The sequence below is a fragment of the Agelaius tricolor genome, unplaced genomic scaffold (genome assembly GCF_023055355.1).
Source record: "Agelaius tricolor isolate 1412-34295 unplaced genomic scaffold, bAgeTri1.0.p SCAF_23, whole genome shotgun sequence".
In the NCBI taxonomy this organism is placed as follows: domain Eukaryota; kingdom Metazoa; phylum Chordata; class Aves; order Passeriformes; family Icteridae; genus Agelaius; species Agelaius tricolor.
The window spans coordinates 6,332,413-6,395,223 of NW_027269283.1; the positions used below are offsets into that span (position 1 = coordinate 6,332,413).

Sequence of the window (62,811 nt, forward strand, 5' to 3'; positions counted from 1 at the left end):
GAGGGCTAGGCACAGGGATAAGCAGTGCCAGGCCACGCCAGCTGCAAACCAGTTGGCATCACCTGCTCAGGCTTCCACAGCCCCCTGGCCAGACCGGTTCAGGATGTCCCTGTGCCTGCAGATGGCCCCACCAAGCACGGCAGAGCCAGAGCCAAACAGCAGCCGGGCCGGGAGAGGAAAATCTGTTACTTGGCACACAAATATCACAGAGAAAAAAAAAGGAAAAAAGTGTATTGCTCTTTGTGAAATTCTGAAGTTAATGGGTTTTGCTCTTGAAACCCCCAAGCTCCCCTATTCCAGAGGTAGCTAATGCTGATGCCATCACCCCCCATCCCGATAAAACAGGGAAGGATTAAATACTGAGTTTAAAAGCTTAGCTAAGTAACAACTCTTCTCATTTTCTGCATTCTCTGTATTTAGCTTATTTAAATTATCCAGGTATTCTGTGTGCAGACAGCCTGCCAGAGTCAGAACATCAGTGAACCACTAAAAACCCACAGAAGCCTTTTTTCACCCCAAATGCTGGTGCTGGACCATCTGCTGCTCCAGCCCCAGCTCATGTGTGAGGCCATGGCTGCAGTTCTGCAACGGCAGCGCTGTGGAATGCCAGGGAGTCAGGGATTGTGTCACCACAGGATCTCAGCACTCCCACAGCCCCAGGCGAGAGATCCCTGCTCGCCCTGCAGAACCCAGACACATAACATCATATTTCATGTTATTTCCTTACTGCCCAAAAAAGAGAAAGGACTTGGCCATAAAGTGAGTTTCCAAGTAGTTTCAATAAACTGTAATTGGTATCACATTTATGCTCTTGAGAAACATTTTTAGATCCATTTATCCAACAGTGACTGCAGTAACAGCAGGACCTGCCCTGACACTGGGAAAAGTCTCAGTGCTGCTGCCCACAGGCATCACCCCATCAGGGCAGGGAGCCCCTGTGACTGTGGGGGGCCCCTGCAGTGTCCCACAGCATCCCGTGGCTCTCAGAGCCTCTAGGGTGTGCATTCCCCAAGAGCCACATGGTATCTCTGCAGGAGCTGCACCATCTTCAGTGCTTTTTAAGTGCATAAAACCAGATTTAACAAAGCCAAGCAGCAACACAGCCCCTCCCCTCCGTGACTTGAGCAGAGCTCTGGAACAGCTGCAGTTAAAAGAGAGGAAAGGAAAAGCCACATTGCCTTAGAATGGAGGAGGATTTCAGAAAAAGGACTGAAACCACACAAGCAGATTTTACAGTGTTTATTTTTCCAATAGCACAAGGGACAGACACGAGCAGGCCCCCCCCGAGGGCTCTGCCCCCCAGACCAGTCCGAGCTGAACACTGCAGTGGCCCCCAGGAGGCAGAGCCAGCCCCCTGCTCCGCTCCCCATCTTTGGTAAGCAGGTTCCACACTCCGCTCGCCCCCAGGGGCACCGCAGCCCTGCCCAGGCCGGGGCACCAGGCTCTCCTTCTCGTGGGATGAGGCTGGTGGATGCATTGAGGATAAAACCATCTCAGGGACTGAACTTGTTCCACCCCTCACGATTGTGGCTGAAAGAGGAACTTGCACGGCTGAAAGAAAGTGCATGGTGAAGGGAGGTAGGATGGAGCTGGAAAAGGGACGAGAAGAAAAAAATGAAAATAAACTCCCTAAAATTCTTGCTACTGCCCGCTTGAATAAGCCAGCAGCTTCTCCCCCTCACTGAAGCAATTAACTCTTGATTAGGAATTGCTCCAGAGAGGAAGGGAATTGCAGTTTTGCTCTCCCTCTCTGGATGCACATGGATGTTCATTCACCTCCTTGCAGTGCAGGTACAGCCATGCCCTGGGAGCTCAGGTGCAGCAACAACTGGCAAGAGCATAAATGAGCAACCGGGGAGTTGAGCCTGGCTCAGCAAATCCCACCTGGTCATCCTTGAGCCTGCACAGCACAGTCCACCCGGGCAGCACGGGCACGGGGAGGCTGTGGGAACCAAGACCCCAGCGTGGTGAGCCTCACGTCAGGCAAGACGGAATACAGTGGCTCTGACAATAACTAACACTTTAATGCAATACTGCTGTAGAGCCTGGAAATCCAAGGAAAAAAAAAAGACCCCTTTAAGCTCTATGTACATAACATCCATTTACAGAGTTGGCCAGTACTGTGTACAACATATAAATATATGATCAAACAGATGCAGAGAGGATACTTACAGGAGCCAAATAACTCACTTTATACATCCAAGAATGAAAATATATAAAAAAAGGAAAATAAAAAAAGAGGAAAGAACACTGCTTTAAATGTTAGATGATGGTCACACAGATGCACAGCTCGATGCTCGCAGGTGCTCAGCTGCTGTGGGGTTTCAGGTCCTCACCACAAAGCTGCAGTGCAGAGCTCACTGACCCTATCACTGAGCTCCAGGGAACCTCCAGTGTTCCACAGCAGTTTGTGGAAGTTGGCCAAAGGAGGCAGGCACAGCCGCTGGGCCAGTTCAGCCAGGAACAGTTCCCTGGCCACACAGCTTCCTGCAGGCCAGCAGAAGGCATTTGCTTGGCACTTGCCCCGAATTTGTTTTTCCTCTTCTTGCATCCTCCGCGTGGGTTCCATGTGGCACATGGTAGGCTGTACACGGCTCCACAACCACCAGCAGAGCACATCCCTGGGCACCACATCCTGCTGCAGCATCCAAAGACTGCATGGGACCATCCCTGCAGGGCAGCTCTTCTGCTTACACTCACTGCACAGCAGCACTTCCCACACAAACCAGGAATGGAGATGGCAGAAGAGGAGAGTGGAAGACTGTAGGGCCTCACCTTGTGCAGCCCTGAAATAGCAAACACCATCTTCCAGTTCCTTTGGATGTAAGGATTTCCTCCACAGAAGGTCCAGGGATTGCCACAGCGAACGGCCTCTCCCCCCGGCGTCAGCCTCAGAGCACAGCTGGAATTTCCATGACAGCAGGAAGCAGCAGGATCGCTCCCATGGGGGACAGCCCACCCAGAGCAGGGTGTCCCCATCAGCAGGAATGAGCTCTGCACCGTCGACCTCCATGGGAAGGCAGCTCAACGTTCCTCACCAAAACAAAGTGTAACAGCGTTTCTACTATGAACAGAGAGTACTTTGTGTACTTTGTGTACTTGCGTTAGGATCAGTCGTTATCAAAATACACACACTGAATATACAACCTGTCCCATGGCCATAATTTATTATCTCACCACAAGGCACAATACACAGAGCTTAGAGGGTCCTATACAGTCGTCGTGGCAGAAGGCGCCGCAGCCTTTGCACATGATCATGGCTTTGAGGCTGCACGAGCACTGGAACGAGATCTCGTCCACGCTGCTGCTGTCAGCAAACATCTGCACAGCCAGGGCCGTGTTCCGGCTCGCAGCAAAGTTCGCTTTGTGGGTGAGCTGCACCACGCTCCCAGCAAGGCCTCGGGGGAAAGCCGGAGTGTTGGATGAATAATTAAAGCTGGTGGAATTAAGCTGCAGCTTTGAAAGCTTCCCATAAAACGCTTGCTTGATATTGAGCTGAGAGGGGATGGATGAAGGCTCCAAAGGGTGACACTGTCCTTTTCCTGGATCCCTTGAAAACTTAAAGGGCCAGTCCATGACCAGTGGCTCTCTCTGTGTGTGCCTGGCCAGTTCTGTGGGCTGCTGGGCCACATCCCCCCGGTTCTCTGCATTACTCTTGGCTGGGCTGCCACACACCAGCACCTTCTCACTTCTGATCCCTCCCGGGGTGCTGCTGTGCTGCTTTGAAGTCCACTCCTCCCTGGCAGCTGGGATTCCTTCTCCCAGTGCACAGCCCTTGTCCAAGGGAATCTGTTTGCCAGGGGACAAGGTTTCCATGGCTGAACTGTGTTCCAAAGCCCTGGAGTGATGCAGCCTCACGCTGGGGCTGGAAGGAAAACCAGAACCAAAGAGCTTTTTGCCTTGAACCCCACTGTAATTTTTATTGACCAATGCACCTCCTGTCTGATTTGGTCCAAGAGAAGTTACACCTGGAGGTAAAAACTGAGGCTCTGTAGAGGCATTCAGCTTCTCTGGGCTTTTACCTGCTGTGACACTTGCTAACGGATTGTGCTGTGGCATCCGGTGGACCTTGGGCAACTCCTTCTGCTCCTCAAAGCTACAGGAAGAAAATGTTCTTTCCCGAGGGTCCACATCTTCAGACTTCAGAGAGGCACTTGCCACGTTTGCCAGTTGGTCTTGGCAGCTTAAAGTCGAGCCAGCTTTGGAATGTTTTTCTGGGACAGCCTGATCCTCTACACCAGGTAATGCTCCTGATCCACAGGTTTTTTCCTGGGGATCTTTGGAAGATCTCACTGAGCAAACATCATCGCTCCTGCTTTGGGCACTCGTCTTTATTCCCACATCTGGAGAAGATTCTTTGCCAAAATAGTGACTGCTGCCTCTGTCCAGTTGCAGGGAGAGGCCTTCTGACTTCTGCAGCACTGGCTGTGCAATTTCCAGCTTGATGTTGACATGAGACACTGGGAGAACTTCTTCCAGTGGAAGCTTCCCCTTCAGCAACTGCATCACCAAAGGGTTGTTGGTCTCAATGGAGGACACGGGCCGAGCAGAGCTGGCCGGACGCTCGGTTTTCTGGGGTCCCCACCTCTGAGGTGGGGGTGCAACCAAATCCTCAGAACAGGCTGGACTCTCTGTCTTCACAGACAATTTTGACTTAATACCATTGCGCTTCTCACTGCTGCTGTGACAGGAAGAGCCTTTCCCAGCCACCTCCCTACAGCTGACACTTCTGAAACACATCTCCACCTCCACATTCTCATCAGCCATGTCCCCTTCCCAGTCGGAAGCAGTGTCTGTTGTTTCACTGTGTGTACTCTGTATTTCTTCATCTCCACTTCTCTTCAACTCCTGAGTCTCTCCCAGGGGCTGATGTGCGTTTTCTGGTTCAGTTTTGGGGCACCTCTCCCTTGGCTGCAGGAGTTTTTCAGAGGTATCTATCCTATTCTGAGAAATAAAGTCACCATGCACAGAGGGCTGCAGTAGACCCTCTGCCTTTTGTTCCTCATTACTCAGTTTGCCATCACTGCCTTTCCCTGTCTGCAGCTGTGCAGTGTCACACACTGCAGGGATTGCTTTCTTCACTCCAACAGTCACCGTTTTGGAGGTATTATCAGCAACACATTTTTCCAGAAATGTCTGGGAGTTGTTATATCTAAAACCAGACACCTTCTCTGGATCATGGCATTCTGAGACACCCGATGACAATTCTGGCGGAAAAGGACAACTGAAGGAATTTTGCTTTACATCAGAAGGATAATCCAGCTGTATAGTGGAAGCACCAACATCTCCAAGTTCCACCACAGCCCTGTGTCCTGTGGGACTGACCCCAGCTCCCTGCCCCCCAGAACATGACACACTGGTCACCACAGGAACCACACATCCCAGCTTTGTGCTCTCCTGTGATGCAGCACAAGATGGGAGCTTGGTCCTTGGGTCATGGAGGAGCTGCTCAGGACTCTCCTCCTGCCTCTCAGGAGTTGCACTGTCCAAGGATGACACAGTCAGAGAACCACAGAAAGGTGTCCTGGGTGACCCATCACCAGGCTGAGTGTCCCCTGACCCTGTGGCACAGCCTGGAATGCTGCTCCTTTCGCTTTTTGAGGAGGAGTGATCTTGTCTGGAAGAGAGGCAAGAATTCACGCTGGCTTCCTGAGCAGCCCCTTTGGAGTCAGCCTTCCCTCCGCTCAGATGAACAGACAGCTGTAGTTGTGCTCGCTGTAGATCTGACGCACGTTTTCCATGAGCTCTCTTGGATCTCCTGTGCTGGGAACGGCCGCTGGATTCTCCTCCACCGCCTCCTTCATCGGAGCCTCTCCCCCCACCAGGGCCACCCCCTCCTCCGATGGCGGCGGTGGCGGCTTCGCGCTGGGCTCGGGCTTGCAGAGCACGGGCCTTAATGTCTGCGAGGGTCCGGGCCCCGGGGCGGCCCCGGCCGGAGGGCTCCGTGCTGGGGATGATCCGGGGGCAGATCTGGTAAGTGGGCTGACCTTTAACCACCCAGGGTGGTTTAATACGTGAAAGTTGAATCTGAAAGAAAGGGAAATGCGGTAAGTTCTAACACTGCCCATCTCCAGTGAGATGCGTTTCATTTCACTGTGATGGCAACTGCTCATCACAATTCTTAGCACAAAAATTCAACAAAAATTTCAACTTAGAAATTAACTTGGGCAGAGAAGCAGCACAACCTCTGCTCTGTGATTTGTAAAGCTCAGTTCACACTAATATTGTTTTACCAGAGGCTGCAGGCAAATATGAAATAAGTTTTTTATATTCACGTCTTCAGAGATCAAACTGGTCTTCTCTACACCAGGATGACTGCCCTGAAGTACCAAAATGAGTATCCTGGTCAAAATGGAAAAAGTCAGGACGAACACTGAGATTCTGTCCAAAAGCAAAGGAAAAGAACTCAGAAACTAGATAGAATAAAGAACATGATTTCAAGGTCTTTTGCAGCCAGTCAGCTCATTTCAGGCAGTGTTTCTTTAGCCACAGAAATGCAAATGAAGGGAGTAAGTCAAGGTTACCCTGTGCTCTTGTGCAAAGACCTTGGGATGATTTTCCATTCTTTGCCTGTCTAAATACGACAGCAAACCGTGGCAGTCAGAGGCACTTCACCAGCTCTACCAATGAAACCCCTCGACTCCTTCCCTTAAGATGGCAACACTTGACATTTTAATAATGTTTTGATACTACTGAGCACGACAGCCCTGAGATACAGCAGCTCTAAAGCTCTTTCTTACCCGGATGGGTGGGACTTTGGGCTCCTCTTTAGTAGGCTGTGGCTTTTCTGCGTGAACACTTTCAATTGTGTTACGAAAGGACTGACGATCTTCAAGCCGGGGCTTCTTTTCGGGGAAGGACGCAGAGGCAGCCTCCTCAAAGCTTTTCCTCTTCTGCTCCTTGGACTCCTGAGCAGAGTTCTCCTGGGGCAAACTGGGAATTCTGCTGGTAGCTGCCGATGATGGATCTTCTGATTTGCTGTTTGATTTGGAAGTCTCTGGAGAGAGGTGCAGTTCGGTACTCTCTGCCTTCAATCCTGCAGCCGAGGGGCTGGTCAGATCATCTTTCTTCAGGTCTGTCTCAGGCTTTAGCTCTTTATGAAGTGAGGGATCTGGCCCCACAGGAGCAGGCTCTTTGGGAGTCTCCGTGTGCTCAGGCTCCCTCAGTCTGTACAGGCTCCTCCTGGCCCGGCAGCGCAGGTCAGCCCGCGAGCGTTTCCGGAAGCGCCCATCCCTCTGGCGCGTGGTCGGCCCGCGCGGCAACCTCGCTTCGCCTTTAACAGACAGCTCTGTCCTGTTTTCAGCATCCTCCTGCACTGAATTCTGCGCCTGGGATTCTTCCTGGGTCAAGCCCAACCTATAAGGCAAACACAAAAGCCAGCTCAAAGCTAAAGCTCACCCCAATTTCAGTGTTACTGAATAGAGCCAACACAAGCAGAGAGTCATCAAAGCCTCATTAACTCATCCTGCAAGGGGAGAGCCCACACATTCCACATTGCTATCACATGGAATGAAATAAAAACCCCAAAAATTTGTGATGGAAAATACCATCAACTTTTCTTAAAACAGAAGAGATGGGCTACAAAATTCTGCTGAACCCAGCCAATTCCACTAAGGATTTTCCCAGAACAACAGTTGGAACAATTCACCCCACAACCCGCGTTTTTCCAAAGAGTTTATGCTGCATCTGCTCAGGTATCCACAAAGAGAAACACACTCTGCCACCTGCATAAGCATGGATAAAGCAGAATAGACATAGTAAAATTTCTCACTTTTGCCCATAGTAGTCCTCAAAGAACTTCTCTTTCCATTGCTCCACTCTCTTTTCCTTCTCCATCTCCTGCCGGATTCGAACTTGCATCTCATGGGTGAATTCACCTACATGGAAGCAAGAGACTGAAATTCAGTTCCAAACAAAACTCGTTCTGCAAATGCAACCTCTAGTGTTTGAACTGTACAGCAGCTAAATACATGAAAGGCAGACCTGCTGTTAAGACCCTGCTCCCCATCCCACTCTGGATCCACACGCTGCCTGTGGCTCCAGGAAAAATCCTGTTTTAACAGACAGGCCACCTTTTAAAGAAAAGTAAGTCTGGCACTACTTTGCACCTTCACCACTTAATGCTTAAGATCCCATGGCACCAAAAGAAATTGTATATGTGTTTTGATTTTAAACAAAAAAAAAAAAGAAAAAGTTGGGGGCAACATGCAGCAAAGCTGTACTAAGTTCCCACTCATTAACTGGAAAAGAAAACCAAAACTCTTTCAAAATGAGCAGCTATTCCCCAGGCACTCAGCAAAGCCACTCACCGTCAGCGAGCCGCTCTCTCCAGCTCTGTGCAGCGTGGGTGAAGAACTCGTTGTTCAGAGCGCTGCCACTGAGCCGCATCAGCCCGTCAGCCCCCACCTAGCAGGACAGAGCCAGGACAAATAGAACAAATCTGCTCCAGCTGTTCCACACTGAAGAGGTTATCAGGGAAGGGAAAACACCTGAGTGCTCATACCTGTCTATCAACTTCAGGCAGGAGGTAAAGCAGCTGCTGCTGGAAGTGTGATGGAAGCGCGTTAAAGGTCCTGGAGTTGATCAGCGCTCGCAGGTTTGTGTTGACAAGGATGGAGCCTGGGGTTTCAAAGTCAATATCCTCACCCCGGTTACGTTTCATTTGCCCTGGAGTTTAAGGACAGGCAAATACAATTAACATTGCTGTACAAAAGTATTTCAGCATTATGGGCTGAAATTTATGTCAAACTACAACAACAAAAGGAGTGAGAGATGATAAAGACTGCACTATTCAAGTGTGAAGAATGACTCTCCAGCACAGTAATTAATAAACCCACATCTGGAATTCTGACATGAGGTCACCGTCTGCCATATTCAGGTACTATTCTCAATGATGGTCTTCAGACCTGCCAATCTTTTAAACAATTCTATCACTAACACTCAAGGTGGAAAACCTGGCTTTTGCCCTCAGGTCATCAAACACCTCCTGGTGCTCTTTTTTCAGATACATGTGGACTTCACCATCACCAATTATTTTTCTGCCTTTACCCGGGAGCACGTACCAGCCGTGGGCTTTCGGATGCCCCTCAGCAGCTGTGGAGGATCCCTGTTGATCTCTGTCCTACTGCGCAGGCTGGTTTTGCACAGGGCCAAGGAGCTGCTGCTGCTGCTGGATGTGCTGCTGCTCTCCCCATCAGCGTGCCTTCCTGTGAAGCCTAAATGCAAAACAACATCATAAAAATATGCAAAGAACAGTCAAAACCCAACTGGGAGAGTGGTCTACCATACAGGAATTCTCTGTTACTAACAAATCTGCTATTACAGGGTACCAACTATTTTGATTGAGTTAAACACACACACAACTCTGCAGTCTCACTCATTCTCAGCAGGTGTAACAGAAATCCTCAGGCAAACACAGATGACTGGGGACTGACTGAGAGAGATCTGTGAGGTCACCAGGATCCCCCAAAGCCATGCTCACCTGAGGCAGACTCCATGTGTGCCCCGTTTACTTTTAGTGGGGTTAACACCACCCGTGGCAGCATCACACCTGTCTTTTTCTTCTGTTTGGTTGTCTGCAGATCAGAGAGAAACCAAAAACAAAACAAAGGAATGAAGGCATTATGGAAGACTATAGTAATCTTCTAAGCAGCATGTTCCTCAGTTAAAAGAGCTGCCTGGCTCCTCCTAGCTGAATCTTCAGGCAACACTACATTTAGGACTAGCAGAGAATTCAAAACTGTCTTCCCATACATGATCCCTCACCATCCTGCCACTTCTTGCCCAAGGAGACAGACTCGTAACTATCTCTGAGGCACTTATGCACAAACAGTCCCTGTCATACCTCCCCAATAGTAATGAAACCTCCCTTTGAAAGGCTTCATCCTTCCCATTAGTCCCAGTTTTTCCTACCTGGGAAGCAGTTCTGTAGCTCTCCCTGGTAGCAGGTCCTTTGCTCTGAGATTCAGTGGAACACGAGGCGTTAGAAGAAGTTTCATCAAGAGACACTGAAAGAGATGAGCTCTTAGTCAGACACAGAAGTAGGTCCTGGAGTTTAAGGTTAATGTCACCAGACACTTACCATCATTGTCACCACTCACAGTGCTGGCTTCGTTGGACCCACAGCTTTCTGCATCTGCTGTGTCCTCCAGCTCCTCCCCTTCTGGCACTGACAGGTTCCGGGACCACTGCAAGGCATCTTTCTAGAGGGGGAACAGAACTGGGGTGGCTACAGCCCTCCCTCCCTCCCTCCTTCCCAAATCTACACCAATGGGACCAGACAGTTAACTGGATACACTTTAACCTTCAATTTTTTCCCTATTTTAAACCTTGATGCAGAAAGGGATTTTAAAGTATATTTGGGCTCATAGTGGAACAGAAGTCACCTAAACTAAGAGCACTTCGTAGCCCCTTCCTAGACAAGTAACACATACCCAAAAACCAGGTTAATAATAATTAATTTAATAGAAAGGTTCATAATATCTTATAATTTTCTGTATGTAATGAGTTTGTATTAAAGAGAAGCATCACACTATGAAAGAACAAGTAGCATCAGAGTGGCCAAACACTAAGACAGCAAGCTTAGGAGATGTATTTCCTACTTGTACAATAAAAGCCATTTCAATGCCATCTATGTTCAGGAAATGTGTCAATTCAATAGGATTTTCTAACAGCAGAAAAAAGATGGAAGTGAAATAGCTGAGATCTATCAAGTTGATATTTATCAGGGAATCCAACAGTACAAAACAATGCAAAAGAAAACCTCAGGACCAGAAATATTTTCAATATTTAATATTACTGGAACAATAAACTAAAAATAAAAAAAATATTCCAGAGAGGTTTCAAGATCTAAGGAAAATACTGATGCTAAATAACACAGAATGTAGTGGAACACAGAACAAGCACCTAGAAGAATTAATATACATTTTCCTATCAAGATTTTACATGTCTCTACAAGCTCTTGGACCAATTCCTTGGTTGGCTGTTTTCCCTTGTGGCTGGCAGCAAGGGAGTGCACAGATCTGTTCTGATGAACAGCCACCTGAGCTGGACACCAGGTAAAGAAGTAAGAGGATTCAAGAAATAACCGTTGGGGTTTTTTAAAGAATTTATCATAGGTGGCTGAATACACCTGGAAGGTACAAGCTCCAAGGAAATAATGAATTCCAGACCCTCTCTCACATGATGATCTCACTGCTCATGATGCTCAGTGACAGGGTAACACTCAGCCCTGCACAAGGAGCAGAACTCACCCCTGGGCCCTCAGCTGGGAGCAGAGCTCAGCATTTACCTTGAGTGTGAAAAGGCTGATGCGTCCAGGCAGTTTGTAGAAGAGCCCATCCCCTCCCCGGGAATTGGAGTGGAGCATGGCGTTGAGGCAGGCCAGGGGAGATGTGCCACTGCAGCAGAGACAGAGAGCTTAGGAAACAGATTATCAAGAAAACAGCCTGAGAGAGGTGGTTAAATGGGCATCCTTTAGCTGATGAGGGGAACAGAGGTGATGCTATTAACTTTATGGCACAGTAAGAACAGTGTCACTGGTTTCATTCTGACCTGTACATCAGCCTTGCACATCACAGCCAACAGTAAATGTGACACCAATTTTAAAGCTATCCTCATCTGTTTTTAGACATTTCTAACTTTTATTATCTGTTTCCTCCTCTCCTCTCCAGGAATCCTTCAGTGTTGGATTGATCTTATAAAACCCCCAGATTTATTCAGCGGTAGAAAGATGTAACAAACTATAGACACACATGTTACTGGAATGTCTCCCTGATATGTCACTGACCAAACTACTTGAGCAGGCTCTGATGCTCTCATTTGTTAATTCCTACATAGCTCCCTGGTTAAAGCCCCATCCTACACTCACACTGATGGAAATGCTGTGCCACACAATATGATGTTTTCCAGTAAGTCCCACATGTACGGGCAGAAAGTTGTCCAGAAGACACATTACAGCACTACAGACTGCATTCCTAGTAAAAGTGAAACTGATAACTAGACTGAGATAAAATATTTCAAAGAAAATCATTGTAAAATTGAAAACATAGAATTTCTGTTTCCACCCTGTACGTGCCTGGGTTTTGGACATTTCTTCACATTCCACTGCAACAGGCAAAGTTACCCTGTATCACTTTCAGATCATGTGAACAAAATTTCCAGCCTTCTGTCCTGTTAGACTGTGTTTTCCCCTCTGTGTTTACCAGACACTCCAAGCACACTCACCAGCCACAGAGCTCTCTTAAAACAGCAAAGTAAGTAATTTTCCCAAAACAAGAAAAAAACCAAGCAGTTAAAACTCTATCAGGAGCAAAATTCAGCATGGTACTGGCTCATGGGAATGTCAGTGCCCGGTATGGAACACAGCCCTCCCAGCAGAGCAGCATGACCCCCCAACCAGGGAGCCCCACCTCAGAATTGATTCAGAAGGAAAAACATCTCAAGGCACTGAGCTATTTCCTTCAGGAAATGGAGTTTCAGGAAGAACTTCTATACAAGCACCAGCAAAGCCTGCTGCACGTTCAGCCAGGCAGGCTCACTGCCTTTATCCTGCAAACAATCACGCTCTGAAGAAAACAATCTTTTCTTAAAGCAGAGAATTAATGACCAGGGAAGGAAAAGCAGATATCCCAAGGGAAACCATCGACCTTTAAAGGAATGAGTTAGGTTTGTGGGATTTAACATGACACATGTTCCAAAGTCTGGTCTTTACTTACACAGTGTGACAGGTCACTTGTAAAAACTGGGGAAGCACAGGATAATTTATGTGTGTGAAGAGCCCTGCTATTATCTTTGGCAGGGGACAGCCTGTGCACAGAGATCTTCAACTGCCTGCTGAGGTAACAGGACTTATGTGAGAGAGTTGCAAAAGACTGATTAAAGCAAAGCCCCTCTTATGAAGATCCTCATTAAAATCTGTCTGAATTCTACTGAAATCACTGCCCATATCCACACCAGAGAAGATCTCAGAAAGCATCACAGAATCACCGAACAGTTTGGGTTGGAAGGGACCTTAAAGACCATCTTGTTCCAAATCCCCTGCCATGGGCAGGGACACCTTTCACCAGACTAGGTTGCTCCAAGCCCTGTCCAGCCTGGCCTCAAAGACTTCCAAGGATGGAACAGTCCCAGCTTCTCTGGGAATCTATGCCATGACCTCACCACCCTCACAGTGAAGAATTTCTTCCTAATATCCAATCTAAATCTTCCCTCCTTCACCTGAAGTCCCCTGCCCCTTGTCCTACCACTACATGCCCCTGTGAAAAGTCCCTCCCCAGCCTTCTTGAAAGCCCATGGAAGGTGGGTGTTCAACAGTTCCAAATCTGATGCAGCAGCACACACCAGCCTCATGCCTCTCCAAACAACAGCAGATCCCACACCCAACACCTCTGTACACGTCACTGATTTTCACTATTCAAAACACCCCAGCTGTTTCCTGATTTCACAAAAACAAGGAGCAGAAACAAGCTAACATTTAGGTCCCAGAAGAAATCAGTTTACCTTCTGTAGTTGGGTAAAGTACAGGTCCAGGAAATGCAAACACAACAGTGAAAAACAGTCCACAGAAACAAAGGGAGGGAGAAGCAAGACTAGAAACAGTCCTTGCATCTGGATTTATCAAAAGTCCATCACTGGACAGCAGCTTTTCATGTCTCTGGTAGTCAAACCTTCTTTTTTGGTTTTTGGGTTTTTTTTTTTTGGTTGTTTGTTTGGTTTTTTTTGCCAGGCAGCAGCAACTGAGGCATTTGGACTATCACAGTTACCCACTTTCTTTGAGCTGCAAGACACTCTGTATTTCTACTACTGTCATGGAAACAGATGGAAGCTCACAGGAACTTAACCAAGGAAAGCAGTCTCCCACTTCTGCCCTTTCCAAGGCTTTGTATCAGGTTCTTTTCCACATGAAATCCACTCTGAGATGGGCATCTCCTCCTACAATGTCAAGAGCCACAACCGTGTGATGTGAGCTGTGCTCTCCTGATGCCCAAGAATCTGAGCACAAGCCAGTGACATGGAGAAGACTGTCTCTTCTAAAACATAATGTCTGCTCTAGAAATGAAGCATCAGAGGAGATAAAACTTAAACTGTTCTCAAACTCAAGTCACAATAGCAGAAACTATTGTTGCTGGGAGCTACTTATGTGAGAACCATGGGAGTGAGTGGTAAGTACAGCACAATGCAGGGGCCTGATCTGCAAGAGTCATTTACTTCACAATAGATGGATGAAGGGACTCTGTATATTATCTAAAAATCCAAGAACATTTCCCAGTTATTATCAGTGAAAAAGAAACCCTCACAATCTGTATATAAATGTCTGTACTGTCATCTGAAATTACCAGGCTGAAAAGAGAAAAAGGGAAGCAAAGTGGGCTGGGGATGAGGCAGAACTGTATGAAGCAACACCAGCCTTCATACACTGCCTCCCCCATGCTGCACACTGGTTTAGACAAAATCATCAATACTAACCTCATTTCCTTTAGACCTTCAGCCTCTATGACCTGCAGAATCTGTTTTGGGGTCATAGGAGCATCTGAGTAATTTTCCAGCACCTGAAAAGACAGAAAGACCAAGTGTCATTACAGAACTGGCTTCTGCATTCCCAGAACTACTCCATCAGCTGTGGCCCAGACCCAATAATGTGCCCCTTCAAATTTGATTCACCTGCAAAGACACACAGTAAAATTGCAGGCTACCTCAAGATCCTGGTGAACATGGATCAAAGCCACAAAAGGCTTCACCTTCATCTCTTCCCCAACTAACTGAAATACAAACATAGAGGAGAAAAAGCAGTAGAATTTGGCCTTGACCCCACCCAATGGAAGCTTTACCAGACTTCACTATACATTAGATGGAGCTGCTGCCACATAAACCTTCCAAACTGAACAGTGGTGACCTGTAACAATGTAAAACCTTTTCCTACCTCTCCACAAAGCATCCAGTGGTTTTTTGTCACTAAAAGTATTACTGTGCAGCTATACAATCCAATACTGTACCTTCCTCAGATTACTGCATTCATTTCATCTTCAGTCCATCCCAGGAAGGGAACCACAAGTTAAGAGTCAGAATTTGTGGCAGAGAAGGACAGAATTCAGGAAAGGACAAAAAAACAGTAAAGGATTTGGGGAAAAAAAATTTGGCTAGAGACACTAAAAAGACTTAAGAGTGCTCGCCTTTGACATAAAATGAAGAAAATCAGATATTAAAAGGCAACACAATAAATAACAACTCATCCTTTCACATATTATATCAAGAATAGAATTGTCACTTATATACAAAGAAGTTAAGAGGTTATTACTTTATTTTTTTTAAGCCTGTGGAACTTACTGCTCCGAAATGTCTAGAAGCAAAAACTCAAGGATTCAAAGAGAGGACCGGACATTTCTGTGGATAAGAAGATTATCCACATAAACAGGAAACAATGAGCAAAAATAAGCTGCAGTAGATGTAAACCACTCAGTTTCTTTGGGAGCAGATTACCCTACAGCTGTTGACCACGCGCCTTCCCCGGCAGCAGACAGTGCTGCTCCTGGAATGCAAAGGCACCCAGCTCCACAGACCTGGGGCCACGAGCTAAAAGAGGCCGAGACAGGCACAGGCCATGGCCTGGAACAGGCATGGAAAGCAGCAACAGGAATTCATTCAGGAACTTTTTGATAACCATGGTCTAAATTCCCCCAGCATCAGGGCCACATGATGCACAGCCCCGGTGTCATCTGTGCCCATGTTTTAGGAGTCAGCAACACGGTGCTGTCTCTCAGTCTGACTGGTGTGGGAAGCCAGAGGAAGGATGCAGATGCCCCATTTTCATCAGTAACATCTAGAAGTGAGTCACTGCAGCAGCCATGCCAATGGGACGTGAGCAAAATCACCCCAAAGCTGTGCAGGCCAACGTTTGCACCTCAGACCATCTCCACCCTCCACAAGTAACGAAAAACCCAAGTGCAGTTCTGCACCTCAACTGTGTGTTGTGATATAGCTGGGTGGATGGGGCTTGGACCAGCCTGGACTAGTGGAAGCTGTCCCTGACTGTAGCAGGGACAAGATGATCTTTAAAGGTCCTTCCAATCTAAACCTTGATTCTACAAATGGAATTTCTCTAACCATATCCACCCAACAGGTATTCTGCAGATGCTTGAAGCTCACAAGCTTCTGAGAATGAGGTAAGAACCTCATGGGGAAGAGAATTAGAGAACTAACTTCAGTTAAAACCCAATGAAAACAAAAGAAAAATCAAAGCAAGTGATGAGCCATATTCAGAGAGAGTAAACTAATTAAATTCCATACAGCTCCATCACACTTCTTCCTCCCTTCATAGGTTACAAGGTCTCCATGCCTCCCTCCTGAGCTGTCACCCCATCACTCAGAGGCTGCAGACAGCTGACACAGGAAACTCATTGCTCCCAAGCCCAGTGAGATCTGCAAAATACAACACGTCTGTTCCAAAAAATCAGGGAATTATTCAAACCTCTCTCCAGTGACAGACACAGCAAGTGAAGTATGTGGCCTAAAACTGAGCACAAAGAAGCATTTACATACAGATAAAAGAATCTATGCTCAGGGGAACAATTTCCAATCAAGAGCTGTATTAAGTATACAGAGCACTTAATGGAAGAACTGGAGGAGAGGATCCTGCAAGCTTTAGACACCAAATGCCAGTCTCCAGCACTGCCCCTTCCATCCCTCCCCAACCTGACACTCCCAGCACATCAGCCCTCCACCCAGAGCTACAACTTCAATATTGGCTACACCTTACACCCAAAACAGAATTTTACCCCCTTCACTACTTACAGCAGTGGTAGCTGAGGGTTCCTGTGCCCCTAATTATGGAAGTTTACATCACTTCCTCAATTTATTGGTCATCTAGCTCTGATAGCACTTGTAGGATCCTGTCATGGCCTTGGGCATCCAGATGAACCTTTAAAGTTTATTTTATGGAACGTGCAGAGTTTTGGCTCTGTAGGAGGAGCAACACTGAAGAACATTTTTGCCTGTGATTCTCAGAAACGTTGAGCAGAATACAAAATACACCAGCACACGTCAGAGAGGGAAATTAAAAGCATTTTGACAGGGAGCATGTGTAAGCCTAGTGTGAAATAAAGATCTATTTTTAGTGGATTTACAATCAGTCCTGCAAGCTGCAAGTGCAGCTACGCAACTGTAGGTCTCTTTAAGTGGATAATCTAGTATGAGATCGTTCTATTTCTGGTTCATCAATGGCTCTAAGATGCTGTTGAGGCTTAGACATCTCATGCACCCACCGTGCCTGAGGTGCTGGCCAGAAGACAGGTGAGAGGAACTGTGTGAAGAAATGCCTTCCCCACCACACAAGGGTGATGAGGTGTATTAGGTGACTGCTCATGTGCTGCTTTGGGCAGCCTATAAATGCTGATTTTTTTTCACCCTTTAGAGTTCAGGATGTTTGAATGAGCTGACTTTATGCAAGGTCACATAGCACAGCCTCTGCCCCCAGGGTCACTTGCCAGGAAAGCATCCCTGCCATCTGCAGTGACACACATGTTTCAAAGAACCTGGATCCCAAGAAGAAACGCAGGATGGAGAACAAGACCACCAGGCTCCTGCTGTGAAGTTCCACAGTAGCTGCTTTATGCCCTTCTCTAGTTTTTCAAGCAAAGCCACATGGGTCTAAAATATTATCATTTACACACAAAAGATGATGCAAGTTGCTGGAAGTCAGATGCTTGTCTGATTAGGTTTTCTCCTGGCAAGCAGTAAGAAAACACTCCAATAGCCAAAAAAATCTTACTCAGAAGCACCAAGAGTTATCCTGAACATCCTCAGTATAAGACATGAGCCTCATTGGACTCACCCACACTGTTCCTTTGGAATGTTTACATGCTTCAATACATAACCTGGGCTGGCAAAACCAAAACAAACACACACAACAGAAAAAAACAAGGAAACAAATCACCCTCAAGCTCTTTAAATCCATTTCTGCAGAAGTCCAGGGGCTACACAGAAAGAACATACGTATCCTCATGAGTTGTACACCACTGACAGGGCTGTGGGGAGGAACTGTGGGATCATTCATATCCAAGTAGCTGGATCATCCCTCACTCCATCCCTGGCACTGCTGTACCTGTGTCACTGGGTCACCAGGAGAGAGCCAGCTCCTTCCACCCAAATGCCAGCCAGCCAGCCCAAACACCTCAGCATGCAGCTCTTAAATCAAACCTCTGACTAGCTCCCTGAAACACACTGAAATTATTTCTCTTTTTTAGATTTCCTACTTCATAACTGAGGTTGAAGACAGATCCAGCTCAAAGGCTTCACAGAGGGAAGTCACCTTCCTCCCAGTGCATCGGTGCAATGACAACAGCATTCCCACAGACAGAGCTGGGCTGGGAAGTTGAAGCCTTCAACAAGGAAATTCTTTAAGACAAAAGGACTGAGACATCTCAACGGCCACATCTCCTAAACCCAAAAGTGACCAAATACGGGCTGATTCAGGGATGCTCAGTCCAGCTGCTGCTACATCAGCCCAGCACACGCCACCGGCCCTGGGGCGCTGGCGGTGCACAGAAAGACCCCGCACCCTCGGTAATTAAACCAGAAACTTTTGACAGCGGCCGTGCCCTCTCCGGAGGCTCCGGTTCCTCCCACAGAGCTTTAAAACCATCTGAAAGGAAGAGAACGAGCGGGACCGTGCCCGCAGCCCTGCCCGGCACGCACGGAACCGCAGCGGGACGGGGGCACCTCCCGCGTCCCACGCCGGGAGCCGCTGCAGCCCCGCCCGGCGGAGGCCGCGGGACCCCCGGCGGGGGCCACCGAGGGCCGGGGGCCGCGCTCGCACCGCCCCGGGGCGCAGCTTCTTCACACCGGGCTGAGGAAGAAAAACAACCGCGCGGGAGAGCCCGGCCACAGCGGCCGGCGGGGGAACCGCGGGAAGCCGCGGGACCGGGCGGGGAGGCGGCAACACCGCCCGCGCCCTCCAGGCGGGCCCGGCCCCCGCTTTTACCCCCTCAAGAGCGATGGCGGCGCCGCCGGCCCCGTTACTCGGGGAGGGGCCGGACGCGGCGGGGAGGCCCTGAGGCACGGCGGAGCCCCCGCGCCCCCTCCCTGGACGCCCCCCCGGCCTCACCAGGCGGGCGGCCTCGGCCCACGTGCGCTCCTTCTTCCTCCTCTGCTTCATCTCCTTCATCCTCCTCCTCCTCCTCCCGCGCGGGCGGGCGCGGCGGGCGCGGACCGTTGGGCGCGCGGGCGGCAGGCGGGCGGCAGGCGGGCGGCAGCGACCGGGGCGGGCTGGGCGCGGCGGGCGGGGCGCGAGGCGGGGGCGACTCCGGGCGCTACGGGAGACGGCGGCGGCGGCGGCGGCTCGGGCCCGGCATAACAACGGGGTCAAAGGGCCGGGAGCGGGGCGGGGCGGCGGGGCCCAGCGACGGTGGCCGCGGCGGGACACGGAGGGACCGGAGGGGAGGGGTTGGAGGGGCGGGCCTGGGGCTGGTTTGAAGGAAAACAAACTGCAAGGACCGCCGGGAGTTGTAGTTTTCACGCGTAGCCCCAGCGCAGCACCCTTGTAGCCCGCGGACTACAAGTCCCGGCGGCCGTCGCGCCCCATGGCGGGAGAGGCCTCTGCCGCCGCATGGCCGCGGCGGGGAAGTGGCACCGCCCGGGCCGGGGGCGGCCGCGGCACCGAGCTGGAGCTGAGGGGTCGAGGCTGAGCCCCCGCGGCTGAGGGCTGCGGCGATTGTGTTCCAGCATCCCGGTTAGCACAGAATCAATTAGGCTGGAAAAGACCTCTGAGATCAGCGAGTCCAACCTCTGACCCAACACCACCATGTCCACCAGAGCAGGGCGCCGGGCGCCACGTCCAACCTTTCCTTGAACACCTCCGGGGACGGTGACTCCATCACCTCTCTGAGCAGCGCCTTCCAATAGCTAATGACCCTTTCTGTGAAGGAATTCTTTGTGATGTCCAAACTAAATATCCCCTGGCACAGTTTCATGCTGTGTCCTCTTGGCACTGGTTGGCAGAAGAGCCCGACTCCCATTTGGCCACAACCTCCTTTCGCAGAGGTGGAGAGAGTGGTAAGGTCACCCTGGAGCCTCCTTCTCCAGGGTAAACACTCCTGGCTCCTTCACAGGACATGTGCTGTGGACTCTTCCCCACTTTCATTTCCTTTCTCTGGACATCGTGGTTATACTCCGAGGCTCCTTCTCTCCATGGAGCCAATAAAAGGATAAAAGACTGGTTTAAATCAGCACCACCCATTGCAGGGGCCCACCCTGGACTAGGATTCTGGCAGGGTTTCACCAGAACTTCTGGTACCCAAGGTGCCACGTGCTGGCATCAGCACCTAGATATATATATATATATATATGGATATAGATAGATATATATATTTATATATATAAAATATAGATATATGTATATATATACACATATATATGTGTATGTATACATGTATACATACATATCTGTATTATACAGATGTATATAGATATATGTGTATATCAATATATACACACATACACACACATTACAATATTCATTGCACTTCTACTCATATTTACATTTTTCCACTTACTTTATGCAGACTTTTTTTTTTTATGAAAGAAAAATAACACGAGGCATTGTAAGACATGAAGTCACTGAGCCTTGCCCCAAATTAACAATGAAAAACACGTGTTTTGATAGATGCAATAAATCTTATTGACTTTATTACACATTGTATTTTAGGATCACTTTACATTCCTAGACAAAAAGAGATGATACAAATAAATATAAGCTGTAAAACTATGGACAGAACTATGGACAGGATCTTTTTCTACAGATCACCTAAGAGAAGGTGGAGGTGAGTGTATCTCCAAGGAGCTGAGAGTTGCCATTGACAGTTGTGCCCACAGAAGGATCCTGGGTCACCTCTTCAAAAAGAAAGGAGGCTGGAGAAGGCAGTAAGCACCTGGATCCCAGAGAGTCAACCCCCCACTGCACAGTGCAGAAGGCAGCACCAGCGTTCTCATTTCACTTCCATCTCTGTAGCTAATTATGGCTTTTGCAGGTTCTCTTTTCCAGTCTGTGTTTGAACACAGCAGGAACAGACCCCCAGGAATTCCACTGAACTTTTTAAAGACTGGTGCATATTGCCCAGCACAGACAGGAGAGAGGACAGGTCCAGGTACGCAGGTGTTTCACTGAAGCTCCAGCACTGTGTGTTCAGCCAGGACAGAGTTACACAGCCCCGACTGACTGAGCACTGCCTGCTCTGATCTGTATAAGGCACCAGGTGCCTGGCAGAGGTATGTGTTTTAGAAGATTCAAGCAGCATGCAAATATTTTTAAAAAGGCGCTAGACCTAAGTTAAGGATTTAAGAAAGTGCTTTAATTCCTATGCTTCAGTGTCTGGTGGCTTGCTCCCACGGCCAACTCCTGCTCCATGCCACTTTTTTTTTTAAAAAAAGATCCCATTATACAGATCAGAGCAAAGACAATTCTGTTGAGTGTTAAACATTCCTATGAAGAAAAGGTGATGGTGCAAGGCTGTCCCAGGGCCTCCTCCAGGAGTCCAGCTGGATTTCCTGCCTTTGGTTAACCAGCAGGAAGCCCAGATGGTTCAGATAACACCAAAGAAGGGCAAACTCAGCAGGAATGTTTCTTAAAAGCTTCAACCCAGAGCTCAGTTTGTTTTGTACAGCTTAAGACAATGTATCTTAACATCAGTGCCACTGAGCATCTGGTGAGGGTTAAGTCCTTTGGAATGAGGATCCAAAGGCTTCTGTAACAGGCCCATGAATACACTGACCAAATCTCCACCAAGCCCCAATTTACACACAATGACTAAATATGCAGATTTATTCTTTTCCACTCTACTGAGTTTCTTTCACCTTGCTAATGAATTTCTACAGAGTTAAAAGCAGAGCCTTTCTGACACTGGCTCATCAACATGAAAACAGGTTTGCACTGCAGAGCTCCATGGTACCAGCCCTGCCACGAAGGCAGTTTCCAGCATATGAGTTTAATATAGAATAGAATTCCCTATGGGATAGTATCAACTGAGGAAAAATGTGCACATGTGCAGACACAGATGTGTCTGTGTATGCATTATTCACATAAAACATGTGTACATAGGTATGTACATACACGTGGTTATATATTGTGCTGCTGTTTCAGGGTTTTAAACCTCCCCCCCCCCCCCCCCCATTTAATTTCAATTCTCTGAGCACTTAAATACAATCATCTTTTAAAATGTCCTAGTACAGAAGATTATGTGCTGGAGAGAAAGAAGGAAGAGAGGGAAGAGAAGGTGATGTTATACTATGCAACAAAAGCCAGTTAAAAGGCTCTCTGGATATAAACAGTGCCTGGTGAAAATGAAGATTATGCTGGGTTTACATGTTCAGGTTGAAAGAAATTGGTCATGTGCCTGCTCTCTCAGTTATAAGTAAATCCCTCCTTCAAAAACTATTATATATATGTATGTGTGCATACATGTGTATACATTTATTAACCTTGTGGCCCAGGAAAGCAGTCCATGGAATGCAGCAGCCAAGTTGGTGTTTAGGGGGCCCACCTGGCTCACCTGGGCACCGTGCCTGCAGGATGCACAGGTGAGCTGTGCTGAGCACTCAGTTCCTCCTGCTCAGGGTGTCAGTAGAAAGGAGCTCTCCAGCCTGGATGAAGTCACTCCGTGGACACTTAAGGAGCACAAGGCAGAGTCCACACATCAGAGCATGTCTGCAGCCAGGCAAGTCCTCACACACTCACACGTGTCAGTCTGGAGGGAGTCATCAGTGAGGGAAAACAGGTAAAAATGTTCACAGGATGACAGCCAAGAGCAACCAGTAAAAGTAACATCCCAAGTCTCAATATACAGTGAACTAAAACTTACAAATGAGCTGTGGGACACTAGACAGGGACACCTTACTCTGTCCTTAGCGTGGAGTTCCACCTCCCCCTACCCTGCTACACGAGCCTGCTTTAGTCATAGGGCAGCTTTGCAATGAGACTGTCAAAAGCAGGAGTTCTCCCTCCCTTGTTTTCAAAGTAAAACCCCTGGAATTAACACCAGCTTCCATCACCAGCCTCAGTTAGGTTGGGTTCACTCCCAGCAGGCTCTGAGTGGGCTGGAAGGTGCAGAGAGAAAGCTGCTTGACATGGAATAGGTGAGGCACAAGAGGCACTGAATGCTAAACCTCCTTAGACACCAAGGGAAGGGACCAAACTCCCAGGAGTGCACTCAAAGGCAGCTCCAAGTTCCAGTGCTCTGCCCAGCTGAGAGTCTGAGCCTGGCAGGGAGACCTCTGAGCTAGTGCTACGTTTTCCATCAACAGTGGGAGGCATGAGAATACGGCCATATGCCATTAAAGATGTCATATGGACACTGGTTTTAAATGCCAGGGGTAAAGATGGAGGCAAGAGAGAGGAGGAAAGCTGTGGAGCTGACACTGGCATGCAGAGGTGTTCTTGACAAGGTGGTTCCTGTTGGTATGGGTAAGGTCTGTAGGTCAGCTTAGAGGAGCTCTCACTTATGCCTGTAAACAAAGAAAGGACTTCAGATTCTACTGCTTCCTTTCTAGAGACCACAGAGTTGTTTTTGAGACCCCCTTCTGTCCTACAGCCCTGTGGGGAGGCACAGCTGTGTGGTGTTGAGGACACGCTGGCCACTGCCATCCTGCCTGAACCCCAGGTGGTGATGCCAGTCTCTCAAGCAGGAAGAGGAAGAACCATGCACCTTGTCGAGTTTGAACAGATCCTCTGCTTTTTAGCCTCTTTTGGCTCTCACTGTGGAGCTGCAGAGTGGTGGTTCTGTGGAGATGACTTTCAACTCTGTCTTCTCAGTGCCCAACAGCCAAAAAGCGCCGTGCAGCAGAAGGACTGGTGCAGGAGGAGGACGGTGATGCTGTGAGGTGATCCCCATGCTTCCCATTGCTCCTAACACACTGTAACGTACCTCATGCATTTTTGATTTCCTAACTAAAATCCATTTCCCACAGAGGCCAAATGCTGAATTGCAAGCACGGATCTTCCCATGGCTCAGTGCCCCTGGACTGGCCCAAGTCAGTTAAACAGCAACAAGGCCATCTCCAGGGAAAGGGGCTGGAGGCTGGCCAGAAGCTCTCTCTGCAGGTTTGTCCTTGTCTCTGCTCCCAGAAGGTAAAGGCTGTTCCCTCCCTGGAGAGGAGTTGCTGGCTTTATTTTGGAACCAGCCCTCGTGACTGTGGGTAGAGCTGAGAAGTGGGGGTGCCTGATCCTGATGCAGATCCCACTGATTTCCTTCCAGTTTTCGGTCTGAAGAAGCAAAAATGAAAATATAAACAAGAAAACTTCTAACAATGTCACCTGCCTTTCCAAAATTAATCTGCAAAAAGCTGATTTTTTTTTTAACTAGAGTTATTCTCTAATAAAGTTTCAGCTTTTTCTTTTGTCCTATGCCCTACACCCTGAAAGAAGGTTGTAGCAAGGTGGGGGTTGGCCTCTTCTCCCAAGTAGAAAGCGACAGGCCAAGGTGAAACAGCCTCAAGTTCTACAAAGGGAGGTTGAGGCTGGATATGAGGAAAAATCTCTTCACTGCAAGAGTGCTTGAGCCCTGGCACAGGCAGCTCAGGGCAGGGCTGGGATCTCCATCCCCTGCAGTGCTCAAAAAGTGAGTAGATGTGGCACATCAAGATAAGGTTTAGTAGCACGGTGGGGATTCAGCTGGAGGCTGGACTCAAATCTTAAAGGTCTTTTCCAACCTTAATGATTCTATGTTCCTTTTTCTCTCTGCTTTACTATGAAGTTCAGCTTCACTTCACTGACAAATGCTGACCGACAGCACCTTTACTTGCACCTCTCCTGTGGGCCAATCTGCTCAGGGAAAGCCCAACTCACCTGGGTTTTGATTTTTTATTTGAAGAGCTCTCAAAGGTTGAGGCATCCACTTGAATTTCATCTTCATCCTGCAGAGCTGCTTCCAGAGCTGCCTGAACCTTGGGAGCAATGGCTGGACCTTCATAATTCCTCGTTGTCCGGCTGGGTGCATCCAATTCCAGTAACACGATGTTCTCTGCCTGAGACAGGAAAAGCAGAATCAAAGTCTCCATGTTTTCACACAAACTGTTACTTTGCCCTCCAGAAACTTAATCTGAGGTACTTTATAAATGTATGCCGGGCACTACAAATTTACATCTCAAAGAAGAACACCCAATCCCCTCTGGAATTCGCATTCCCCTGATCACAGGGTGAAGAGGCAAAGGTTCAACCACATCTGGGCTTACCCTGTACCGAGCAGCTGTGTGATTCAGCATGGACGTCCTGGCATGCTGGCTCAGGGGCCTCTTGTACCCCACAGCAGATACTGGTCTTTTCATCATCTGCTGGTTACTAGAGAAAAACAGACTCAGGCTGTTATACCCTAAAACCAAAAGCTCCCCTTGGAGTTTATGAGCTACAACTCCTCTTGGAGTTTATGAGCTATGACATCTGCAAATTCCATGCAGAAATCTGTTTCAACACAGCAGAAACCACCCAGGCTGCATTTGTAGGAGCAGGAAAGAAATATGATAGGAATGCACCGCTACTTTAAGGGTGAATGCACTATTACATGTATTTTACATAATATTATTGGGTTTGCCTGTTAGAAAAATCATAATCTCTCAAGAATTCCCCAAACTGTACATTCATATTTTATAGCACCTATTGAGAGGAATAAATTGATTTGTTTTATCTTATTTTATTACACATCAAGAAGCTGTGAACTCTAGAGGGTTAGTTTAAATCCCCAATTCAATCCCTCTTTTGTTCTTAACAGCTAGAGGGTTTCCTGTGACCTGTAGTTCCATCCCAAGAGCAGAAATACACTCACTCCAGACGGGTTATGGGATGTAGTTTCCAGTTGTCTTCCTCTTCATCAAGGAATGCTCTGTTCATGATCTTATTCTTTTCTTCCAAGGGAATAAAGTTTTCAATAATCAGGTGCCTACATGCAACCACAAAAATGAGAAATATACAAGAAACATAATTAGCAATGACTTTCCTCACTGCTCCTCTCCCACTGATGTAATACAACCCTAGAAAAGGAGGAATGGTTTCGTTTTCTCGTGGTTAAATCTTATTCCACAATTATGTGCATGGCAGTCCCTCCACTCCTTGCCCCAAGACACCCTCTCTGTTACAGTTAATAGCTTACTTAAGTGATGGGGCTTACTTTAGCTTCAGTTCCCTGGTGAGTTCATTCTGGGTCTGTTCCATTTCCTGGCGCCCCTTGATGTGCTCTTCTTGGAGATCATGGATCTCTGCCTTCACAGCTTGCAGCTTGGAAAATAACTGGAGCACACAACAAGAGCCAAAATCCATCACTTGCCAAAGCTCCTCTCACTTTCACACAGAAGTTGATTTTATTCCCAGCCTGGCAGACAGGAAATCATTTTCTTTTTACCTTTTTGAGTTTTTTGGTCTTTATGTCCACCTCTTGCTGAAGAGAACTGTAGGTCTCCTTCAGCTCAAGTGTTTCCTCATCCTGACTCTCCATCTGTTGCTGGATTTCTCGCTCCCGACGTTTCTGAAGAATGTGAAAATATGGCATTAAAAGCCTCAATTACCTTGTCACCTCCAGCTGACACACATGAAACCAAGGCTCAGGATGGATTTCCAGTTCTTCATATCTCTTGCCATAGAAATACCAGAAACACCTTATTTGTCCTTATTTTGCTATTAAAATCAGGTAGTGTGAACAAGGTTCAAGCTTCAACTAAAGGAATCAAATGTCACTTTTAGATTATTTTTTCTTTCCTTTTTATCAGCTTATTGTATTTAAGAATCACCAACAAAATTTGTATTAACAGAAAATAAATTTTAGCACAAAGACTCCTCCTTTGAGTTAAAGACTAAACTAGTACTCTTAAAAGTCTTGCAAATATTTCTTCACTTACAAACAGCTTCAATCAAGATAGGAGGTAAATCTTTATCATGAAGAACTAGAAGAAAACTTTTATAAACCTTCTTTACATATTTCAAATAATGACAAATATTGCACAAGCCCTTCCCCCTTCTTTTCAATAAATTATTGCCATTAAACCAATTCTACGGTTAACCCTGGGAAAATTTTCTGGTAATTTCCCTGACACAATGTTTTACAAAAGTTCAGCAGCAAGGCTTTATATACAAAATAACAAATCTCCTTCCTTGTACCTGTTCTGCAATTTCCTGTCGTTTCTGTTCCAGGATTTTCTGCTGTTCATTTGTGTGATCCACAATATTTTTCCCTCCCACCAGCAGCTTGCTTTCCATTGTCTGAAAAGAAAAACCAGGGTCAGAAGTTTCTCTCAGTGACTACAGAGGGTAACTTTCTCTTCTATGGATACAACTTCTCCAGGTTTTATTTAACCTTCTCTTTCAAGGCAGCTGCTACAGGAATCACTATTTCTTAAAATGCCTATAAAACTGTGGGATTAATGCAACAGTAACTTGTTTAGAATAAGGCACCACTGCAATGTGCAGCAAAGCTGGAGAACCAAAATGTGTGTTCCCTTGTAAATAACTTGTTAATGACCTGTGACAGAAGAAAACATTTTTAGTGCCACAGCTTGTGAAAAGATGCATTGTCTTTTTCTGTGCCAATTGCTTAAGATCAGTACAGAAGAACAATGAAACAACTCATGAATATTGAAATATGTGATTAATGGTGGAAATTTCAACTTCTCGCTAGAAATGGTTTATTTTAAAATCTTCCAACCTAAACACAAATCACTATCCTGGAAACTTTCTGTGAAATATCTTTCCAAATTGGGAAACCCTTTCTTTTCCCCACAGCCTAAGGAAATTGCTTTCAAAGGGTATGACCAGGAAGAATTCTACCTTGATTTTAGCACTCAGCATCTCTGTTGCTTCTTTCTCTCGCTTCAGGTCCTCCATTTTCTTCTCCTTCTCCTTCAGCAGCCGCATCTTTTCTTCTGCTACCAAGCTGTGATCCTCGACTATAGCTTTCTTCTCAATCTCCAGCTTTTCTTGTTGCTCCCTCCAATAGTCATCTTTGTCATCTCCTTCATCCTCACCCTCTTCAGTGTCCTCCTCCTCTTCCCCACCCTCCCTCCTCCTTTCCCTCCTCTTTCTTTTGCCAATAGACCGTTTTTCCAACTGTGCCTTGAGTCGAGCAATCTCTTCCTGGAATTCCCGCAGCAGAGCCTCCTTTGGATCCTCGTTCACCTGTGGCTTGTTCTTGATGTTTTTGGCACGGTTGGCATATCTCAGTGTGGTCAGGGTCTCCTCTACATTGTAAGAGGCAGGGCCTATATTGGCCACCATCACAGTTTTGGCATTGCCACCTAATGAATCCTGAAGCAGCCTGGTCAGCTTGGAGTCCCGGTAGGGAATGTGCGTGCTTTTGCCATCTACCAGGGCAGAGATAACGTTGCCCAAAGCTGAGAGGGACAGGTTGATTTTGGTGGCTTCCTTCAGCCTTTCCCCCTGTGCTCCAGTCTTTGCCTGCCGCTCGCTGCCTGCCAGGTCCACCAGGTTGAGCTTCCCCACACGGATGTGGTTCTCTCCATCCAGCCCCAGCTCGCTGCACTCGATCGTGATCTGGAAGATGGCGTGAGACCGAGAGCTGTGCTCGTTCATGTTGGTGGCACCAACTGAGCGGTTCTGGTTTCCCAGATTCATGATGTGCTCTATCTCTTTGACGCTTTTCGTGACAATGGTGGTCAAATCCTTAACAAAAACCCCCGTGTCTGGTCTCTCCTTCAACTCCAGCCGCTTGGACTGATCCTTTGATAACAAGTCTCTGATTTCTTCTTGGTATATTTCCAGGTAAGACGCTCTAACTAAGTATTGCTGATTTTGAGATCTAGAGATGTGGGTGAAGATGTGCTCGAATGAATTGGGGATGACCCCTCTCTTTTCGGGATCACCACGCACCCCTTCCATCGTGTATGTTTTCCCTGTCCCAGTCTGCCCATAGGCAAAGATTGTCCCATTAAACCCTTGCAGAACAGAGTCCACGAGAGGTCTGAAGGTCTCATCGTAGAGCTCGACCTGTTTGGAATTCCAATCATACACAGCATCAAAGGTGAACGTTTTAGGCAGTTCATGAGATGATCCCCGTGGATTCTTCACTGAGACCTGCCCTAACTTGACATCCACGTTGACAACCTTCTCATAGGAAGCAGTTTGCTCCTTGCTGTTCATGGGCCGGCAGCGCACGACCACCCGCACGGACTCGGAGCTCTTTGCCTTGGACATGACGGCGGGGCGGTGCCTGCTGTGATCCAGCTGGTGGATGATCCCCTGCTACACACCTGGAACAAAAACAAAGCAGGGATGTCTGAAGGCAGTTTTCTGCAGGGGACAGCTTTTCACAAAGCCAAAGACTCGCCTCATCAATTTGAGCAGCATTTTGCGTTCATTAAGTTGCAAGGGGTTTTGAAATACTAAAATAATGTACAACATGAAAACCCTGTAAAGGCCTGAACTGAGACAGAATTATTTTACCAAAGGCTGTGCATGAAATGGCATCATTTCTACAAGCTCTGCTGCAAAAATTCATCATCAGATCACATCTTTACAGCTGGTAAACATCACTTTCTTGACCCTTAAAAATAACAATAAACCTTTTTAAACTATTTATGAAAATAATACTTTGCCATTCATTTTCTTTGCAGTCACGCCTTTGTTTTAAATCTCCCATTTTGAAACTCTAGTACAGCCTTGCTCTCTCTGGATCACAAGTCTGCTATTATCTTTTCTTTTGGCAATAAACTTTTATCAGGATTCCCCACAAAAGCCAGCCCTGCTCAGCTACACTGACCTACTGACATCACTCCTGCTCTGGTGTTCCAATTGCATCAGGTCTACAGGACTCACCATCAACCTAAACTCATGTTGCATAAACCCAGATCACAGATCCAACTCCTTCATGAATCTGGGTAGAGAGGGAGGACACACTGGTGCATCCTCCAGTCATCACCAAGATGAGCTGCCTTTGAAAATAGAGCAAGGAGCCTGTGTTCCTAAACTGCTAAAGCAGTCACTGCTAAAATCTGACACAGCAGATCTCAGTGGCACAACTTGGAGAATGCAATGCAATTTCTAATAACCCTTTTTATTTCCAAAATATCTTCCAAGAAGAGCCCTGAGGTACCTTTGCCAACTAGAACTAAGTGTAAAACTAATACACACAGGGAAGCCCAGGCAGTGCTGGCACAGGTTCAGGTGTGGCCTCCTTGGGATGTGTTCGCTGCTCCCTTCCCAGCCGGATCAGCAGGAAACAGGGATTTTTGTCTAATTGTTTTTCACTTGATAATTGCATGTCTCAGGAGAGCTTCTCCAACAAGGTGGCAGAGAACTGCAGGGCCAGAGCTATTGGATGGAAAAGGAAGCACAATTCCAGCCCAATATACAGACAGTCAGACTGGCAAAAAGTAAAAGAGAAGTAACAGATAAACATGGTTAAGAATTGTACAGAAACCTCAGTATGGCCTTGGGAATTTCCTCAGGTCTGTGGGGGGAAACTCTTTGCTTCTCACTCTTCCCATAAAAGCACTGAACTGGACGCTCATTCAGAATTCACCCTGCACAGTGAGTTCAAATTGTTACAGGAATTTGGGGTAGCTACTGAATAAAACCATTTCCCTCCTAACTGACAGCTCCAGATAAAGGTGCCCTTCCTGTCTGACCCATAGCAAACACGAATTCTGGAGCACAAACACAGAAAGAATAAGTGAAATGAGGACAAATCTTGGCAGAATCACAAAGAACAACTCTCCCTCTGTTCATCCTGAGGACTTGTATACATTAACACACGCTTCCCCTTCCACAGCTCCGAGAGACATTCCAGTAATTCAAGTTCACAAGAGACAATTTTCTGACAAGGTCACATGACAGCTATCTGCATGTTCACACTGGCAAATACTCCAGTTAGGCACAAGTTCTGACAAGGAGAGCATGGATTTATTTTATATATTGAATATCTAAAATACTATTCTGATGAGAAGTGCTGCTTTTGTAAGCAGCTATGACAAATATTACATGATCAGAGTTAAGTTAGTCTTGCCAGAGCTACACCTTGAACAAAAATTAGTTGCACATTTGCTGCTCCTCTGGGTGTACCTCCTCACCATCAGCTTTTGACACCTTTCCCCACTTCACTTGCAAGTCTCTTTTTATAGTCACAAACAACTGGTTTTACCCCTGATGTGGGCTATTTTCATAACAACCCATCCTGAATCATCTCCAATTATTTTAGCTACTGTGGTGAAGTTTACTGGAAGCATAACAAATTATGGTTCTTCTCAGATTTATCCAAGTGTGTAACTGGAAAATAAAACCAATTAGCTGGCAGTGTTCGTATTCCCCAGAAACTCCTGGGCAATGTTTGAACTGCCAGAGTAGCTGGACATGAATGGCCAGAAAGCTGGGAATGCTGCCGTGCCAGCCGCTCTTCTCCATCAAAGATGGGAATTTTTTCATGAAATTAGTTCAGCCTAAAGTGACCTGGGCCAGGTCCCTGCAAGTCAAGGTCAAGGTCGAGATGGATGCACTTGCAAATGTGTCCCTGGCAACCAAGAAGGGAGGATGGGCAGAAATTGAAGCATTTTTATTTATTTCAGTCAACACAAAGTTTATGCCTGAAAAAATGAGCAATGCCACAACCTGAATACAAACTGGGGCAACCACTTTTCCTCAGAAACTTGCAGGATTGGAAGGTGCTGTCTTGGACAGCTGTGCCCACCTATGCCACCTGTCCTGACAGGTGACATCCAGAAGCTGCTCTGCCTCCTGCCTTAAACACCTCTGCCCAAACCCTTCCCTTGCATCTCCGCACATCCCGAGGTACCACTCAAAACATTCCATTGCTTCTCGCCATTCAAATCTTTCAAATATTTGTGGTTTCATAATGTCACGGTTGAATTGTGTCCTTCCCTCCCTCCCAAGCCAAACCACCCTTGGCGCTGCTGTTTTCCTCTCGCCTCCCTGCCAAACGCTCCGCAGGCCGGGCAGGACATCCCGGTGCTGCCGCTGGAGCCGGGCCGGCGGTGCCACCTGCGAGCCCTGATTCCACTCGGCGTCTGGGGTCACCTGTGGTCACCCGTCACCGCTGTCGCCTCAGCACGGCACCCCACCGGTGTTCCCTCCCCCGGCGAGCCGCGGATTCACCCGAGCATCACCCACCGCCCTCGCGGCTGCGGCACCGAGCGCTGCAGGGAGGGGACCCGGGGACAGCGGGGAGAGGGGGAAGGACCGCGGGGGAGAAGCACCGGGAGCGGGGGACACCCACCCGAACGGGGCCACCCGCCCGCGGCATCGCCCCCGCAGCCCGGCCGCGGGCGGGTCCCGCCGCCTCCCGCGCCCGCTGTCCCGGCCGTGCCCACGGCTGGCACCGGGAGCACCGGGAGCACCGGGCTGGCAGCGGCCCGCGGTGTGCCAGCCCGGGGGCGTGGGGGATGCTCGGGGCGGGGTGCGGGCGCGGTGCGGGGCCAGGCCGGACTCACCTGCGCCGTCACCATGGAGCCGCCCGGGCGCTCCTCCCGCGGCCCCGGAAGCGGCGCGGCCGCTCCGCCCGCCCGTGACGCGCTTCCCTGGCAACGGGCGCGCCCGCCCCGCGCCGCCCGGCCCGGATGGGCCCGCACAAAGGAGCCCCGCCGCGGGCATCCCGCACACCGCCAATCCCAAAAATGCCGGGATTGCCCCAGCCCGCACAAAGGAGCCCCGCCGCGGGCATCCCGCACACCGCCAATCCCGAAAATGCCGGGATTGCCCCAGCCCGCACAAAGGAGCCCCGCCGCGGGCATCCCGCACACGCCAATCCCGAAAATGCCGGCATTGCCCCAGCCCGCACAAAGGAGCCCCGCCGCGGGCATCCCGCACACCGCCAGTCCCGAAAATGCCGGCATTGCCCCAGCCCGGACAAAGGAGCCCCGCCGCGGGCATCCCGCACACCGCCAATCCCGAAAATGTCGGGTTTACCCCAGCCCGGACAAAGGAGCCCCGCCGCGGGCATCCCGCACACCGCCAATCCCGAAAATGCCGGGATTGCCCCAGCCCGCACAAAGGAGCCCCGCCGCGGGCATCCCGCACACGCCAATCCCGAAAATGCCGGCATTGCCCCAGCCCGCACAAAGGAGCCCCGCCGCGGGCATCCCGCACACCGCCAGTCCCGAAAATGCCGGGATTGCCCCAGCCGGGCGGATCTCAGCCGCAGCCAGGCTGGGGTTTTTTAAATCCTCCAAAGCTCGGGAGTATTTCCAAGGAGAAAAAGACCATCGTAAAGAACACATTTAAGAGTTAAAGCCCCTTAATCAGAGCTTTCTGGCTCGCAGCAGTGCAGTGCAGGCTGCAGCTCTGGTACCAGAGACTCCTGCAACGGAAGAAGGAATGCTGGTGCACTACAAGTGAATACAAAATCAAGTTTTTATTAGTACAAAAAATACCTTATTTTAAAAAACAGAAAAGAAACGCCCTATCCCAACATGTTGTGTTAATAATTTGTCTTCCCAACAGTGTGGGGAAAGGCTTCCCCTGCTCCACAGCAAGGCAAGGCAGCCCCAAGGGCATCTCCCAAGATCAGTAAACTGTATGACACAGGGAGGTTCAGTCTTCAAAAGCCCAGCTTCCAAAGGCTCTAAACCAGATAATTTTCCCCCAAATCCCATGATTTTTGAAGCCAGACCTGAGGAAACAAGAGATGAGATTTGCCACTCTGACACCTGGGGGACCTTCTCCTTTTGTCCTTTTTTGCTTACTCTCCTGAGCCCTTAAACTCCTTTAAAGCTCATTTGAAGAATGAAACATTTCAAGGAGGAAAAGACCACCATAAAGAGAGACATTTGGAGTTAACTGCTCATAACAGCCTTGCCTGGACTGCAGCAGTGCACTGGAAGCAGCAGCTCTGGTACCACAGACTCACCCAAGAGGCATTTCTGAAAAATGAACCGTTCCGTACTCAGTCTTTGGACCAGAAAATGAAGTCACAGAAGCACCAAAAGGCATGGGTCAAGTTGAGTCTCACCATGTTGGGATTATCAGTGTTACCAGCATCAAACCATCAGGCCAAACAGAGGAGTTTGGGCTGTTGCTTTCCCATCAATGAATAATTTTCCAGAGTTACCTCCACTGGGAACTGCCCTAAACAAGGGTAATGCTCTCAGAGGAGTTATCTTATAAAGTACAAAAACAAAACAATACCATAGACCCAGGTATGACATACCTAACCCCACTACAGCTATTTCAATAACCTTGGCTCAAAGCTTCTCTTCTACCACAGACCTCACTGACATCAACAGCTACAAAGCTACAAACCCTCAATCTCCAGTCCTGGCCTGGCTGTGACAGATCTCCTCCCATGTCCTGCACACACCTTGCCCCAGGCTGATGCAGAGGCTGAACAGGCAGCTGCCATGTCACACCATGTCCCACTGCACCCCTCCAGCACCACCAAAGAGATCCAGGGCCCCACCGCACAGGGTATGGAATCTCTTTGGACAGGAAGAGGGACACTGAGGCACTGTGGTGGCACAGGTCTGGTAAGACAACTGCGGTCCTTAATAAACTCCAGAGCTTTTTCAGTCCTGAGCTTCACCTTGCACACCCTTTCCAGGGAACCTGATATGCCTGACAGAAGTTTTACATTCAAAGAGAACCAATTATGGTCAGTTTTAGACACAAAGCTTCAAAACACCTCCAGGTGAGAGTTAAGAATTAACAGAGAAAGAAAAGAGGAGGAAATCTGAGCAGCTGCTTCATCATGATTGCTGGTGAATCCCAAGTAGTGAGAATGGAGAACTATAAAAGCTACATCTTAAAAAACTATACATAGTTTATAGTTTCCTATAAACTACATGATTTAAATTTCTATCTGAGCTCACACTGGAAACACAGGAGAGATCAGACAGAACAGTCTGGAAGGGACTGTGGGGAGCATTGCAGTGCAGGATCTCTCCCACAGCTCGGCAATGACTGCGCACAGGAAATGCTGCAGCACCAAGGACCCAGCTCAGAGCCCTGGCACTAGGGAGCTCCTCCTCCTCCTCCTCCTCTGGTCAGAACTCATCCCGCAGCCTCGGTGGGTGGTCCATGCCAAAAAACGAGGAGGGTTTCCCGTGGATGTCACGTTCTCTTTTCACAAAGGCAGTGAAGGAAGAGACACAGTTCCCGATGAAGTGGTCGGACTGGCCGAGGATGTACAGATCAATCTGAGGCACTTCTGGCTGCAAGCTGACAACCTTGAGCTGCAGAGAAACGAGGAGAGCAGATGAATCCAGTCAGCTATTATCACAATCCAATGTCTTGGCATAATGTTAGAAATGGAATACACAATAGAAAGAGAGTGAGTTTTGTCTTTCTCTGCCCTATAACTCATTTATGATTGGATCAATGTCAGAGCATTTCTGAAAATCACTTAGGTTTATTTAATTTAAACCCTTTTCATGGAAATATTTACTACCATGCCAGACAATGCTCTTCAATCTCCCAGAAAAAAAAAAGAATTTTACAGGATAATTTTTATTGCTATGAGCCAAATCCACTTTGAGATGCCAATATTTGGCTGTGAATAACCTATTCCACAACTGCCCGTCTGCTATCCATGACAGCCTTGGGCCAGAAGCCAAGGAAGGTTTTTATCCCAGCACTCCTGCCAGAAGAGGTTTCTGGAAGACTCACCTTTCCCTGGAAGAACTGCTGTATTTCTGTTGTGTAGGGCTCAGAATCAGTGGCAATATAAACAGATTTAGCTTCAATCTTTGCCACCCAGAGCTTGAGAGCCCGTTTGATCTCTCGGAGGTCTGGCAGGCACATGTCCATGGTGAGAGGCACCGCAGCACTGCGGTCATAGCCCACGCACTGTGGTGAAGCCATGAAGTGTGGCCCAGCTGTCCCATCCTTTAACATGTTGCAGGCATTTTTCTATTGGAAGAGGAAAAGAGAATCACAGAATCATCAAAGCTGAAGACCTCTGAGATTATCAACTCCAAACTTTGAACAGATACCCCATGCCCACTGAATCTTATTAGAAATGCCACCTTTACTTGTGCTCTGGACACTTCCATGAATGGCAATTCCACCTGGCCCTGGGCAGGCTGGGCCAGTGCTCAATCACTTGTTCAGTGAATTTTCCCCTAATATTCAACCTGAACCTCCCCTGGTGCAACCTGAGGCCATTTCCCTTTGTCCTGTCACTGAGAGGAGAGGCTGAACCCCACCTCACCACAAACTTTTTCGTTTTTTTCGGTACCACATTCAAATGAGAAAACACCACCACATCCCTCACCTCTGCCTGTCTGAAAGAATCCCAGCACCACTGCTAACACAGAGGGAGCTCCTGGATGCCAGCAGGGATCAGGTGCTGTCCCAGCACAGCTCCTTTTAGAGCAGCTTTGCCCACACCCCATTGTGCCGTACCCAGTCAGAGCCGATCCTCAGGTGGATTCCCACGTAGGGCCGGAGCAGCAGGGACTGGATGTAGGCTTCTCCCTTCTCCACCATTGCATCCGACCACTCCATGTACTTCTGCAGGGGCCGGTGCTCCTCCAGGACAGGGAACTGGGCTGGAGCTCCAGGCAAGGCAAGAACAGGGTGCTCAGAGGCTGGAAACCTACGGAAAACCAAACCCAGCAGGCTGAAACGTGACCTAACCTGCACGAAGGTTGCTGTGAAGGGTACAGAAGAAACCAGGGATGCCCCAAAATATGCAGCATTTATTGCTCCAAAATGAGATAATTTTAGCTGGTTTGCCATCTGAACTGAAGAAATCTCAGGGACTGTATTTTACCTCAGACCTTTTATCTGACAGACAATAAGAGAAGAACCTCAAACACGCAGTGAGGAGCTACAAAGCAATGGGATGCTACACTTTCACCCCAGACTAGACCAATTCTGTCACCCAAACTTACTGATAACCGCTAAAGTCACTCATGCCTCTGAAAACACAAATACTGTTCATAATCCCCAAGTGAGAACCAAATTCCTTTTGATGATTAATTACATATTTAATAAATACTTGATAAATTAAATATTCCTGGCTCAGAAGTCAATCAGCCGAACAGAGTTCATACCTAAAATAATGCCCACAGGAAGTGCTCAGCAAACATTTAATGGAAAAACATTAACATATTTAACCATATTACTAACTAACCACTTCAATCTCTCCCGCAAAATGTAAAGTCACAATACACAGTCACAGCTGCTTTCATGAGTGACTCTAAATGCCCACAGTGACCTGTCAGCACTCTTGCATCTTCTTGCTACCTTTGGATCCAATGGTCCTTGTATGCAGGACTGAAGGAAATCCCCTTGAAGAGCTCAGACTTATCAAAATCCACTTGGAACTGATCCCAGAAGGGACCAAACGGATTTCCATCCTGCAAAGAAAAGACAATTGCTCATTTAGTACACACACAAAGCCTGAAAGGCGGATGTGCAAAGATCCTGAGGTGCAAAGCAGGAGTCTGTTCCAGGATGGAAGCAGCTGGAATACAACAGCCTGTTTGACACACCAGCCACAGGAAGGAGACAGCAAATTTATATATTTATATATTTAGCTTCAATCTTTGCCACCCAGAGTATACAGGGAGCTTCACTGAAAAGGTTGCAAAGGTTGTCCAAAACAACAAGGACACCACTTGTAGTTAAGAGAGGTTGCTTTAACACCAGCTGGGAAACAGAGAGCAGGAGATAAGCTACAATCTCAATTAAATCTGAGGTGATAAAATCTACTTGCACAGACTATATCCCTGATCCCCAAGCACTTGTGGACAAAGAAAACTAATGATGGCACAGCATGCCACTCCACAAGCGGTGAAAGCAATGCCACACAGACCGATTTGCGGCGGGTAACTCCTAAATTTGCGAATCAATGGCAACCTGAACGAGTCAGTCTTACACTTTGGAATTAAGCCGTGCCCGCAGGGCTGACGAGAAACTCACCTTCATGGGACACGTGCTTTTGTCGGCGCTTCTCTGGGCAGCAGCCTCGAAGCAATAAGCCACCCTGCTGCCGGGCGGCCAGTGCCGGGGCGCCAGCTGCTCCATGAACATCTCCAGGCTGACCACGCGGTGGTAGCGCCGCAGCGGCTCCAGCTTGAAGAGCTCCGAGTAGGGGACGTGCAGCTGCGGGGGAGCAGAGCCGTGAGCCGGGGCTCCCCTCACCGGGCCCGCAGCTCATCCCAGCCCTGCCCGCCGCCCCCTCCCTCCCCGCCGGGACTCACGTTGGTGTAGGGCGGGCGGTGGTGCCGGTACTCGATCCAGGGCGGCACGGCCAGGGTCCGGTTGAGGGCGCGGGCGAAGGCCAGGGCTCCCAGGAAGTGCTCGGCCTGGTTACCGAAACGGCCTGCGGGAGACGGGGCTCAGCCGGGCGAGGACCGCGCCGGGACGGAGCGGGGGATGCAGCGGGGCACGGAGCGGGGGATACAGCGGGCACGGAGCGGGGGATGCTGCGGAGACGAACCGGGGGATGCAGCGGGGCACGGAGAGGGGGATGCTGCGGAGACGAACCGGGGGATGCAGCGGGACACGGAGCGGGGATGCAGCGGGGCACGGAGCGGGGATGCAGCGGGGCACGGAGCGGGGATGCAGCAGGGCACGGAGCGGGGATGCAGCGGGCACGGAGCGGGGGATGCAGCGGGGACGAACCGGGGGATGCAGAGGGGCACGGAGCGGGGATGCAGCGGGGAACGGACCGCGGATCGCGCCGGGGAATGAACCGGGGTTTGCAGCGGGAACCGCACCGGGGGATGCAACCGGGAGATGCAAGGGGGTCGGCACCGGGAAAGCCTCACCCATGCAGGGACAGTAGAGCAGGTACCCGGCCTCGTCCCAGGTGGGTGCCTCGCTGCCTCCCGCCGCCATCCCAGGGAGGAGCAGAAGGAGGACGAGGAGCAGCGGGTCCGGCGGCACCGCCATGGCGGCTCTTCGGCGGCCAGAGCCCGGCGCCACCATCCCGGCATGCCCCGCGGCGCGCCGCTCTGGCGGCCGCCACCGAGCCGTGACGTCACTCCCACAAGGCCCCGCGCAATGGCGCCGCCGGGGCCGGGAGCGGAGCCGCGCTTGGCGGGGCCCGGGGGAACGGGGTGAGCGCGGGGGGGCGAGGGAGGGGGGCGGCACCGCAGCGAGGGGCGGTGGCACGGCCGTACCCTCCCCTCGGTGGCGGGGTCCCCTCAGGGGACAGGGGGGCGTGTGAGGAGGAGGAGGATGCGGGGCGGAGGGGGGGCGTAGGCCGGGCCCGCCTCCCTCCCCTCAGCGCTGCGGGGCGGGGGTGGGATGTGTGATCCCGCTCCACCGGGGCTGCGTTATCCCCGCGGGTGGGGGTCTCCCGGTTGGCTTCCGAGGCAAGCGGCGGAGGTGCTGGAGGGAGGAGCGAGTTGCCCCTCGCGGCCACCCCCCGGCACCTCCGCTGTTTGCAAGGCGGTTGCAGCAGCACCTCTGAATTCCCTAAAATTCCACGGTGATCGTTTATGCACCTTACTGTTAAAAACATCAAAATTCAAACTCTTGTCTTCTTCCAGGTAGCTTTGAAACTGGCCCAGATGGCCAGGCTTTTTCGGAGGGAAAGGAGCAGTTCCCTGGTGAAAGTGGTGGAGACTCTCGGGACACCTGCACAGCTCTGGAGCAAGAGGTAGAGAACACTCATCTTTTCTGGGACATACTTCATAGAGAGGTGAAATAGTCATGCTTTTAGCACCCAGTAGGACAGCTTGCTCTGAACCCAGGCCTCCTGCACCCTGAGGGGTCAGAGCAGCTGTCACATCACGCTGGTTTGTCCCAAAGTGGCACCTCAGCAGTTCTGGTCCTTTATTGTTCTGCTCTGACCACGTAAATTTAGCCTGCACAAAACCAAGTTTTGTTCTTAACAGGCATTCCCAAAGCTCACAGTGATATATTTTCTTGGAGTCATCCTGTTTCCCAGTGTTTTCCTCCCTGAGGGAACCATCCATGGTATTTGGGGTGACGGTGCAGTCACAGTAATTGTCATTTCAGCTCTTCATAACGTTCCTTGAGCACTTTCTTGGGGGTTGGTTTGTTCCCTCGCAGTTGCACATCCTGCCCACAACTCGCACTCATGTTGATGTGCAGCAGGAAGTTCCTCCTCTGAAGCAATCATGGAGTGAGGGTTTGATGCTATTTTAAGTAGGGTTTCTCAGGCAGCCAAATTGAGTGAAAGAGGTTGGTTTTATTTCAGCTGACCGTTTACCAGTCAAGCTGGCAGTAGAACCCTGTAAAGACCAACACACAACTCGAGAACAACCTGCTAAGAGAGATTCATGTAGAACCTCATCAATGTGAAAGCCAGAAGAGCTTGCAGGAGGTGTACTTTTTTGAACAGGAAACAGTTTGAGCTTCCATTATTAATGCATGAGAGTGTCAAAGAAAAAAAAAAGAGTTAAAAATTGCTCATTACAGTAGAAAACTTGCTGATCCAGAGAGGCAGAATCTGCCTCAGAGTCGAAAAGTGAAAATACAGTGAGTAATCCCACCCTGAAGAGGAGCAGCATCCGCTGCCTTCCAGAAAAAGTTGTGATGTTGATGATAATTGAGAGTTTTCTTCCTCAGCCCTGTTCAGCCACATCTGGGGGTTCGGATTGATTTGCTCTGGAGATAGTTTTGCCCAGTGCATCAGCTTGGTAGCAGAAAGAAAGGGAAAAGAAAATACAGGACAACTCTGAGAATCTCTGAGAGGGAATTCCATGTAGGCAGAGACCAAGAGCAAGTGAGAATAAAAAAAAAAATGGGATGAGAAGTGATTTGCAAGACATACAAGGAAATGTATTTAGAGCTACAAATACCTTTTAGGATATTTTCAGGAGAAAATACATCCTACATGTAACACTGGCTCTTAATAGTGGCAGAAAATGCAATTCAGAAAAAGTTTAACATAATTTTATTCAGGTAACAGGCTAAAGGGGAAGAGACAGAAAAATATTATTGATTGGAGGTCCCCATGACTGGGAATGTACATGTTCACTGTGTACACAGGTGAAGGTGGCAGTGAATTAACAGCAGCCTTCTGTGATTTCAGATGAAGAAGTTTTGCTATTAAAGCAGTTTGGTCACAGGGGGCTCCGACAGAAAACTGCACCGGGACAACATCACAGCCCACAGGCTCGAGTTCTGCTTGACATGGCCATGTTCTACTAGCCCTGCCATGACGGCATTTTTCCCCAGTGTTCCCAACTGGATTCAAGATGCAAAGCAGGAGGAGGAAGAGACAGGCTGGAAATTAGTCCCCAGACCAAGAGGTGAAGAAACCGAAAGTCAGGGAAAATGCCAGTGTGAACTATCGGAGCCCTCCTTCCCTCACGTGGACAAGCTGAGAACTCACACGCTTTCCCATTCGGAGCAGAGGCCCTACAACTGCCCCCAGCTGCACTGTGGCAAGGCCTTTGCCTCCAAGTACAAGCTCTACAGGTAGGTATCTGCAAGTGCCTCTGCCCAGCAGAGCCAGGAGAGAGGGGAAACCCCCTCCCTCGGATGTCTTTGCTTGAATTTCTGAGAAGCTGGAGGAGGGGAAATGCCCTTTTACCTTGCAAAGCAGTTGAGTCCCAGACATTACCATACTTGGCATCTCTTTAGGTGCCTTCCAGAGAACTTCAGCTAATGCTGTATCCTGAGCTCAAGCTGTTTTATGTTTCACTGAGGAGGAAATAGAAACAGAAAGTGAAGTTCACGGATGAAAAACAAAATGAAAAGCAAGAATAGCGTTTGCATTCATAAATCCTGCTTCTAACCACAGGGATAATTCCATGGCAGCTGTTGCTCCAGTATGGAGAAGTAGAGTTCCCATTTATTAGTGAAGTACAACACAGAATAGTTAAACAGTGATGGCTGAGAACTTGAAACCTAGTGAACCACAGTTGGGGAGAGTGTGAGATACCAAGGTGAAGTCAGACCACAGTGGCTGTCAGCAGACTTGGGCACAGCCTGACCCTCCTGATGAAGTGAAGTTTTCTCACCTAGTGTCTCAAACAAGGGGAGGTTTTCTTTGGCAGCCTCAGCAAAGAGCAGGAGCTGAGGAGAGACAGCTGCTGGGACAGACTGCAGGTTTTGCCTGAAGCGTTGTGCTCCCGTGCTCCTTGTTTAATGGAGGTAAAATGCCATCTGGGATTTTTGTGGCATGAAGTGTAGGACACAAGGAAAATTTTGGAAAACCAGCTGGTGTTCCCTCAGGGGATGGATGTTTGTCTGACCTTTCCTGCTTTTCTCCCCTAAGGCATATGGCCACGCACTCTGCTCAGAAGCCCCACCAGTGCATGTACTGCGAGAAGATGTTCCACAGGAAGGATCACCTCCGGAACCACCTGCAGACCCACGATCCCAACAAGGAGGCCCTGCACTGTCCTGAGTGCGGCAAGAACTACAACACCAAACTGGGCTTCAGGCGACACCTGGCCATGCACGCGGCTGCCAGCGGTGACCTCAGCTGCAAGGTGTGCCTCCAGACCTTTGAGAGCACCCAGGTCCTGCTGGAGCACCTCAAAGCCCATTCCAGGCGGGCTTCTGGTGGGGCCAAGGAGAAGAAGCACCCGTGTGACCACTGCGACCGGCGCTTCTACACCCGCAAGGACGTGCGCAGGCACCTGGTGGTGCACACGGGGCGGAAGGACTTCCTGTGCCAGTACTGTGCTCAGAGGTTTGGGAGGAAGGACCACCTGACCAGGCACATGAAGAAAAGCCACTCCCAGGAACTGCTGAAGATTAAGACGGAGCCAGTGGACATGTTGGGTCTGCTCAGCTGCAGCTCCTCTGTGGCAGTGAAGGAAGAGCTGAGTCCTGTCCTGTGTATGGCATCCAGAGACATGATGGGTGGTAAGAGCTTCCCTGGCATGCTGCCCGTGGGCATGTACAGCACACATCTCCAAACCATGCCAAGCTCAGGGATGCCCCATTCCTTGGTTCCTAATTCTCTTCCAATGGGAATGAGCTACCCTCTGGAGTCTTCTTCTCCCATCTCCTCCCCACCGCAACCTCCTCCAAAGTATCAGCTTGGATCTACCTCATATTTGCCTGAGAAACTACCCAAAGTAGAGGTGGACAGCTTTTTGTCAGACTTCCCTGGCAGTCTGTCTCTCTCATCTGGTGATCCTCAGTCCTCTTCGCCTCAGCCACCCGCCCTGGATGAGGCTTTGCTTTCCAAGAGCCCTGCTAACCTCTCAGAGGCTCTCTGTGCTGCTAACATGGACTTTTCTCATCTTCTTGGCTTCCTTCCCCTAAACCTTCCTCCTTGCAATCCACCTGTCTCGTCGGGGGGATTGGTCATGGGCTACTCGCAGGGGGAGGCGCAGCCACTGCTCACCACTTTGCAACATCAACCTCAAGAGTCTCCCGGAGCCGGGGCCTCGCTGAACTTTGGGCCCCTTCATTCATTGCCCCCCGTCTTCACCTCCAGCTTGAGCACAACCACGCTGCCACGGTTCCACCAGGCGTTCCAATAAGCTGGAAGTAGCACTGGAGAACAGATCTTTCAGTCACCCTTTTGTGGAGAGCCTTAAAAACGCACAACCCTTCCTTGGGGGGGGTGAAAGCTCTGGCAGAGCTGGGTCAGACAGGAGGTTTCTGATCTCGGAGGGAGCACTTGTAGACTGGAACCCATGCAAGTCCCAGTCCTGTAGAGCAGAAAGATTTCAGCTGATAGACTGGATATATTTTATCTAATTTTTAATCTGTGAATCAGGAGCCGCGCTTAGCACTGACCTTCCCTGAGGATGCTGGAGCTGTATTCCTCTCTGGGAAGGGACTGTCCCTCAGAAGGAGTTGAGACTCTTTCATCCTGGGCTAAACTTTTGAAGAGTCCAGCTTCCATTTCATTTTAACCACACTGCAATTCTGGCAAACCAGCCAACACCTCCACATGGAGAAGAAGTCATGATACCACTCTGTATGAAGCCAATGGGGAAGAGCTGTCCTTCCCTGCTACCTCTCATCCCATCACCCAACACAGCTTACTCCACATCAGTGTTAAGCAACAAGCCCGTTTACATAGTGAATTCAACGCCGCCTCTTTGGAGCTGTTAGGACAAACTCGTTATGGTGAACATTGTTTACACAACACAAATCTGTTTCTGCCATTGCAAAAAATAGGAGGCACCAGAATACACTGGGTTCATCTCTGGTGTAGCTAGAACACTGTTTACACAACGAAGTCAGGTTGCACTGATTTCTCTTCACTTATCATGTTCTTCCCCCATGGGGAAATACACTGCTTTTGGACCACTTCAGCCTCTGCCCCTGTAGGCAGCAGCTTCCTGCCTTTTCTCGCTGGCTGTCCCGAGTGAAGGGGATGGAGCAGCTCTCACAGCTCAGCTTGGTGTGTGGTATATGGACAGAGCCCTTTTAAATATCTCCCCCAGGCAAACAGATCTGGAAACCAAAGCACGTGAGAGAGCTGGGTGAGGAGCTCGGGCCATGGAGCACTGACAGACCAGGCTTGGGTGAGAACAGGCTGCAGGCCCTGCTCCATAGCTTCCCTTGGGATGAGGAACAGAGTATGAGTTTCTGGGGTTTGGGGTTTTTTTAACCACTCATTGAGGTCAGCACCCTTTTTGGCTTGTCCAGGAAGGAGTCTCAAAGGTATATTTTAACCTCAATGGTGATAACATGCAAGAATCAGGGAAAAATTGGTCTCAGCTTCATGTACACACTTTCAGTGTATTTGAAGCATTTCTCCCAACACCAATAGTTCTAACAAATGCTGAGGTTTGGGGCCTGCAGTCAACTTTTCACATTGGATTTGGTTGCACTGGCCTTTTTTGTTCTCTCCTGCTCAAGCCTTGCCTCCTGAAGTTAAAGTCCTGCTTCCCTTGCTCCCTGCCCTACCTCTTCAACTCTTCCATAGGCTGTCTACCTACCAGGGCAGAAGGGTTATACTGGGAAGAGGCAGCCAGCTGCTGGTGTCACTTAGCACCTGTATTGTCTCCTGCTCCTGTTTTCCTGGGCACTTCTACTGCAGATGGGGACATATGGAGGTCACTCTGCACTGGTGCACGTTTGTGACTATGGATGGGCAGATCTTCATACCTCAGCATGGAGGAACCATTGTAGGCCAATATAAACCAGGAAATCTGTCAATATTGTTCTCCATAAATCTAGGAAATGCAAAATCTACCTCTACTCTGTTATCTCAGCTCCTTGGGTGAAGCCAGATGCTGTCCTCCCCTGTCTCCCCAGAGCACATCCACCTCAGTTGATGCAGATTCCTTCCTGCTGAGCCATGATCCCACTGTGTGACATCAGCTGTGCCTCTTTTGGTCACAGGCTTGTCCACCTTCCATTTTACTCCAGAATTTTATTTTTAATTTAGCTTAGTAATTCTTCCCAGAATGACTCTTTAGCAATCCATTGATTCTCCAGAACATAGATCGGTTGTTTTAGGTTAGCCAGCAATGCTGCAAATAAGACTTTTGTATCAAAATGTAATATAAGATTTATTTACCTCAGCAATATCCTGTGGCAATGATCTCCCCGAGTTGAATGCAGTACTTTTTCCTTTTCTCCACTGGAAAATGTTGCCTTTCCAAGTCTAACGAGTGCCTTCTTGTTCTCTAACCTAGCAAAGGTAAACAGGGCATTGCAGCCAGTCTGTTTACCAGCATTGAATACCTCAGGCCTGTCTTCTATTGCTTTGCTCTTTGCAAATTAAAGAGTTTCACACTGTTATCAATTATATGCAAGCCTTATCCCTGTCTTCAGTTGAGAGGATTATTATTTTTTGAGAAATAAATGGTCAGAACTGATCACTCACGGCCAGTGAGGATTATCAGATTTATGCAATGCCATCACACACCTTCTCCCACTGCAGAACATTCAGCTTTTTTGCTTCCTGCCTGCATTGTACTCTGAACAGATGTCATCACTGGAATTCCTGTAGCAGTGGTAGCTAAACTTAGAGCCAGGCATCTTTTTCCTACCAGTAGTCTGTCAAAGAATAAATGGAATTCATTTTGCTATGATTTGCACGTGTGATTTGCTTTCCCCAGCTACTTTAACAAGCAGAACTGCAGTAACTTTTGTCAATGCAAGGAAAATCAAACCCAGCAAGGGCAGTGTGGTCAGAGACAGCATTGGAGCTGATTCCAGGTGTTTGCACAGGAAAATGGATTCAAAGTTCTTCTACCACAACAGCTTGTAATCTGAAGGTATTTTACCAATCAGTCTAAAACTAACGAGACTAATTCCATTTGAAATAGCAAATATGCAATTCACAGAACAAATTACAGTGAACAACTTTTACCTGTTTATAAGAAAATACTTGGAGCATCCAAGCTTACAGCACTTGGGAATCCCAGTCCACTAGGACATATGTACCAAGCTCTTAGGCAAGTCAGTGGAACTCATCTTAGCCAAGCTCCTGCTGATGCAGCTGGAGGTGAGGGACAAGGGTAACTCTGGCTTGCTGTGAGGGGATTGCTGCAGCACAGCCTGCAATCTGTTCTGTGGTGCATGTGCAGGGCTTTGTGGCAGCCAGTGCTGGTTATGTGATATAAAAAAATCATCCCAGAAAGAGTTTGGGTTTGGTTTTTGTTTTAGACCACAAGTTTGGGGCTGCAGGTCCAGGACACAGCTGTGGGTCAGGCAAGCAGAGCCCAGGAAACCTTTCCACTGTGATCCCTCTGTTCTTGGCACACCTGTACCACAAAGATTGCACCAGAGCTCAGGGGCAGCAAGTACAGCACATAATTGTTCAGGAGGGTTTAATTAAATAAAGGGCTGGCTTGGGGGGGGTCCAAAGCAGTAGGACCAGTGCAGTCAACCAAGATATAAACCCATAGACCCCCAGTTAGTGAAAGGACAGGACATGAACTTGCCAGCCCTTATAAATCAGACCCTGGATTCTCAGAAAGCCAAGGACCTAATGCCCCCTAGAAATAAGAATTAACAAAGAGCCAAGCCACTCCCTGGCAGCAGAGGGTTAACTCTTGCCCATCCTTCCAGGCTCAGATTGCCAGAACCAGAACCGTGTGGAGGGCTGAAGATCTTTTATCCCCCTGGGATTACACCTCACTCAAAATCCATTTGTAGGAAGGAACAACATGTTATCTTGCATTTGCTTCCACTGAATTTCACATGAGAGAATACTCACACACCATGTTGTGACAGACCCCGTTCTCTGTCTCACAACATTGCTGCTCTTTAGCCTCAGTGTTGAAAAATGGTGTCACTTCAACTGGAATCCTTTTTTCACCTCTGGTAGATTGATGATTTCAGTACTTTTGTTGAGCTCAGCTCTTTGTTCTTTAATTCCTTCCTTGCTGACAGGTGAACAGTAGCTGCTGGGAAGATTTCCTGCAGTTCAATGAAAAAATCCCCTTTTCCTTTCTCTACCATTGCACCACCTTTGCTCTCTAGACAGAACAACCCCACTGAGGCATTTTCTGCTGCCTGCAATTAAAATTTCCAAATACATCTTCAAAGATGTGCTTCCCATCACCCTACCTTCTTGCTTATCCTCTAATCCCAGTTAGTCAGGCTGACTGAATTCTCCCTCAGGTGCCTATTTTTAGTTAATTGCCTGCCCAAGCCCTGGAGCTGTTCTGCCACTGAACAGTGAAGTGGATGAATAGCTTGAACAGAACCACCTCAGGTTTCCATCCTCATCCAAAATTTGTATCTTTTCCATAACTTCTGGTATTTTTCCCAGTTTCTAGAGATGAGAGCTGCCACCTGAAGCCCTGAATCCCCTCCTGGCTGACCCCTGTGCAGTAGGAGAAGGTGGTTTGGTTTAGCCTGGTCTGCTGGATCTGGGAAGCCCAGGTTCTTTTCACCCCAATGCCCAGCTCTGGCACCTCTCACCCTTTCCATGCCTGTTTACCATAACATGCCACAGCCATGCTGAGCCTCTCCTGGAAAGCAGCTGGAAGCTGCCAGGGAGATGCCATCACCACTGATCCAGCTGCCTTGCAGGACCACTATTCCTATTCCCCACCACCTCTCAGGTTTTGTTGTCCCTGCTGCACAATCCAGGCACACTCAGACTCACTCAGACTCACCTCTGGCTATTCCCAGTGATGGACTTGCTTCCTTCTAGTGAATAACTGGGATCCCCTAGGAATCCTACACATTCCAGCTATTCTTGTGGCTGCAGGTAAGGAGTTTCTCCTGGGGTACAGTCTGCAATCTCTACCTGGAGCCAGCTCTGTCTTCCCACAGGCCACACACCACTAATCACACTAGCATGCAAACAGGTCAAGCAAAACCAGAACTGGTGTTCAGAAATGAGACCAGAAAACAGATCACATTCTGCTTCTCAAATCCACACCAGGAGATGAGCTTGGCTTTCCTGTTCAAAGTACATTTTATTTCCATGTGCACAGGTGGGCTGCAGGAGGAGCCTGAAGCGCCTTCCTCACTCTGTGCTTGTGGTTGAAGCCAGGTCTGCGTGGTCCTTTCCACCAGTGCCTGAATACCAGCATGGAAATACAGCATACATGACACAGAGGGAGCTTCTCTGGATCAGATCACACTGACAAAGGGAGTTAAAAGCATTGCAAAAGATAACCAGGGAATTTGGAATTAATTTTTTTATAACTATAAATAGGTCAGCTCTTCAGCTGGGGGAAGAATCCTCAACATTGAAGTGTCTTGTTACAAACCCACCATCCCTCACTTCAGTGTGTTTTGAACTACTGTGCAAGGGGATAACCAGCTCTAGCATGGAATGCACTGAGTGGACTGGGGACAGCTCCAGGGCCTGCAGGGACACCCTCCAACACCTGGGACAGGCCAGGCTGGCTGAGTGTCCAGGTGAACAGGCCAGGGACCTGCCTGCAGCCCTTCTCCCTCTGTAGTCAGTGTCTTACAAGAAGGTAACACAAGCTTGGCTCACAGCCCTCAGAACCCACTTCAGGGTGCCATGCCAGGTGCATGCTACAGCACATCCCAGAACTTCTGCTAGAAGCCTTTCTGGAGTTTGAGATCTCCTCACCCTTCTGAGTGCCTCAACCCTGATGCTTTGTGAAGCTTTCCCACTTTAGTGATTCCTGGTATCTAGGAGCAATTTTTAGAAAGATTGTTTTGTAACATTTGAACCAGTGTTTTCCTTGAATGAGGATATTGAAGAACACAGAGCTGTCAGCTGATGTACTCTCGACCCAGGGTGACTACAAGAAGGACAAAGAAGAACCTGTGGAACCCCTGGGAGGAGCCAAGCACCAAAACTGCTGCTGGAAGAAAAGCTACTGAGTGGCCTCTGCAGCCACAAGTCATGCCAAGAACCCTCTCCCAGCACAAGCTCTGCCATCTCCCACAGGAGCCTATACACATCCCATTGGAAGGTGAAGGGTTTGGGATCAGCCATGGGAAGGAAAAGCCACAGTGTCCCTCCCTTCCCACTGTCCCTTCTTGTGCTGGTTCTGGACAGGCCCCGTGCCTGACCTCCCTCCCTGCAGCTACAGCTGCCAAAGCCAGAAACTTCCCATTGTTACAGCTCAACTGGTTTTCTAAAAACAAACTTTCTAGCACTTTCACACAGAGTGAATAACCTCTTTTAAAGGAGTGTTTTGGGGGCTGTAAACAAGGTTTTTACATTGTAATTAAGTGCCATTAGGAGTTCATCACTAAAATTAGCTCTTGCAAAATGAAGTTCAAATTGAAAGCATCTTTTATAATGAAGTTGTTTATTGAAAGCATTTGGATCTACCCCAGGTGTCTTCATGGAGGGGAGTTTGGGTTTTGGTTGGATTAAGACAGGATAGAATCATAAGGCAGGTCAAAGACACAGTTGCCTACATGAAGCCACAGAGGTTTTTAAATTTCTGCCAAGCAAAGAATTAGACCCACAAGAAAAAAACCCAGCCCCCCACTGGGGAGGCAGCCACAGCAGACACCATTATCCCCTGTCAAGGAGAATAATGTTTGTTAGACAGAAAGTTCTGGTCGCTTGGTTTCACTAAAATTTCCAGCCCATGTGGCAGCATTTAGACAAGTTCAGCCCATTCCCCCTCCCAAATAACCCCAACATGCTCTGCTCCCCACAGGCAGGAGAACCAGGACCAAACCCCAGCTTAAGCTACAACTGGCTGCAGGCACCAGCAGCATTTGAAGATGAAACAGGGCAAAGCACACAGGGCCCTCTTGGGATTCTCCTGCAGAACATGGATAAAAAGCTGACAGCCACGATCAGTGTTAGGTGCTTGTCTAAGAATGATCTAGTTTTCAGTTCTAGTTTTCATTCCTAATTCAGCCACCATTAAAACATGACCTTTCCTCAACAGCTTTCCCCTGGCACTGGGGACTGTGACAGAACATGAATACACTCATCTGCCAAAAATGAGAAATAACTTCAGCATGGATTGTCCTGTTGCTGGAGCTGAAGCTTCCTTTGCCTTTTTAAAGGGAGAAGGGATTATTCTGATGATTTCTGAGTTTTGATTCAATTATTTGCCAGCTCTGGTCTCACTCACAGACACTCAGCAGCCCCTGACACTGGATTCTGTAACCTGGGGAAACCACATCCATTGCTCTGCTGGGCAAACCATCTCAGGAAAAGGGAATTCACTTTGCCTCCCTCAGCCAGCACTCCAGCAGAAGCTCATTGATCTCCTGCCACACACCCCCCCAGCAGAAACACACAAGCTCTGGGAAGCCAATGGAGCTGGAAGCCAACACTGAAGGCTCAGCTTCTGCAGCAGCAGCACTCCTCAAACTCCCTCGTGAGCTGTCCTCTCCCCTCTGCTGCTCTGAAGCACTGCCCAGCACTGCCATGCAACAGTTCTGCCACTCTGCCCCTCAGTGCCACACGTCAAACAACGTGTCCCACACCAGACACGAGTTGCTCAAGCGATCTTACCCAGCAGCACAGCAGCAGCAGATCCAAATACCACAACTGGTGGCATGATCACAATATATGGCAGCATTCAGGGCATGCCACACTGGGATAAACTTTAGTTTACCAGGAGAAAAATATTACAAAGAAAGCCAGAGTATTCCAAGCTCTGCTTCTGGCTGAAGCCGCACATCACAGACCACACAGGCGTCGAACAGGCCAAGCGTTACAGAAAAATTCTCCAGAAGTGGCTTAGGAGAACCCAAGAGAGCAGGATGACAGGACAATGGCAGATTTATTTACAATAGGACACAAAGAATACATACATTAATTAAAAATTACAAAGAATACAGAGAAAACACTTCAGGGAAGGGAGAGAAATCAATGCTGGCTGAGCCTCTCCACTGGGGCAGGGGCAGAAGAAAAAAAGGAAAAAAAAAAAAATCAACGAAAATCTCAGAGAGGGACCTCAAATCAGAACTGACACAGGATTCCACAGCACAGTTGGCTCACACATCCCCTCCTCCATTTTTCCATCCATGATTCCTGGCTGATTAGACTTTGGCATGACGGGCAGGGCCGATGGAAAGGGACACAGGCCCTTGCATGGACCTGGTGGAAACTTATGGCAATTGGGGTTCAAAAAGGCCCCAAAGGCCTCCCTGGGAGCAAGGAGGGCTTTGGACAGTTTTGGGTTGGAATGATGACCTGTGGCAGCTGGTCATTGGAAGATCTTACTCCAAGAAGAAAAATTTTCACAGATGTCTCTAAAAAACCCCTCTCCTCTGTAGTCCTGGCTGAATCCAGTGAGTCTGGGGATGGAGGGAGCCTTCACTGCAACATGGAAACTTTTTACTGATAAACATCACTGAAGTGACCAAAACAAAAGAAAACAAACCACAACCCAACTTTAACCTCTTTTAAAAAGAGCTTCCCATGGTCTGATTCAGGCATCAAGCCATGGGAAAAGAAGAGCCCATGTCAGCTATCCAGGAGAGCTGGGACTGTTTTTTGTGGAGAAGAACAAAATACAGCTATGGGGTGTACACTTTTCCTGTTCCCTGGAGGTAGAGAATTTCAGAGGAGGAGCAGAGAGCAGCAAGGGCAGTCAGAGCATAGGGCCAGTGAGAGAGCCCCACTCCCAGCCATGGGACAGCTCATGGGGCCACCTGCCTCTGCCAGCCCCTCCAGCATGGCCTGCACTGCCCTTGGGCAGCTCGGGCCCAACACTTGGCACTGACACCACGGCACCACAGCCATCCCCTGCAGGCTCTTCAGGATCCCAGTGGCATTCCCAGGAAGGAGCCTGCCCTGATTCCTCACTCATCCAGAGCAGAGCTATTGACAGAACGAACTCTGGTAGTTACCTCACGCATCCTTCCAGTCCTGTATTCCAGCACAACCACGTCACTTCCACCAGGACCTTTTGTCCTGCCTTCTGCAGGAGAGGCAATCCCACCCTCCCACACGGCCTGTGCTGTCCGAGGCTGGAGGGAGCAGCGATGCTGAAGGTTGCTCAAGCTCTCTCAGGGTGAAATTGCACTTCCCAGGCTCGGAATGGCACCTCCAGCAAATTGTAAACGAGCCAAAGCCGGGACTTCGGCGATCGGAGCGCGCCGGGCTCCCGCTGGGTGAGCCTTGAGGCTCCACTTGTTCTGCCACAGTCAAGCTCCCTCTTCTGTGCAGACACGAAGGCAGGAGAAAAACCCAGTCTGATACTTGTCTGAAGAATCTCCCTGAATCCTAGAGCACCCCAGGGGCTGGAAGAAAACGTTTTCACAAGCGTTTCCACTGCTGTCTCAAATCCGTTCATCATCAACATAAAAAAAGGATGGATTAGCAAAAAGGGGGTTTACTTATACAGAGGGATATTTCTCTGCTAAAAAACTCCCTCAAATATGGAACAGGATAATAAAGTTAAAATGTAAGGTATCTACAGACCCCTTTTCCCCGCAGAAGTAGCCCAGAATCCATGTACACTGTGCCAAAGTTACATTCCAAATTGAGGAGTTAATTATTTCTCTTGTGACTCTCCCACTGGATTTTTGTTTCCTTAAAAAGAGCTGGGAGAAGATGTCCCTGTCCCTCCCGGGAGGACACGTGTTCAGAGGTGTCTGATTCCTGCTGGGGGATTCCAGCTTCAGTCGATTTTCACGGCGGCGTAGATCTTCCTCACAAACATGTAGGCTGCGTAGAAGCCAATGGTGCCCGTCAGGAGCCAGAAGGACAGGACCATGAGGGCAGTGTAGCCAAAGTACAGTAAGGAGGGAATGAACTCAACAATATCCAGCTGAAAGAGAACAGGATGAAAAAAGTCAGCGAAATAACACACACAGATGACAAACCAACCAGTGCCCTCTGCAAGGAGAGCTCTGGCAAAGGGAGGAAAACTTTCATTTTAGTCCAGCTGAAGGGAGATCCTCTTTGAGGTGGGGTCAGGGAATGCTGCTCTGCGCAAGTCCTGGGGCACCTACATCCTCCTCTCCTGTCTGGAAGGGCTGTGAGCACTGCCTTGGGCTGGCACGGGCAGGCTGGGACTCAGCAGGCCCACTGTTTCCTTTCCCAAATCCCACAGTCACCCCCAAAAACGTGGCACTTTCACCCAGGAGGAATACCTTGTTCACAAAGTAGAAGACAGCATAGATCAGCACGTAGAAGGCAGATCCTCCAGACACCAGGAAGGTCCTCCACCACCAGCGGTAATCCTGACAGGATAAAGAGCCTCATTATCCCCCCAGGACTTTCTTCTCCCCAGGCACTGCCTCAGGGAAGCTCTGACCATTCTGGGACAGGGAGAACCCCACCATCTTCAAAGGAAATCCACAATTTGGGACTGGGGAACTTCTTGTGTCACAAAAGTGTTTCCAAACCAAGAGATGTGATGCTGACAGTGAGGCTCAAAGCACCTGCTGCCCAAGGACGTGGCTCACCTTTGGTCCTGCATTTTGTTTTTATGTGGGGGGAATGGAACAGTTTGGGAACAGCTCAAAACACCCTGTGCCCAGCAAAATTCCTGGTATGAAAGCACAGTTCCCAGCCTAACAGATAACCAAGGAGCTTTAATTCCCTTTAGATTGCAGAGACATTGGGAACAATCACACCTGTGAAGCTGGGCCACACCGATCTTTGCTGAGCAGCAGCAATAATGTGATCTGTGCTTTTCCAGGAGCAAGTACCCTCTGCTACCCAAATTACAAACATGGAAATCTCACCTCAGCACAGAGCTGGAAATACACCATGACAATGCTGATCTGGGAGCAGGATACCACCAGAATTATAAACACCAGGAAGAGGAAGCCAAAAAGGTAATAGAACTGGTTCTCCCAGATTGCCTGAAATAAACACACAGCAGGAATTGATTTCCATGTTACTGTGATCAATCACTGAACATGGGACTAACTTCTGGCAGCCAGCCAGGAGAAAATGAGGAGCCCCCTCAGCCTCACCAAGTGAAAAGACAGACCTAATGCATTTCACAATGTCACTTCAGAGGATTCAGGTTGCAAGAAGGGGCACAAGGACCTCTGAGATAGCTTATTCATTCCCCTGTATCTCCCAAGCAATGGAACAGCAAATTCTTCCCCATCCATACAAGGTGAAAAATGGGTAGCAGCAGAACAGTGACTGTCTCAAGACCAGGACCCCTCCCTGATGTAATATTACAGTAAATTTTGTCTTCACCACAAAACCACCAGGAGAATCCTGTAGCTCTCCCTGGAAACTACTGAATGCCCTGGAAGAAACCAGCTCCCCCCTTCAGAGAACACAGGAATAGGAGACTGCTCCACTGGAAGGCCCCTCCCTTTCAAAAGCTTTGGCATGAGAAGAATCCCATTGAGGAGGAAAGTGGGTTAAATGCTTACACTGAAAATGAAGAACAGTTCAATGAACATGGCTCCAAAAGGCAGAATACCAGCCATGAGGATCCTACAGAGCAGAAACAAAAACCATAAGCAGCACAATATAACTGTCTGGACATTAAAAATCCCTGTAACCACACAGAACAGTCAAAGTAAAGACTTTACATTTCCAGATTACTAAATTTCACAGGCAATGGCACAGCTGCTCCCACTGTTGAGCACATACCATGGCTACAAGTACCCTTCATACCACATCCAAATTATTGATGTGGTCTCAAGAAACCCGATCTGCCATCTGTCCATGTCCAGAGAGCAGCAGGTGACACTCAGCAACCCAAGGGGACCAAGGGGAAGGGGCTTAACTCACCGTATTTCCCAGACACTGATCACTCACCCCACAAATTTGTTCATATACCACCTCTGCTCCGGGATCTGCCTGGGAATCTGATTTGTCCGTACAGGATTGTCATAGGGCTGCTTGCGAAATCCAAAGTAGTAACCCAGGTAGACCAAGGGCAAGGAGATCCCAAACCACATGCAGAGCAAGGCCACCATGGTAGGGAAAGGCACCTAGAATCACACCAAGAGCCACAGAAGTGAGGCTGACAGCTCTCCTGCCCTGGGGACTGATGTCATTGGCCAAGCCAACTTGTCACCCACTTGGAAAGGTCTGGGAAGCCAAGTGGGTCCCTATGAGCCCAGTGACCCTGTCCCAGCCAGCAGGCCCCAGGCTGAGGGTGGCACCTACCGCACCAGAGGAGTGTTTCCCCCAGATGAAGCAGTTGAGGACAAAGCAGATGCCAAAGACAACGCCCGGGTACAGCGTCGCTGTCTGCAAGAGGAACCACAGTGTAAGAGAAAGCACCTGATTCATCAGCCAGATGTTCCTATGGAATGAGTCTATGCCTGAGACAAGGCACATGTGGAGAAGTGTCCTTTTTGATACAGGACAAGGACACAGAGCTGGGCTGTGGGGAGGATCTTGGACAATCCTCTTTGCTCTAGTACATGCTCTGGTGGTGCCTTTTCTGTACAGCTACAAGGACTCAACCCACAGCTAATGTGCAGCACAGCCAGACTGTCCAGCTACCACAAACATGTGGAGCTTATCCACAGATTTTGCCATCAGCAAACCTGGATAAACAGCACAGAATATCCAAGACTCACACAAAAGGCTCCCTTCTTCCATCGATGGCCTTTCAGAGTCCGGTATAAGCGGCCAGCAAAGAATCCACCAAAAACCCTGGACAGAAACAAGCCAAGTCAATGACAATGAGCTGCTGTAGCTGGGGGGAGGCAGGACAGCACAGGGGGAAGCTGTGGAGGCACCTACCCCATGAACATGAAGAGGAAGCAGGCAGTTGTCATCAGCGCGCCCCGGCTCGAAGGCGACAGCATCCCCAGCATAGCAACAACTGCAGAGGGAAACAGGACAAGGAACAGCAGCTCTGAGGGACATGTGCTGCAGCAGCTCAAGGACAGGGGCCTGTCCCATCTGCAGCCCACAGCTGCCTGCAATCCCTGCACAGCCTGATTTCCTTCACAGCATAACGTATCCACAGCCTCCAGCACTGGCCACAGCTTTGATCTCAGCTACAGACCATGCTTCAGCCTCAGCTTCCCCAGGGATGGGAGCAGGTGCAGCTCAGCAGGCAAGGCACACCTGTGCAAAAGTCCCCCAGCCCACTATCAGCCAGGGATCACAGTTTGGCAAAGGAAATAAAATCACACAAAGCTGCTTTCAGCTGGGCAACGTCATCCAGCAGTTCATTATCTGCCCAGGCTGATGGCAACAGGAAGCAGCTTCGTGGGCCTCACTCCAGCTAAGGTGAGCACAGGGTGAAGTCAAACATCCTCGAGCATCATTCGTGTTACAGCCACCCTGTGCAACATGTGTCACTTACAGATGACAATCAGGATCATACAGAAGAGCTGAATTCCAGAACCCAGGAGAGAGCTGAGGATCATAGGATACTGTGGAGGCCTGAAGACATCTCCATGCACAAGTTTCCAACCAGATTCCTCCATAGTATCTTCCTATAGCAACAACAGAAAAAGGAGGTTATTTAGATGTGATACACTAGTGGAAATTAAGGTCCTACCACAGCCAGCCTAAGAGGTTAACTTTCCTGGATCCAGTTTCTCTATGAATTTTACCACTCTAGCCAAGAAACTTCTTTTCTCTTGGGCTAAAAACAGCTGAGACCTGAATTGTCAGTGCCAGGACACACATTTACAGAGCTTTTACATTTACATTTGCAGTCACTCCTTAGGTCTGAAGATATCCTAACTAGTATGTGATTGTTCAGGCAGAAAAAGGTGTGTGACAGCACGACACAACTGCCCATCCTGTGGCCAGGGCTCAAAGGAAAACAGGGGCAAGGGAAGAGACAATACAGCCAAGTCTGCACACAGGATCCTTCCTGGCCTGTGCTTCCCTCCCTCTAATCCCAGCCCAAGGAACAAACACATACAATGTCATCTTCTTTGTTGTAGTTGGCAATGTCCTTCCGCAGAGTCCGGATGATGATCATGCTGAGAATCCCTGAAAACAAGCACAGAGTTCAGCTCAGAGGCTCCCACATGGCTGTGCTGCTGTCATGCTGTGCAACTACATGGCTCCCACCAACACTCTGCTCTGGCTGGGAGAGGAGGTCTTGAGTCATCAGCAAAGAAAGAAACAAAACCCCAAGGAGCAGGGAAGGCAATATTCCAGCAGAAATGGAGCATTGTGGCTTTCTTGTGGGTTTTTTTACTCCCTCAATGACCCCAGTATGAGAAAGGCTGGTAACTGCCTGACCCCACAGGACACTGTTTGAACTGGGAGGCTTTAAATGGCTCCTGCCCCTTCTGACCAGGTTCAGATGTGGCCACATGCTCCTTGAGCCACCTGCAGCTAAGGCTTAAAGAAAATTCCCTGCAGATAATGGTAAAGCCTTCCCCTCCCCACACATCCACTCACCTGACAGGAAAAAGACAACCACAACCGAGTTAATGATAGAAAACCAGTGGATCTGCACGTCACTCATGGTCAGGTACGTGTCCCAGCGGGAAGCCCACTTAATGTCACTTTCCTGAAAGAACAGGAGAGTTCTTCTCACACCAGCACATTCCCAATGTCTTCCACAACTCCAGTGACAGACACTTGGAGCATCACTGCCAGCCAGCCCCCTAGTACTGCCTCACCTCCCAGTGCACAGAGTAGGTGAAGAGCAACTGGTTCTCTTTAGTAGGATCTATTTCCTGAGGGGCAGAGCCCGTGGCTTCAGGCAGGGTGCACATGCTCTTCTCATCAGCCTTCAAGTCTGTAAAGGAAAGCAGAGCACACAGTGAGCCCTTCCCTCAGGCACCACCTCTCCCACTGAGCATCACCCTGAGGGCATTGGGTTGCAGTAATTCCAGGTGGGGAAGCACTCGCTCCTTGCTCACCTGCTCTGCAGTTTGCAAAACTACTCTCCTGACCAGCAGTGGAGCACCATTAACAAGCTTTCAGGAAAGCTATGCACAGGGCTCTCCTTAACTGGAAGGATAAAAGCCAGAGGTTCTGAAGCCAAGGATCTAGACCATGAAAAAATCCTCTATTCCACATGATATGGTGAGAAACAAGACCTCTGTAGCAGTGCCTGCCCTGCCAGAGGGAGCTGCATGGGGTGATCCACACCATGAGCAACTGCCCTTCTAGACACCCTTTTCCATTGGGCTCACTGAGGTAGGAGTGCTTTCCCCTAACCATTATTTGAAATTTTCAATTCCCCAGAACAGTTCCAAACATCCTGTGTGTCCCTGAACCAGCACAGAGTGTCCCAGTCAGGGAGATCTGTGCTACAGCAAGAGCTAGAATGCCAGACATGCCTCATACCAGATGACACAGTGCAAAAAAATCCAACCCCAAAACCTCAAACTCGGATCTTTTTACAGGAATTGATTTTCCATGGATTGCAGCTCATGGATACGTCTCTATTGTTGGAACTTCCTTAATAACAAAGTGGTTTATTATTCTTGTAATTTAGACTCATTTCTGTGCCCTGTGAAGCAACAATTGGCACTATGATACATCACTGGCTTTTTGTCCATACAGGAGATTGTTCCCCCTTGCTGCCCTCCTCAAGGGTCTCTTACCTTCCAGTTTAATGCTTTGGGGAATCACCTCAAAGCGCACCACCCTGTAGGTGTGCTCCTGGCTCTCTTCCACATCCTCTCTGTGGTAGTAAAGGATGAAGGAGAGGTGGTTGTGCAGGTAGAACTGAAACAGTGACATAAAAGAAAACATCAGCACCCTATGGGAGGAAGAGGCAAAGCTGAGAAGCAACAACTGCAGAAAACAGCTTCAGTGAGGGAAAACTCAGTCTTGGGGGCACAGTGCCTTTGCTCTACTGAGGGGAAGCCACTGCATGAGCCTGTCCAAAGTTACACAGTGAATAAAAGCAAGGACTCCTAGCTTTCCCACCTTCCCACCCACCCTCTTCTGCCCTCTCTCATATTTTCACTATTAATAAAACCTTTTGGTTGCATTCCCAATTCTGATACTCTGGCAGACCTCTGACAGACACCCAGATCTCCTCCAGGCACCCTCACACAGCACCTCAGTTCTCTACCTTGTTACCATCCATAAAGCCAAGCCTATATCCATGCTCGAACTGCACATCCTTCTCCTTCTTCTTCTCCTCTTCCTCACGATTGGAGTAAAACTCCAGCCGTGTTGCCACAGGGAGGTTATCAGCAATGCTGAAAAGATCAAATTTGAACAGATTTCAGATCAAATTTGTTCACAGCACTGAATCCCCCCAACACAAACCCATGCCTCAGTGACTCACAGGTGGACATAGTAATCCTCCCTGATGCGCTCGGCGATGAGCTTGCTCTGCTCCACTGTCAGAGTCACTGGCTTGTTGGGAAAGTTGCACAGAACTTCACATTTCTTCTCCACATTCATGGAAACCTGGAAAGGTGTATTTACAATTCGGTCCCCTCGAAGAACCTCACCTGGAAAAGAGGAAAACACAGGCAGGGTTGGAGACTGACAGGCTTCCTGCTGCTGATCCTGATGCCAGGCACTGTGCAGCTGCAGGGACCACAGCAAGGCTCCTCTGCTAGCCCAGGTGCAACGATGAGATTGCAAGTTAGTACAGCTACTTTGGTGGAAGTATCAAGCCCTGCTTATGAAGCAGGTTACACGCTCTCCATCAGGACAGGCACCTCCTCTGTCCAACACATGGACACTGCTGTTTGCAGACAGCCAGCATGCAGTGAATCAGAGGAAGCACCTTCTCTCAGCTCAGCAGAAGGGACATTTGCAATTGCTTTTGCCCCTGTAAACACCCCCCTCCACTGTCTGACAGGTACACACCGAGGTTCTCAGCCTTGTAGGTGATCTTGCTGGGCTGGCAGAAGGGCAGTGAGTAGTACTCATAGGGCAGCTGGGTCCGGGAGCTCGTCAGCTTCACAGCCTGCAGGAAGAATGGAAGGATTATCCCCAGGAAAAGCTCCAGATAATTTCCTGTCCTCTCAGCATCATCCAGAAGCTGATGCTTACTTCAAGACACCTTCCATAAAGCCCACTTCCAGAAGATACTACTACTGCTACTACTATTAAAAATAGTAACAGAGACAGATGTTCCTGAGAGACTTCCAGTAGCAATTCATTCACAGAGAAACACTCAAAGAACAAAACATGGTGGTTTCACAAATTTATGTCTCAGTGGAGTCCTAAGAAACAACAAAGAGCTCAAAAGAGATTCAAGAATCACATTTCATACAATATTTCCTCAAACAAAAATTCATATCCCACTGGACCTAGAGGTCTGGCCTCCAGTGCTATGAAGAGTTCAGCAATTTTAATCTCTGCAAGGAAAGCCGGAGAGCCATCAGTCTGGGAAGACAAGGTGACCAACCACAAATATTCCTGGAGAGTTTCCACAAATCACAGGGTACAAGGGAAGTGCAGAGACATACTACAACAGCCAAGACCACAGTTGCTCTGAAAAACAGAAGTGTTTTGTAACACAGCCAAGCTTGTTTATTGGAAAAGTGCTGGCAAACACACTGACTTGCCTAAGCACTTGAGGAAGCATTTAGCTCCTGAAATCCCTTTGAGAACAGCTATTCCAAAACCGTCTTCTTCTGGGAAGCTTACTGTAGCCACAGGCAAGTCTCATTTGCTTAAAAATAGCCTATGTCTGGCAGTCTGTGGCCAAAGAGAAAACTGTGCCGTGCTTCACGTGAGAGCAGGCAACCTCAGCAGCCCCAAGGGTGCTAGATTTGCTGAGATAGAGGCCACAGCTTTAGAAAAATAAATGAAATGGGCTATAAATCACTGATGTCTGAAAGCAAAGCCTGGCTTCCTTGTGGATAGGTGCAGCAGCTCTGTCACTGAGTACCAGCAATGCTGCACAGGAACAGCACTCAGCAAGGCTGGGCTGAAAGATCTGCAAGGCTCAAGGACAAACACCTCCACCTGGGAAGAGCTTCTCATGAATTTCCCTGAAAGCACAACATGAGCAAACTGGGTACTGAGAAGGTCTGATTCAAACCTTATTCCACCATCCACCTTCCACCCAAAGGCACAATCTGCATAAGTACTTTTAGAGTCAGTATAATGCTGGAGAAATTAAATTCACTTCAAAGCCACAGTGAGAAAGGGACCCTTTTCCCAAACTGAGCAACATCTTGAGGACTTTGGTGCAACTGCTGAAGGAATTTAGTAGAAGAGATCAGGGGCAAGAGCAGGAATCATACTGGGACCTGAGCGTTGTGAACAGAGGACATATCTGAACACAAAATTTGAGCAACAGGATCCCCAAATTTAGCTTTGCAGCCCATCTTAGCTGCTATGGTTTAAAAAAAGAAAAACCCAAAAGACAAAAAACCCCCAAAGCAAACAGACTCACAGCACTGAGTTTATCCTACCTTTATTTCTACGGGGTCATTGCGGTGGAAGTTGATGGGAGCCACCCCAGGTACATAGAATGAGTCTGTGCTGTGCAACAACAGCAGCAGACCCAGCACACATCTCAGCCTTTCCTGCAAAAAGGAGAAGGGACAGTAAAATACAACAGAAACACTGGAACAGCATTAGAGATGGGCACTGGAAATGTTCATCCCAGACATTAGAAAGGCTGTGCAGTCAGGTGATTAAACAGAAATTAAATTCACAAAGGCTGTTCTTAGCTTTGTTTTGTGACCCTCATCACGTCACTTTCCACTCAGCATGTCTCTGCCTCTTCATCTGCAATTAGGAAAACTTTGGCTTTGCTCAACCATAAGAAAAATGCCATTTTCATCTGCACCATGGGGCATCAAGCAGGCCATCACTTTACTTTTCTGCTCACCCCCACTGAGCTCCCTGTGCTAGAAAACTCCATGGATTAATAGAGAAGAGGGCTGTAGCCCTGGCTCTGGATGTGTGTCAGCTCTGCACAGCAGCAGCTACCCTGCAGCTGAGTACAGATGGCTGCTCACAGGCCACTACCTGCAGAAGAGCAGTCACTGTGGAGTCAGGTGTGACACCAGTAACTGCACCAAAGGACAGTCACATCACCACTCTGCTTTCCTCACCCCTCCAGGCCACAGCACAGCTCAGTAACATGGTAAATCACTTTTTCAGCTCTTTTTTAGGGAGCAGGGTGACAAGTCAGGCTGGAAGGTTCAATCAGCACTATGGGGGTTCCAGGAGAACCCAGACCCTAACACAGGCACAGCAAACCCTTTATTTAACACACCTTGCTTGCTCCTCAGCCCCTCCCATTACCTCAGGTAACCCAGCTGAGCACGGGCAGGAAGGCTGTGAAATGAAAACCGAGCTTTAAAGAGTATTAGCCAGCAGCAGCTTGCCTGGATTAGGACATCAGCTCTGGTATCATCTCAGAGCTCTACTGACTTCAGTCCCTTCTCCTGAACTCCCTGTGTGTATGGCACCACTGGAAAACCAACAAAACCTGGTTTGGGACAACTCTTGAGCTAATGCTGCAGATGTAAGAAACCAAATCCCCACTGTCCCCGTGTGTCCTCAGCACTGTCAGTCTGTCTGACAGCACCAGAGGGAACACTCCACAGGCCAGGTGTGACAAAAAGCAGCTCTGTCATGGGGATCCTTCCTCAGGTTGGGGGAAAAAAAAAAAAAAAATCTGTGTTTATTGCCCCCACACCCCTTCTTCTTCATCACCTTCCTCCTGTCTCATTTTAAGGCAAGGAAAGTACCTGGGCCCCAAGCAGAGCATCCAGAATTAGTGGAATTGAACAGGATGGGAAAAAAAAAAAGGCAGAAATATCAG

General features: G+C 48.8%; 5 protein-coding genes across 6 annotated transcripts in view; 1 reads left to right on the top strand and 4 right to left on the bottom strand.

The window, feature by feature from the left end:
- Positions 1–1,224: 1,224 nt before the first annotated feature.
- ASXL1 (ASXL transcriptional regulator 1) lies at positions 1,225–19,425 on the bottom strand. 2 transcript variants are annotated; one of them, XM_071446887.1, is made up of 12 exons: positions 19,100–19,425; positions 14,467–14,549; positions 11,291–11,399; positions 10,082–10,202; positions 9,913–10,007; positions 9,482–9,575; positions 9,063–9,215; positions 8,504–8,667; positions 8,310–8,406; positions 7,772–7,877; positions 6,741–7,356; positions 1,225–6,027 (listed from the first exon to the last, which is right to left on the bottom strand). In XM_071446887.1, the coding sequence occupies exons 1-12, from the start codon at positions 19,157–19,159 to the stop codon at positions 3,169–3,171; spliced, it is 4,557 nt and encodes a 1,518-aa protein (XP_071302988.1). In that variant the 5' UTR covers positions 19,160–19,425; the 3' UTR covers positions 1,225–3,168. The 2 variants fall into 2 exon arrangements, with proteins under 2 accessions (XP_071302988.1, XP_071302989.1); XM_071446888.1 differs by having other exon boundaries at positions 19,095–19,425.
- A 1,222-nt stretch (positions 19,426–20,647) lies between these two features.
- Positions 20,648–32,519, bottom strand: KIF3B (kinesin family member 3B). The gene is made up of 9 exons (XM_071446619.1): positions 32,425–32,519; positions 27,794–29,232; positions 27,128–27,229; positions 26,376–26,498; positions 26,145–26,263; positions 25,803–25,916; positions 25,216–25,321; positions 24,830–25,008; positions 20,648–24,247 (listed from the first exon to the last, which is right to left on the bottom strand). Exons 2-9 carry the CDS (start codon positions 29,174–29,176, stop codon positions 24,151–24,153), a joined length of 2,223 nt encoding a protein of 740 aa, XP_071302720.1. The 5' UTR covers positions 29,177–29,232; positions 32,425–32,519; the 3' UTR covers positions 20,648–24,150.
- An 806-nt stretch (positions 32,520–33,325) lies between these two features.
- Positions 33,326–38,866, bottom strand: POFUT1 (protein O-fucosyltransferase 1). The gene is made up of 7 exons (XM_071446963.1): positions 38,707–38,866; positions 38,137–38,258; positions 37,856–38,038; positions 37,178–37,290; positions 36,332–36,524; positions 35,594–35,836; positions 33,326–35,160 (listed from the first exon to the last, which is right to left on the bottom strand). The coding sequence occupies exons 1-7, from the start codon at positions 38,864–38,866 to the stop codon at positions 34,972–34,974; spliced, it is 1,203 nt and encodes a 400-aa protein (XP_071303064.1). The 3' UTR covers positions 33,326–34,971.
- Positions 38,867–45,870, top strand: PLAGL2 (PLAG1 like zinc finger 2). The gene is made up of 4 exons (XM_071446962.1): positions 38,867–38,997; positions 39,433–39,542; positions 40,944–41,332; positions 42,135–45,870. Exons 3-4 carry the CDS (start codon positions 41,070–41,072, stop codon positions 43,354–43,356), a joined length of 1,485 nt encoding a protein of 494 aa, XP_071303063.1. The 5' UTR covers positions 38,867–38,997; positions 39,433–39,542; positions 40,944–41,069; the 3' UTR covers positions 43,357–45,870.
- A 5,087-nt stretch (positions 45,871–50,957) lies between these two features.
- The window catches only part of TM9SF4 (transmembrane 9 superfamily member 4), a 15,652-nt gene continuing 3,798 nt past the window's right edge, over positions 50,958–62,811 (bottom strand). The window contains exons 2-18 of the mRNA XM_071446960.1: positions 61,448–61,561; positions 59,889–59,988; positions 59,356–59,524; positions 59,137–59,266; positions 58,661–58,784; positions 57,728–57,846; positions 57,504–57,615; positions 57,016–57,086; positions 56,446–56,578; positions 55,875–55,956; positions 55,709–55,784; positions 55,290–55,373; positions 54,936–55,111; positions 54,545–54,608; positions 53,894–54,013; positions 53,297–53,386; positions 50,958–52,971 (exon numbers count right to left, since the gene is read on the bottom strand). Coding sequence (XP_071303061.1) covers positions 52,822–52,971; positions 53,297–53,386; positions 53,894–54,013; positions 54,545–54,608; positions 54,936–55,111; positions 55,290–55,373; positions 55,709–55,784; positions 55,875–55,956; positions 56,446–56,578; positions 57,016–57,086; positions 57,504–57,615; positions 57,728–57,846; positions 58,661–58,784; positions 59,137–59,266; positions 59,356–59,524; positions 59,889–59,988; positions 61,448–61,561 — 1,914 coding nt within the window. The 3' untranslated portion in view covers positions 50,958–52,821. The remainder of the gene's footprint in view (positions 52,972–53,296; positions 53,387–53,893; positions 54,014–54,544; positions 54,609–54,935; positions 55,112–55,289; positions 55,374–55,708; positions 55,785–55,874; positions 55,957–56,445; positions 56,579–57,015; positions 57,087–57,503; positions 57,616–57,727; positions 57,847–58,660; positions 58,785–59,136; positions 59,267–59,355; positions 59,525–59,888; positions 59,989–61,447; positions 61,562–62,811) is intronic.

Coding starts and splice junctions, on each gene's coding strand:
- ASXL1 (XM_071446887.1), bottom strand. CDS start 19,159: ATGAAGGAGATGAAGCAGAGGAGGAAGAAGGAGCGCACGTGGGCCGAG. Junction 14,550..19,099: donor GGGCCGAGGCCGCCCGCCTG/GTGAGGCCGGGG, acceptor CTGTCTTTTCAG/GTGCTGGAAAATTACTCAGA. Junction 7,357..7,771: donor GAGGACTACTATGGGCAAAA/GTGAGAAATTTT, acceptor TTTGCCTTATAG/GTTGGGCTTGACCCAGGAAG.
- KIF3B (XM_071446619.1), bottom strand. CDS start 29,176: ATGTCCAAGGCAAAGAGCTCCGAGTCCGTGCGGGTGGTCGTGCGCTGC. Junction 25,009..25,215: donor ACACAGCTGCTCGGTACAGG/GTAAGCCCAGAT, acceptor TTCCTGTCTCAG/GCAGAGAACATCGTGTTACT. Junction 24,248..24,829: donor AATAAAAAATCAAAACCCAG/GTGAGTTGGGCT, acceptor TTGCTTCTTCAG/ACCGAAAACTGGAAGGAAAT.
- POFUT1 (XM_071446963.1), bottom strand. CDS start 38,866: ATGGTGGCGCCGGGCTCTGGCCGCCGAAGAGCCGCCATGGCGGTGCCG. Junction 37,291..37,855: donor AAAGCACGTGTCCCATGAAG/GTGAGTTTCTCG, acceptor TTTTCTTTGCAG/GATGGAAATCCGTTTGGTCC. Junction 36,525..37,177: donor AAGGACCATTGGATCCAAAG/GTAGCAAGAAGA, acceptor GGTTTTCCGTAG/GTTTCCAGCCTCTGAGCACC.
- PLAGL2 (XM_071446962.1), top strand. CDS start 41,070: ATGACGGCATTTTTCCCCAGTGTTCCCAACTGGATTCAAGATGCAAAG. Junction 41,333..42,134: donor TCCAAGTACAAGCTCTACAG/GTAGGTATCTGC, acceptor TTCTCCCCTAAG/GCATATGGCCACGCACTCTG.